Genomic DNA, 72,089 nt, shown 5'->3' on the forward strand with positions numbered 1-72,089 from the left:
CACAAATGGCTAAGAGAGACATGAAAAGGTGCTCAACATCACTAAACATCAGGGAAATGTAAATCAAAACCACAACGAGATATCACCTCACACCCATCAGAATGGCTTTTATCAGAAGGACAAAAAATAAGTGTTGGTAAGGATGTGGATAAAAAAACCCTGGTGCACTGTTGGTGGGAACGTACATTGGTACAGTCAATATGGAAAACACTATGGATGTTCCTCAAAAAGTTAAAAATAGAACTACCATATGATCCAGCAATCTCACTTCTGGATATATACCCAAGGAAAATATAATTGGGATCCCATGTTCACTGATGCATTATTCACAAAGCCGAGGTATGGAAATAATCTAAATATCCACTGATGTACAGATGAATAAAGAAAACGTAAAATTCAGTGGAATATTATTCAACCTTAAAAAAGAAGGAAATCCTTCCGTTTGCAACAAAATAGATGAAGCTGGAGGACATTATGCTAAGTGTAATAAGCCAGACACAGAAAGACAAATACTGCATGATTTCACTTCCATGTGGAATGTCAAATAGTCAAACTCGTAGAAGCAGAGAGGAGAGTGATGGTTGCCAGGGGCAGGTGGGGAGGAGGAAGGGAGGAGATGTTGGTCAAAGAGCACAAGGTTTCGGGCGCCTGGGTGGCTCAGTCGTTAAGCGTCTGCCTTCGGCTCAGGTCATGATCCCGGGGTCCTGGGATCGAGCCCCACATCGGGCTCCCTGCTCAGCGGGAAGCCTGCTTCTCCCTCTCCCACTCCCCCTGCTTATGTTCCCTCTCTCGCTGTGTCTCTCTCTGTCAAATAAATAAATAAAATCTTCAAAAAAAAAAAGAGTACAAGGTTTCAGTTATGCAGGATGAATGAGTTCTGATGACATAATAGCCATGTACAGCAGAGGGGGCCGATAGTTAACAATACTCTGTTGTACACTTGCAACTTGCTAAGGGGCTAGATCTCAGATTAAATCTTCACACACACACACACACACACATACACACACACACAATGGCAACATGTACAGGTGATGGGTAAGTGATTAAGCTTGATGGTGCTGATCTTTTCACATCATATACATATATCAAGTTGCACACCTGAAATATATACAATTTTTATATGTTGATATTTCCAGTTGTCTAAAAAAATAAAACTGATATGAACATAAAAATAAAAAGGATAGGGATATTGAAGACAGGCCAACCTGGGATTAAGTCCTGCCCTACCTGCGCCAGCAGTAAGTCCTGGAGGGATTGCTGCTTTTCTTTGGAGCCCCAGAGACCGATCTAATCCCTCTCTGCCAGACACAGTGCTCTTACCTCCCCGGAATCCTCCCTTTTCCAGGTTAAAAAAAGACCTGATTCTTTTCAATCATTTCTTTTTTTTTTTTTTAAGATTTTATTTATTTATTTGAGAGAGAGCACATGAGAGGGGTTAGGGTCAGAGGGAGAAGCAGACTCCCTGCCGAGCAGGGAGCCCGATGCGGGACTCGATCCAGGGACTCCAGGATCATGACCTGAGCCGAAGGCAGTCGCTTAACCGACTGAGCCACCCAGACGCCCTTCAATCATTTCTTAAGAACATGGTTTTCAAAGTCTTCCTCTGCTGGGTCATCTACTCTGGTTAGTCCACACATTTCAGTGTCCCCTTTTAAAAATCATGTCTGTGCTTGGAGCCCCTGGGTGGCTCAGTCGGTGAAGCGTCTGCCTTCAGCTCAGGTCATGATCTCGGGGTCCTGGGATCGAGCCCCGCGTCAGGCTCCCTGCTCAGTGGGGAGTCTCCCTCTCCCTCTGCCCCTCCCCCCACTCATGCTCGCTGTCTCCAATAAATCTTTAAAAAAACTAATGTCTGTGCAAAATTAATGTTTGCTAGGATATAGAGCAACTGGGACTCTTAGGCACAGCTAGTGGATGTACAAATGGTAAAACCACATTGGGAAAGTTGGGTAGTTTCTACTAAAAATAGACATGTGTGCATCTTGTGACTCCATTATTCTAGTGCTGGGGCATATGTGCACTAACTATTCAACCGTTTGCTTTGCATATCACCACAGCTTGGTTCCTAGGAGCCCCGGACTGGAAACTCCCCCAAAGCTCATCGATACTAGACTGGATAAATTGTGATACACCCACACAATAAAATACCATATAGCAAAGGGACTAAATGACCTACAACAATACCCGGCAACATGGATGATCCTTTAAACAAAATGTTGATTCGGGCGCCTGGGTGGCTCAGTGGTTAAGCGACTGCCTTCGGCTCAGGTCATGGTCCCGGAGTCCCGGGATCAAGTCCCACATCAGGCTCCCTTCTCGGCAGGGAGTCTGCTTTTCCCTCTGACCCTCCCCCCTCTCATGTACTCGCTCTCTCTCATTCTCTCTCTCTCAAATAAATAAATAAAATCTTTAAAAAAAAAAAAGATTTAAAAAAAAGACAAAATGTTGACTCAAAAGAATACCTCCTATACGACTGCATCCATATGAAGGCCCGAAAAGTGAGGTAAAACAAATCAATGCTATTAGAAGTTAGGACTGTCATCCTCCCAGGACGGGTCACGACTGGGAGCAGGAGGAGGGGTTTGGGGTGAATCAGTCAGGATCCAGTCGGGACCAAGCAAGCACTGGGTGTTGGTTACAAAACTGTATTTGGTTGCCAGCAATGTCTTAACCTGTATACTTAGGATATGTGCACTTTTCTGAAAGTATTATTACTATGCCTCAATAAAAGGTTTTTGTTGTTGTTATTAATATAATGATTAGTTAATATACTAGTGTGGATGGGACCCCAACCTGTGGCCTTCCATTAAAGCAACTTTTCTGGCAAACTCAGTAACTCAGTTTATTGTGTGTGGCATTCAAGGCCATTCACAGCCTGGCTGCTATTAGATAACTTCCTAAGGTCCCTTCCATTCCTATGGGTCTTATTGCTTGATAAATGTTGAGCATGATAAAGGCTGGCAATGCGAAATTGACTCCATCTTTCTGTGCCAAGCACACGATCCAGATTAAGTTCTAGCCAAACAGAACCACTAGCTATTCCTTCTACACATTTTCTGTTCCCACCTCTGAGACACCTAGCGTGCCCTGAGCAAAAAGGCATGGTGCCTTCTTCCGTCTGGATTCCCTAGTTTGCCTTCCATATGTTGCGACCTGTCCATGAAGGCCCTTCTCAGATCATGTCGTCTCCACCAGCACAAAGCTGGTCCTCTCCCACCACCCTCTGTGCTATCTTACATGCTGGTCACTTGCCACCTTGTTCCAAGTAGGGTACTTACACTCCCATGGTGCTTTGCCCATAAATAATGAGACTATATATATTGTTAGATGACAGAATGAGAAGCAATGATATCTTTATTTTGTTAAACATTAAGCTTCTGAGTATCAAAGGTCAACCTCTTATCCTTGCGCCTTTTCAGGAGGTTGTACGAAGTACTTCACTCTCACCTTCAGTCTGGGTCCAGTCAGGAGAGAGAAACAACACAGTGGGTTCAGCCAGAGTTTAATACAAAGAATTATTACCTATGATAAAAGAGTAATTATAAGAAGATTCTAGGTGGTACACTAGGGCTGAGGGAGAGTACCTGAGGAAGCACAAACCTGGAAGGGGTTCAGACCTTGCTGGGGAAGATGTGGTTCAGCCCACCGGGTAGCAGAGACGTTCACTGGTTTGGCCAGCCTGGAGCCGGTCCGGAGTCGCCGGGCAAACAGTAGATAGGCCACCCTCCGAAGTGCTGGCAGGGAAGCAGCCAGCCAGCAACCAGTGGTGTGGACGTGCAGTGGCTACGCTGCGTGTGACTCTCTGGACAAGTAACTGCGTGTAGCCATGCAGGGGCTTTAGTTTCCATGTCAAGAAGGCCACGGAAAGTTATCACCAAGTGCTACAAGGTTGCGGAGGGATGGCTGGGGCAGTCTCCACCGGACATCCTCCCAAGTCTGAAACTCAGCCCCTGCCCGAAACTTCCAGAAGCCTCTTCCTCCAGTAATGTGCCTCCATTGTCCTCTACTGAGGAAGCTTGACACCATGCTCATTCAAAAGGAGAAATGGTTAAAGGAATTCTCTTTTTTATCACAGAGCAGGTATTAAAGAATGCATTGGGATCTGAGAGGCAATAAATCAACAATCCACACATCTTCCACCTCAGAACTTCCTGAATGCGTTTGGTTCCAAGGCTGTACAGAACCAGGAGGGTGTGCGGATTAAATTCACCGTGTTTTAGGCACTATCAGGGGCAGCAGTGTCTGGAACTGCAAGGAAGAGGCTTATTAACGTGTGACCTCAGGTAAATCACTTTCCACCTGAAGGCCTTTTTCCTGATTTTCTTATGAGGGGTTGCACCGGGTGGGTGGTTTGCAACCAAGGCTACAGCGAGCTGAGAAAAACATAGGCAGTGTTTCAAAGAGCTACACTCATTCAGTTTAAAAGTTTGAACTTTTCAACCACTTTTTTTATTTTAGTGATAAAACATCTTGTCTTTTATGATATTATGCTGATAAGTGCTCATTCTTTTTGATCCCCACTTGGCAAATTAGAAGTCAATCAGCTCAGAATTCTGTTTTTGAAATTTTACTAGTCTGTGGAACCTGAAAATCTGGTCACTCTGGGACTGGATGTTCTGTCTTGGAGCACTTTTTCGTCTCTGGGATCTGTGCTTCTGAAAGGCCTACCAGTCTTTCCTGCTCATCACCTACGTCTCAAGCAGGCAGAAGAAACAGAAAAGGGGTTCCCTTCAGCAGCGGTAAATTTGGGTCCATCACAGAAGATTAGCACAGCCCCTGCACAATGAGGACTCACGAAAACACAAACCAATTCATATTTTAAAGATATTTTGTAAACCCTAAGGCAGCAACGAAAACATTTTAAAATGAGGCATAACTCAGAAGCCAATTGTAGTGATATAATTGCATCATATAAAATATTCAATTAATCCAAAGGGAGGCAGAACATCTAGGAAAGGATGGAAAGAAAAAAAAAGAGTTTACCTGTGTGTCTTGCTGAGCATCATGGCCTAGTCTTAGGGTCCGCAAACAGCCTGTTCTATCAAAACACAAATCATCTGCTTCGGGAGTATTTGAGCTATCTAGACTGCTTTGAAAGCACCACAGAACCTCAACAAGGGTGTCTTCTGGGAGCGTCTGGGTGGCCCAGGCGGTTAAGCATCTGCCTTCGGCTCAGGTCGTGATCCCAGGGTCCTGGGATCGAGCCCCGCGTCGGGCTCCCTGCTCGGCGGGAAGCCTGCTTCTCCCTCTGCCACTCTCCCCTGCTTGTGTTACTGCTCTCGCTGTCTCTGTCAAATGGATAAATAAAATCTTAAAAAAAATATATCTTTAAAAAAAAAGTCTTAAAAAATAATAAAATCCATCGGTGGCATTTGGGCTTGACAGCTTGGGCACACGAGAGATACCAGTAGCTGCTATGACGTCAGAACAGTTTGTGAGATTGGATCATCCAGTTTCTCAGGAGGCACCAGCAGCTTGAGCATGGGGAACATCATCCCACCACAGAGCCCGGCTTCCAGGCTTCTGCTTCAACCCTTTTTTGAAAGTTGGTGCCTTGTAGCTTAGAAGACACTGAACCTCATAAAAGTAAAGAAAGAAGGTAAGAAACATTTCAGGCAAGCACTCAAAGCCCCTTTTACCCATGTTTTGAATAAAGTATTCATTATTTAAATAAGTTTTTTTTTTTTTTTTTTGAGAGAGAGAGCACATGTGAGCGGGGAGGCACAGAGGGAGAGAGAGGCCCAGCACGGAGCCTGACATGGAGCTTGATTTCACGACCCTGAGATCATGATCTGAGCCAAAATCAAGAGTCAGGCACTTTCCCAGCTGAGCCATCCAGGAGCCCCTAAAATATTTCTATGGCAAAGTGAGTTCTGAATTCCAATCAGGATGCCAGAAACAGAGTCTTTCTGGCCTGCTTGTCTCAGCAGGGTCTCCCTCCAACCTTGTCCTAAATTCACACAATAACAATACACAAAATCCAACAGCACCCTCCATTGGCCCGGGCTCCTGGGGACCTGGTTTGTGGGGAGATGGGATCTAAGGGGGCTCTGGTGGAAGAACAGACACTGAGAGTGTTTTTCCCATGGGAAGGGCAGAAACAGCTCAAACCTGCAGCAAGGGCAGCCGGGGGGATGGACATTTCCGGGTGTCTCACCTAGTCAGAGTTTATAAAAAGAACCCAAGAAATGACAGGTAGTGTGTCAAGTTTAGCTGATATTTCCTGGGACCAGCAAAGTGGGAGGCTGCTGAAAATATACACAAACACACTACTTACTGCCCTTGGGCCTTTATTTATTAAAAACAAAGACTAGGGCACCTGGGTGGCTCAGATGGTTAAGCATCTGCCTTCGGCTCAGGTCATGATCCCAGCGTCCCCGGATCGAGTCCTGCATCGGGCTCCCTGCTCAGCGGGGAGCCTGCTTCTCCCTCTGCCCCTCTCTCTCTCTCTCTGTGACTCTCATGAATAAATAAATAAAACATTAAAACAAAAAAACAAAGACTATATGGTAAAATGGTGTGGAAAACCACTCGTGTATTTAATATATTCCCCAAGTTAATGCAACTAGCAGATGACTATCAGTAACTTACGTTTTTTATTTCAGTGGATCCTAAATGGACAATTGAACTTTTCTGCAATGTGTTAATGGTAGAGATTCCTTAATATCCTATCCCTTTTTTGGGGAGTGCAATTAGGAGGGCAGATAGTCTATCTGGCAAACAGCGTGGCCTTCGGGCAATCAAAAAGTAAAACAAGGCTGAAAATTCCTCAGAAATAGCATACTTCTTAAATGCATGTTTAAAAAAAAACCACCACCAAGAATCAAGTCTCTTACATACAATGTAAGAATTAACAGTGCATCTCTACAGAGGCAGGGACGTCAAGTCTGGTCACATTGTTCTCAATCATTAAAACCGCATTGGTCCTCGTCAGACACAGGCATCCTCTTTAAGCTTCTAGTCCTAATGAAGTGTGTCCTCATTCTATAGTCATTGATTGGAGCAGAGTTATTAAGAACAAAACAGACATGGATATAAGTTCAGCGGAATGGTCTTTCCAATCTCATGCCTGAGGGTCCACTGACCAGTTAAGAACTACAAGCCAAAATAAACAACAAAATAAATACCCACCCCAGCCAGTATCCCTTTCCCTCACTCACTCACTCTCTTCCCGCATACATTCCTTTCCTTGCAGACAAATCTGTAGGCTACCGGAAAGCAGACTATTGAGGACGTCACGTAAGCTTCCTCTATTCTTTTAATTCTACTCTTATTCCAAGGATCCTGATTTTAGGGGATTCTTTCCAATAGTGAAGTCATGAGGGTATGTGGCACAATTTAAGTGTACCAGAACTTGAGAGAAATGGAAAACAACACAGCGTGATGTGAAATACCTACCACACACGTTAACTTCATGAAATTAATGCCATTTCGATAGGTTTTTATTGAACTATATTAGATCCTTATTATTAAGGCTAGGTAATTTGGGCAAGTGAGTACATAGATTTGTGGAGAACATGAATATATATACTGGCTTATCAAGTTCAATGAGAAATTTTCACACAGGCATGTGAAAACAGGCATGTGAAAATCTGCCTTTTGTAAAAGGTCAAATTTTGTTACCAGTTAAAACACAAATTTGAAATAGAACCTGGCATTCAATTTAATCTGTTTACTATTGTTCAGTGACTTCTAATAATAATTGGTATAATAAAGATAACTGTGGAAAGCAAAAATTCCTAGTGTGATTTAAAAAAGAAAATTCGAGCAATCTGAAGCAGCCTTGCCAACAGTCTGGAGAATCAGTCTGTCTAGCAAGTCGTGTATGTAAATAAATAATCAGAGATGCTACTAAAATACAACTTAGTAAACAGGCATTACCTATTTAATAAGTACAATATATACATAGAATTCTCTTGAAAAGCTTCATTTTATACAGAAACATTTACAAAATGAACAGTGTAATCAAATTAAAGATTATCTGTACAATGCACACATATATATATGAACTTTTGGAAGATAAACAAGTTTCATCATTGTAGTCAAAATGGACAGCCATATGCATTTTAAAAAAGGGTTCCATCCCAGAAAATACATCTTTAATATACAATTATATTTTTCATTTATCTTCCTGAAAATTCTTCATGTTTGGATACTTTTCCAATTATTTTCTCTTGTTCAGAGCCTTGAAAAATTTCAGGTTTCTAGTGCCACCAACTGGTGTTAAAAATTAACAATCTTAGTGTCAAAAAAAATTGTTTTGTTTTAAAAAAGGATATTGAAAAACAGGCTACTAGAGTCAACATTCATAAGGCAAACTAACCATACTGAGTAGCAACATGATTGATAAAAATATTTTCACCACAGTAGCATTTACAATATTAATGGTTTTTAATGTTTTGGTTTCTTTCTAGCAGTAAATCTTGGTTTAAATTTATATGCAAAAAATCTTTAGAAAATAATATGCTGGTAAAACAAAGTTTAGGAATACACATGAAAACATGATTAGAATTATCTTTGTGAGCGTCAAGTAGGCATTAACAATTTACTAAAAGGGCAAAAATCAAATATCTCTTTACGGTCTTTGGATTTTTTTTTTTCTTCTTAAAGAATAATTAAACATCAAACTGTGACAGGGAACGTGTAGACCATTGTGAGACCACCTGCTCTCGGCATAACCCAGAGCAAGGATTCATTTCCCAAAGCTTCATACCACCGTGAGATTTCTGGGGCCACTACTTGCACAGGTGGATTAACCTTCTTCCTTCTGCGGCAGGGCCTCCAAGAGTGGCTCCTCCCGTCTCCCGCCACTGTCACTAGACCACAGCACCATGAGGACAACAAGTGCCCCGTCTGATTTGTTCACCAATAAAACCATAATACCCCGGATGCTGCCTGGCAATAGCAGGTCTTCAACACATGTTTTTTAAGTGAATACATAACATGCTGGTAGCCTGATAAAATTTAATTCAAGATAAATCACTTTAAATGGTGATGAAGAAAGAAAGTTAAAAAAAAACCAACACACAACACCAAAGTTCAAACCCATTTCTTCACTCAAACCCACTATTTTCAATCCTTAACACTGAGCAGGCTAAAGTTTGAAGTGGTATGGGGAAAAAAGGGGGTCACAGTAAGAATTCACTTCAAAATTAAAACCTAGAAAAGCATATGCAGATGTACACACACACAAAAAATTACCTGCTCAAAGAAATCAAAACAGTGCTAACTAGCCAAAACAGCCTTTGATGTGTATAACTAATAATGAACGTATAAATCTTGCCTCAGATCTCAGGTTTATCCAGACTATTTTCCTTTTCCAGACACCCATTCTTCTCTCCATATAGTCAATATATTAAGAGTAGAAGACCCTCTCAATCCTTACATTAGCAGCTTTTTGTGATTGGTATAAAGATCTGACATATCCACCTCTTTGTATATTACTTGGCTCAGTTCTAATCCATACACAAAAAGATACAATAGAAACTGAAGAACCAAAGGACAATAAAAGCATTTTCTTCAAAAATTTTCCATAGCTTGAAGAATAAAAGTCAGAATATTGTTTATAATAAATAGCTTTCCTCTAAAGTAGTGTCACCATTTGAGTTCTCCAAATGAATGGTGGTGGCACACATGTTAATATTGGAATGTTTCACTTTTGTATGTAATAAAATGTATATATTTTTAAAAAGTGTATAGACATAGGACACTCTAGATCTGATCACTGCTTGGTCTCCATTCACACATTTTGTGTCTTGGAGGAAAAAAACAAATATTGTAGTCTATGAAGCTCCATTACAGAAGAAGTCATGAAATTTAGTTATGTTGGCTACTCTAAGTAGTCTTTAGGAATATCAATAGTATGTCTAGAAAAATGGGAAAATAATTCAGATTTGTTTGCACTTACCCCCTCTTACTTTATTTTGATAAATTATTATTGGTAAAAAGAACAAGACACATTATGGTAAGAGTAATACTTGTTATAGCTATTTTAAGAAGGTGTTTTGGACTTATATTTCCAGTTTGAAAAGATTTTGTTTTTGGATGGCAAGACATAACTTGACATACAGAAAAAATAAGATGCTGCATTGAATCCTTCGTAAAAATTTAGTAAATGATCTTTTTAAACAATGTTGATTAAAAAAGTGTTAAAACACATTAAAGGGATATTGCCACCATGAGCCCAACTGTTAGAGTCATACAATTCCTTAAAGGTTAATTCATCATCCCAAAGCTTACTTCTCTTAAGGAGAGAAAAAAAGGATGCAAAAATCTAAAACAAAAGGGACACTTGTGGCAACATCTGCGTATTAGCCAAGGTATCCTATTACGGAAATGATCTGAATATAAGGAAATGTGAAAAGCCACGCTCAGAAATGATAATAAGTTACAACTTACAAGAAGAAGGAACAAAATTCAATGATGTAGAAATGCTGATACTATGACTGGCAACATTTAAGTGCACATCTTAAATATTGTAAAAATCCATCAGGATACACAAATCTGGCTCTAACATTCCTTTGGTTACAGAGATGTAATTATTTTGTATTTTAAATAAATATACTGAAACACATCACATTGGGGACTGTAAGATCACGCCACTGGAATATATAATTATATAATGGTAAAGAATGGTATTCAAATGAAATGGTTAACAGAGCCATATGCTGGATTCTCTTGGGAACTGGTTCTTCATAAATATCTTAAACATTTATCTTTACATTTGATGTTAGCAAAACTAAAGTATTCCAGTTTCAAAGAATTCATCATTCATCTCTCTGCTCTAACGACTAATCTAATTCACATTTTAAAATACAACTGAAGTCCACAAATCTAAGTGAGCATGTTATTTAAAATCCTATTTTGTGTAACTGAAAAATAAAAAAACCTCAACATTAACTCAAACAATTTGAATCTGAAAAAAACGTACCTAGCACAGATAAGGAAACCAGACAGAGACATGCAATGTCTGATAACTGCTAGCTACCAGGAGCTGGCTTTCCTATTAGCTTCCATTAAAATTAAGATTTAAGGACTCACTGGCATCCCTAAAATAAAACCAAATGTTATACTGGAATGTCAAACAAAACTTGAATCACTTTAGTTTTCTTCATGTTGGAGAAATAGCGTATTACTGAATGATTAACACGTGTCCTTTCATGCATAATTTTAAAAAGCTGAATCATTTCTGACGTTATATATTTTCAAAGGAAGAAATACGGAGAAGGGATTTTCGAAAGCCCTTGCAATAATGTTCAGCACTTCGTAGGACTGTTAGCAATTTCAGTTGTTCTGATTCAGTGACAGGCTGTCAGTATACAAACACAAATTTCATCAAAGCTCATTCTCTTACAGTACACACAGCAATGCATTCGTATTGTAAAAGGATGCTTTTTTATACAGATGAAGCAAAACAATTTTTTACTGGCTGACACACAAAGCAGGGAAACTTTTTCCAACACTGGGCAGAGTGGCACCTGCTCCTTATGTGGCTTTTGTGTTTAGTGACCAAGAGCTGTGTGTTAGGTTTTCTTCGTCCTCTGTTCTAGTTCATGCTGGTGTTTAATAAGACGTTCTATTTCTGTTCCAAGTGTTTGTAGATTTTCCTTTACCAATAAGAAAAAGGGGGAAAGAAAACAGAACCATTAAGTATCATAAGTATACAGATCCAGTTTGAACTGTTTTTGCTTGAATTTTGACACTGAAAGGGTGAGGATTAGTCTTCAGTGCTCTGCAGCATAAACCAGGTGCACAGCAGTTTTCAGTCAGTCAGTCCTGTACATTTCAGAATCTTTACTGAAGCTGCAGCAAATTTTAGTGCATAGATTTATTACTACATTTACAACTTTATTTACTATCAAGGCCCAAACATAGCACAAATAGAACAGTTGGGTCGGGTAAAAGCCGCAAAAGTAAAGCTGGAAAATACATTAGAAAATGCATGCCTTAATCTTAAAATAGAGTCTCAGCGATTGATTATAACTAATTATACAGGTCAAAGGCCACCCACTGCAAAATAAACAACTGTCTGTACAATAGCGAAGCTGATTTTCTGCTCTTTCTTCCTTTCCTTGCTAGCTTAAAAAATTGTATTTTTCAAGAAAAACACAAAAATTTTATCTCCAGGTAAAATGGCTACCTTGCATTATAGAACTAGTCCATTTACGGGCTAGCTCACACTATGAAAGAGGCACCATTATGCCATGCTTACTTACTGGCTGGTAAGTAAATGAGAAATACAGATACCTTCAAAGTAATATTTTTTAGTAATGTATCCTCCAAAACAGCCTGTAATTTTCTGTTGATCTCCAAAGAGAGGTCCAATGTTAATCCACTATCAGCTGGATGGGATGTATATAAAGATGCCATAATGCCACCCCGTCTACTTAAATGGACTTTGTTAAAATCAGATGCCTCTGAAGAAAGTGTGCCTGATTCTTCCCGTAAAATGTAACTCTGAATTATTCTGCAAAATAAAATGACACGGTCAGTTATATACTTGCAGAATTAAAAACATTAAAATTTACAAGAATCAACTAATCATAAGCATGAAGATGATTAGCGTAAAACAAGTACCTATTAGGTTAATAACAGTAATATGTTAGAAAATAAATTTTCTTATTCACTTGGTATCTTTTTTTTTTTTTTTAAAGATTTTATTTGAGAGAGCACATGCACCCACAAGCAGGGGGGAGGGGCAGAGGGAGAGGAAGAAGCGCAGACTCCCCAGTGTGCAGGGAGCCAGACTTGGGGCTCGATCCCAGAACTCTGGGATCATGACCTGAGCTGAAGGCAGATGCTTAACTGACTGAGCCACCTAGGTGCCCCCAGATGATGTCTTAATCCCATTTTTATTCAAATGGTATTTACATTAAAGATATATAAACATTGTTTTTCTATTTCTTTCCTTATTACTTTAATCAAAATATTTTAAATTTTTTAAAAGATTTTATTTATTTATTTGACAGAGAGCACAAGCAGAGGGAGCTGCAGGCAGAGCGAGAGGGAGAAGCAGGCTCCCTGCTGAGCAGAAAGCCCGATGTGGGGCTCGATCTCAGAACCCCAGGAACACGACCCGACCTGAAGGCAGACACCCAACCTACTGAGCCACTCAGGTGCCCCTAATCAAAATACTTTTGAGCAATTTCTTTATTACTCCATTTCAGTTAATATTTTCTATTTTCTTGTTATTAAACTTAGAACTTTATTCATTTTTTAAAAAGATTTATTTATTTAGGGGCACCTGGGTGCCTCGGTCATTAAGTGTCTGCCTTTGGCTGGGGTCATGATCCCAGAGTTCTGGGATGAGGCCCCGCATCGGGCTCCCTGCTCTGTGGGAAGCCTGCTTCTCTCTCTCCCACTCCCCCTGCTTGTGTTCCCTCTCTCGCTATGTGTCTCTGTCAAATAAATAAATAAAATCTTTAAAAAAAAAAAAAAAGATTTTAGACAGAAAGAGCATGCACGCGAATGTATGCGCAAGCAGGAGACCAGGGGTGGGGGGAAGTGGCGGCACAGGGCTCAATCTCGCGACACTGAGATTACGACCTGAGCTGAAATCAAGAGTCAGACACTTAACCAACTGAGCCACCCAGGCACCCCTTCTTTTTCTTTTAAAAGTCATGGGCCAGCTTTTCGCTAAGTCTAAAATTATTTCAAAATAAAAATTAAAAAGTCATGGGTAAAAAGTTGCAATATATAAAAAATATCTTAAAAGAATATGGTATTTTTAAGAGGAATTTTGCACAGCAAATTTTTTTTTCCTTTTTACCAGGTGAGGAAGGAAGGCCCAAGCCCCAGAGAGCCCAGCTCCTGGGAGGGGAGAACAAGCCACTGGAGGGATGAAGAGGAAAGATCACAGGCCACAGGGTCAGGATGGAGAACCCGCAGGTGAGATGAACCAAAAAAACCATGCCAGAGGCCAGTTAGCAGGGGGACGAAATAGCAAACAAAAGTGCATGAAAATCTGTCTCATAAAAGTGACTGAGAAAAAGTAAGGTTTCATGCATGGTACCAAAGCAAAGAACATTAGTGCAAATTAAACGTGTATGGAACGCATTGCACAGCAGATTCCAGGCTGTGCTGACCAGGCATCCCGCCCACCTCACAGAAAGCCCTGCTCAGGGGCCAGGACGCCCTGAGGCCCCCAAGGTCACCATTCAAAAGGCCGGTTCTTAGCTCAAGGCCCCTGGTGCCCAGCTACTGGGAGCTTGAGAAGCCAGTTTTTGACTTTAGGTCACACTGACCTAGTCCCAGCTGGGCCCAGATCCCCAGTTCTTGGTCTGTCACTTACTGGATTAGTGGTGACTCTGGAACATTTAGTGATTTGACCTGAACACCACCAGTTAATTTATTTATCCCTGAGTTTTAAGAAATCAATGAAAGTTTAAGTCATAGGCACAGAATCTTGTACTTGGCAGATGCCCAATAAATTACCCACTTGTCCTACCCAACAGGAAAGATAATCCACAACCCCGTATCTCATGAAAATCAAAAGCTAACAGAGTGCTTTTATTAAATCCAACATTATCTTAGTAACCTAAAAAAATTAAGATCTGTTGAACTCTAGATCACCTTAAAGACCTGTTCATCTCTGTATTCCCAAAACCTAGAACATAGTAAATGATCAATAAAAGACTGGGAACTGAATGACTAAAATTAAGAATTATTTTTTGATCTAAAACTAATGATGTAATGTATGGTGATTAACATAACAATAAAAAATTATTTTAAAAAATTATTTTTTGAGGGGCGCCTGGGTGGCTCAGTCGCTAAGCGTCTGCCTTCGGCTCAGGTCATGATCCCAGGGTCCTGGAATTGAGCCCTGAGGCCTGCAGGGCTCGCTGTCAAATAAATAAAATCTTTAAAAAACAAGAATTATTTTTTGAAAGATTGGCTCTTGATATGATTAATTTTGAAAACAGTAACTTTACCATATAAGTAATGGTATTTCAAACACAGATCGTGTTATATAATACATACTTTGTTTTTTTTCTAATTTCTTCCACCAACTGTTTGATATGATCTTCCATAAATTCTATCTTTTCATTTTTCCGGGCATGTGCTTTTTGCAGCCTTACGATCCTCTCAATCAACATGGCCTTGTCCACTTCTGGAAAGTTATCCACAGCTACTGACGACCCGGTATTTTCTGGAGATCGATCTTCTGCACTGCTTCGAGCATTGAGGGACCCTGAAGACCAAAAAAAAAAAAAAAAAAAATCACTTAGGGTATTGTACTCAGTCTAGAGTCATCTGCTAATGTCACGTATTATTTCTTCTAGTATAAACTGCAAATATTCGATCTAACAGAGTCGGGCACAGAATACAAGTCATACCTGGCCTGAGTTCTTATTTCTGAATACATGAATGACAGAAGTACCAAAAGGGCCTATTATGTCTCTCAGGAACCGGATGAGGAAGCAGCAATAGAGAAACAAGAAACTCAAGAAAAAGTCAGAATAACAAGTCTGAAGTGAAACTGAGAGCCAAAGACAGAGACAGAGAAGACAGAACACAGAGTGGGTTAAGCTCTGAAGCCAGTCTCCCAAGGCTCAAATCCTACTCCTCGACTTTCTAGCTGCGTGATGTTGGACAAGTTATTTAATTCTCTGTGCCTTGGTCACCTCATCTTAAAATGGGAATAATATTATTATTTACCTCATAGAATTGTTATCCTCATTTAGAGTTAATATATGTGAAGTGCTTGGAACAGTGCATATAAGTAAGCACTCAGTAAATGTTAGCTATTACTTTTATCAACATCAGTTGAGAAAAATTTCTGATCCTCTCTGTCCTACAAACATAAGTCTTTTTTCAACTCCATTTTGTAGATTTAAGACAGTAATATATCCTATTCAAGGTCACGCACTAATAAATGACAGACCTGGCTTCTAAATACCTATGTGTAGGGGAACCTGGGTGGCTCAGTCGTTAAGCGTCTGCCTTCGGCTCAGGTCGTGATACCAGGGTCTTGGGATCGAGCCCCGCATCGGGCTCCTTGCTCAGGGGGAAGCATGCTTCTCCCTCTCCCACCCACCCTGCTTGTGTTCCCTCTCTCACTGTGTCTGTCAGATACATAAAATCTTTTTAAAAAATAAATAAATACCTATGTGTAGTTTCAACCCATGTTCTTTCTACTGTGTGATCTTCCCACTACTGTAATAGTCGATGTGCAACTCCTGGGAGGGAGTGCAGTGTCATGGCATGCACTCATTCTAGAGTCTGAGAGTTCTGTCACTGTGGATTTGGGGCAAGTCATGGAACCATTCTGAACCTTCGCTTCCTCAGCACTAAAATGCGAATTGTAACACCTCACACAACTATTCTGCAGAGTAAATAATATGCTTAAAGTGCTTGGCGTGATTCCTGGCACTCTAAAATGACAAATACATGATATTTTGCTAATTACCATTTCCACAATGATATCAATCATAATTTTATGGACTCTCTTCATTTTCACTTCAGACCACAGGCATATTTACCATGGGAAAGCTAAAAGATTTAAACATATGTATATATAAAAAAAAAATCTTAAAATGTATTGATGATCATTTCATTAGTTTTCAGGGGTTAAAAGTAACATAAAAGTAAAAAAAAAAAGAGAGACCCTATTATAACAAGTCTTCTATATGGATGAATAGAAATCTAAATTTAAAAATGGAAGAGGAAATCGTCACAAAGAAAAAAGAAGATGCAGGTAAGATAATAGGAGGTAGAGAGACAGATCATCTAGAACCCCATGACAAACATGAAACCCTGGGAAATGATGAGAACTTATTTAAATGGAAATAATACCACTTTTTATAACTCAAAATGGGAAAAAAAAAATCAACACTTTTTAACACAAAAAAATGCTAGTTCTTTTTACAATCAATCACTAGATAACAACTGAAACCAGAAATTTTTTTACCTGATGAACTAGAACGACTCCCCATACTGCTGACTTCTTTATCATAGCTTCCATTCTCCACCTGATCTAATTTTCTTCGTGCTACAGGAAAAATAAATTACTTGTGACAATTATCATGACCATTTGCCCCACTATTTCTGATTTTAATTGCTAAAATCGCTCAGGCAAAAATGGCTTAAACACAAGAGAAATTTGTGGAATACATACTTTAGACAGGAGGGCTATAGTTGTCATTCATATAAAATGATATCTAGAAATGTACGGGTCAAATACAAAATACATAGAAACAACACTATGATGACATCACTTAGGCATAGTGACCTAACATTCAGAGTCCTGATGGATTTAGATGACCTCTACAATACCAGAAATTTCCCTTCAATTATAGCTTTAAAAACAAACAATTCTTATGGCAAATATCTGAATATATTCATATTAAGTAAATGCTAAATCTCTTTTATCTTAATACTGTCACCCAATAATAACACAAAGTAGTGAGAACAGAAGAGATTAGGAAGTCAGAACACATATCTTACTCATCTTTGTATCCAAGCACATAGCACAGTTTAAATTGTTTAAATTTTTAAATGAAAGAAATCTGGGTTCCAGTCCCAGCTGTTAATCATTTGTTCAGGTCATTCATAACCTGTCTGGGTCTCAGTTTCTTCTAAGACGAAGGGTTAGGGCTCAATGATCTCTAAGGTAGAGGTCTACAAGGTGGGCTGCAGGTACCCTAGATGCTGCACAAAACAACTCATAGCATGTGTAGGGAGAAAATATTAGAATTTCCATTTATACTTACATTTCATCTGATCTTTGAAAAGATTTTTTAATTTTAATTTTTATTATGTTTTAATCAGATTCTATTTTTCATGTTTTTTAATGTAGAGTGACACATGTTTTAAATTTATAAATAAATACATATAAATCTGAGAACAAATGCTTAAATACTTTTTACTGATTGGAGTATGTGATCAAAAAAGTTTAGACACTACTGCCCTCAAGTATATTCCCAACGCTCACATTTTGGGGTTCTGTGCATAAACATCCTTTAGCATAGAAGATGTTATAGACTATTCATGGAACTCCAAGAGGTTTAGTGATTTGGTTTATAAACATTAATACATTAAAAAGAACATATGGCATTAATCAGTGTGGTAGAACCTGATGTAAAATATATTTTTTCTATAAATCCTTAATGACTAAAAGATGCAACACTAAGGTCTAAGTGTGCGAGGATTTTATACCTTGCTGGAGTTGTTTGGTAAGATCTTTGACACTGGAGGCATGTTTACGTCTTTGGGTTACTAATTCATCTTTTAGTTCTTCGACCTGGGTACTCAATGCTTTAACTTCTGTTTGTCTACAGGTGAGTTCCGCTTGCAGAGTCTGGACCTCCTCTTTTCGCAGTTCTTCCTCTTTTGACAATCTACTTTCCTAAATATTAAATGAGATCAAATAAAAAACACCAATTTTAACACCTGTTTGTTTCCATTACTGCTCATAGTTTAAAACCTGAAAATACAAGGTCCTTGATGGTAGATTCTTCCAGAATTGTTCCTTACCAGGTTTTGTTTCCCGCACTCCTCAAATTCCTTGTGTGGGAATGCAGGGGGCATATTAATGCATTTGCCATTTTATACATGCAAAACAGTCTATGTCAGAGGTCTTTGGTTATTTTGGACTAACATCTCAAATTATTTTTATGAGTAACTTGAAGACACTCTGATCACTTAGAAATATTAAACCATTTTTAAACTATAAAAATCTAGAGTATTTGGAATACTCTAAAAAATATATAGTAATTCCAGGGGTGCCTAGGTGGCTCAGTCAGCTGAATGTCCAACTCTTGATTTCGGCTCAGGTCACGATCTCGGGGTCACGAGATTGAGCCCCGTGTCAGGCTCCGTACTCAGCAGGAAGTCTGCTTGAGATTCTCCCTCTCCATCTGCCCCTCCCCCCCAAATAAATCTTAAATATATATATATATATACACACACACGTGGTAATTCCAGTTACTAATGACAAAAACCATGGTTTTCTTATTTTCAAAAGTGAAATACTTTCTCATAAACACTTTAGGAAGGTATTTTATTATAAATTATATATAGGAAGGAAAAAGGACACTTTAAACAAGTTAGAAGGAAAAACTGACACTTCTTACAGCATTTGAAATTACCAGAAAATCAGGCCAATAAAAAAAAGAGCTCAACTTAACTACCAGTAGGTTTATGCTAACAGGAAAATTTAATTTGTGCCTCTTGTATGTCACTTTAAAAGTTAAATGTAAATGTGTACTTACCAAATTAGTATTTGTCTGTTTCATTTGTTCACATTGGCTTTGTAACCGACTTTCACTACAGGAAAGCTTATCAAATTGTGACTGCAAAGAATTGGATTCAGATTGGAGTTGCGCATTCTTACTAGTGAGCTTTTCTGTAAATAGTAGTAACTCAGATTCTCTTTTCCTACTGCCTTCGATGTCTTTTTGTAGGTCATTAATCAAAGAATTAAGACTTTCCACTTCTTCCTTCAAATTTTCAATTTCTTGTTTACCTCTAAAAAACAAAGTTTATACTTAAGAAAAAAAAAACTACTAAAAGACATTATATTAATGATTTGGGATTTTCATCAAATAAAATACTTTATAAATGCACTTTTATTCATTCAGCCAAATTATTTATTTGGATTTGCAGGACTACCTAATATATGCTAGGAACTAAGAGCTGTGAGTATAAGTAAGACTGACATGGGCCCTGCTTTCAAAGATTTCCATTAAGGAAATTACATGTGTGATAAAATATTTTTGACGATGCAAGCACAGGGTGGGTTGCCTAACCTAGTGTAAGTGGTGTTTAAACTAACACAGTAGGGGCTAGCAAACTTCTCCTGTGAAAGGCCCAAACTTAAACAATTTAAGTTTCTACGGCATATGGTCTTTGCGGCAAGTGTTCAACCCTGCTGCTGCAGTGTGAAAGCAGCCACAGATAATCCATGAAGGAATGAGAGTAGCTGTGTTCCAAGAAAAAATTATTTACAAAAAAAGGCAGTAGGCTGGACTTGGCTCGTGGACCACAGTTTGCTACTTCCTGATCAGAAGAAAAAGTAGGAGTGAGTGGGACAACAAAATATGTTCCAGGTATAAGAAACAGGATGTGCTAGATCTGGGAAGGGAACGAGAATGACTTTCTTGTTGGTACTAACAAACACATGTTCAACACTGATGAGGATAAGGACAGCACTATATGCCCAGCACTTAATATAGCGCATGCACATAGGAGACAATCAATCCACATTTGTAAACAACTATTGCTGAAACCCAAGAGTGCGAAAAGAGAAAGCACAGAGAGAGAAGCAAGGTCACTAATGATCTTCCAAGCCATGCTGTGGCATCTGAACTTACTGGACAGTCCTTGAGGCAATGGGAAATCACTGAAAGGTTTTGAGATTTCCTTTTTAAAAAGACTATGCTAACTACGGTGTAGGAAATGGACTGCAAGGGAAGACAAAAAAAAAAAAAAAAAAAACACAAAAAAAAAAAAAAAAAAAACCCATTTAGAAGCTATGGCAGCTTTCCAGATAAAAGAACAATGGCAGCAGTAGTAGGGGTGTGAAAAATAAATGAACTTGAAAGATACTGAAGCATTAGGGCGCCTGGGTGGCTCAGTCGGTTAAGCAACTGCCTTCGGCTCAGGTCATGATCCCAGGGTCCTGGGATCGAGCCCCGCATAGGGCTCTCTGCTCTGCGGGGAGCCTGCTTCTCCTCTCCCACTCCCCTTGCTTGTGTTCCCTCTCTCGCTGTCTCTCTCTCTGTCAAATAAATAAATAAAATCTTAAAAAAAAAAAAAAAAGAAAGATAGATACTGAAGCCTTAGCATCAATAATACTCTGTGACTGGTTAGATGTATGAGGGGAAGGAAAGGAAACCAAGAAGGACGCCCAGTTCCTGGGCTGGAAAATCATGTGGATGCTCCACTCATCGCTCATCTCAGGAACATCAGAGGAGCATATTTATGGGTGGGATGGATGAATCAGTTTGGGACATTCTAAAAGTCTGAGGTGCCTTTGATACCTGTATGTCTGGGCCTGAGCCTTTAAAAGGGCTGAAGACAATGACTTGAAGGTCCTACAGCATACTACAGCAATAGCTGGGCCATTCAGGGTATGATAAAACAGTAACAAAAGAGTTTTATGACAAGGAGAAGGCTGCCAAGGAGACTAAGAAAAGGAGTGGCCAGAAAGTGGGGAGGAACACCAAGGAAAGCATGATATGAAGCCAAAGGAACAGAGCATGTCAAGATAATGGGCTTGGGGCACCTGGGTGGCTCAGTTGGTTAAGCAGCTGCCTTCAGCTCTGGTCATGATCCCAGGGTCCTGGTGTCGAGCCCCGCATCGGGCTCCCTGCTTGGCGGGAAGCCTGCTTCTCCCTCTCCCACTCCCCCTGCTTGTGTTCTTTCTCTAGCTGTCTCTCTCTGTCAGTTAAATAAATAAATAAAATCTTTAAAAAAAAAGGAAGGATAATGGGCTTAATGGTTTTAATACTGAAAATTCAAGCAAGGCTTACTCTGCGAAGTGTCTGCTAGATTTAAGGAGGCATTAGCAGTTTTTAATGGGATGTTGGGGTAGAAGCTAGACTGAAGTGGAGAGGAAAAGGAGGACAAAGGAAGTGATGGCATGGAGAAAGAGTACAGATGATTCTACAAAGATGTTTGGTTGTGAAGGACATGAGACAGGTGGGGGGACATCACATTAGTTTTGACGTTTTTAATATTGAAATGTAGAAAAACAAAAAGTAGAGAGAGGTAAGAGATAAAGGATAAAGAAGAAATAGTCCAGAAAGATCCTGAGAAGGCAGAAGAGCATGGGATCCACAGAAGTAGAGAGAACAATTCAGTTCAGAGGGGAACAGGAACATGTCTTCTGTAATAACAGAAGGAAGAGAAAGAAGAATAGCTGCAGATGAAGGCAAGTTCACAGAAGAGACAGAAAGAGGTTGCGAGAACAGTTACCTGCAGCTCCCACTTCTCTTGTGAAGTAAATAAGAGGTAATCACCTGCCAAGAGTAAATAGCGAGGAGAGGGAGACCGGAAGTGGGAACAAAGAAGGAACGTCTGGAATAGATGCTTTGAGGTGGGGGAGAGGCTGTAACCAAGGACATATGGCAGGATTAGAGGTCACTAACATTTCCAGTTGAGGTCGCAGCACCAACCTGGATGATGGTGAGGATTTTTGGCAATACTGAGCAGCAGCCGCTGGGACAGTATCAAAAAGAAGGTATTTGGATTAAGGATGAATTTAGGCTCTGCCAGATGACGTCATGAGTAGAGTTTAGCTAAATGGTTTTACAAGGAGCCAAGGAATGTCAGCTCCTGACCTTGCACCACAATACAAAGGTACAGATGTATATATATATCTACCTTTTAAAGGCACTAGTAATAGTAGCATAATTTGAACATTAAAGAATAAGAAACTAAAATCCATTCTGTTTTATAAATTGCCACTTCCAATATTTAGGGAATATAAACTTTGATTTTTAGAAGCCATAATAGGAACTTCAAAGATAATCCAAAAAAGTTCAAATGAAAACAGGAATTTTAAATTTTTTAGCTAGTAAAATTATAATATTCTTATTTAATGTAATAATTACATTTAATAACAGAATCTTGAGATAGAATTAAAAAACCTATTGATTAACATAAACAGAAGTTGCTTGGTTTATACCTTTGATGCTGCTCCTGTATCTGATCCACAATTTTCACTCTGTCCAATAAATTCTGAATTTCAGCTTTTTGGCGATTAATAATTTCTTTATATTTGGATAACTCATCTTCTGTTCTTAATCGTTCATCTTCTAGACATTTCACCTATCAAAATTCATAACCAAGTTAGACTATAAACAGTATTTTCTTATTCCTTAATTACTTCATACAGTGATTATATATTAATAATCCAAGCTAGGGGCTCCTGGGTGTCTCAGTTGGTTAAGCGTCAAGACTCTTGATTTTGGCTCTGGTCATGATGTCAGGGTTGTGAGATCGAGCCCCACATCGGGCTCCGCACTGTGCGTGGAGCCTGCTTAAGATTCTCTTTCCCTTCCCCTGCCCCTCCCCCACCATTCACACGTTTGCACACTCGTTCTCTCTCTTGCTCAAAAAAAAAAAAAAATCTAAGCTAAGTTATAAGGATTAATGTGAAGAAAATATAATGGGACATTAACAGTCTTGGGGTTCAGTCTCAGATTTCTCGTGATTTAGTCACAGGAGTTTTAGCATGTCACATTATTTTTGCTGAATCTCCATTTCCTCACCTGAAAACAAGATATACCTTCCCCACCTACCTCAAAGAACTGGCACAGAGAACAAATGGAAAGGCACATGAAGGACACTTTAGAAATTATTAAATGATGGCAAATTCAAGGTGGTTACTTAAAAGCCTATTTCTAAAGAAATGAATTGATATACAATGATATTTCACATTCATATTAAAAGGGATACTATTTTTACAATGAAGACTATACTAGATTGTTAGAAATTAAAACTGTACAAGACTACCCAGGAGAAATATAAAGTCTATTATTTTCTGTCACTTACAGTTCTAAAGTCCAACTATCTTTCCAATTAATTTGCTGATAAGACTGCCTTACGTTAGGGGCCCAAGGATAAGTGACAGAAACAGGAAATGTGCTGTAAAATAGGAATGTCTGGAAAATACTTCAAAGGGACCAAAGTGGAAGACATTATCATTTCAACAAAAGAGTCCCTTGTATTGCTAGGAAATCAATATTCTACTCCTCTGAGTTCTTTCATTTTGGAATGAAAGTGTTTCCCTAACACTTAAAAAAATTAGAAGGAGTCCAAAATTAAAGATATTTAGCCTTCCTCTGAAATCATGACTAGAGATTTCCTTACCTTTGTTCTGAGTGTTCGTAGTTCATCCATACCCTCCTTAAACGTCCTCTTCAGATCTTCCAGTTCTTTTATTTTGGCATGATGCATCTTTTGTAAAGTTTAAAAGAAACCACAAGTCATTATGTATTAAACAAGACCTTAAATTTATTGCCTATTCCTTCGAAAAGGCCTTCAAAGTGGGTGACAGTACTCATTCTTTCTCTCGCTCTGTATGTATTGCCCAATCCAGGGCATGAAAAGAGCAAAGCCACTCACCTCTAGCTGGTCAGATTTTTCTTGCATTTGTTTTTCAAGTTCTCCTTTTGTGACTCTAAGCTTGGCATCAAGCTCATTGGATTTAATTTCTTCGGACTCCTAATGGGAAGGAAATGAAAAAAGTATGACTGAATTTTTAAAGTTTTATACTTTGGAAAGTGAAGGCTTTGGCAGTTAAGTTTACAAATTGTGAAATGCATACCTTGGGTATCTAAAAATGACTGTACTGAAAGATTTTAAATATGTCAATCTGTACGAACAAGAATAGCCCTTAAGATATGTAACATAATACACAGTGGGTTTTAAGTTATAAATTTCCTTGTACTCTTCATTCTTCTGATATTTTTTAGTGTTTTTATTTGGTTAAAAACATCTCTAATAAGATCTCTAGTTAAGCTACAAGTACTTTAACACAGGAAATAACCTGTCATTTATTTAACTGTCCTACCAAATCCATTCCACACTTCAAATATTACAGATACAAAACATTAATGAAGCAAGAGTACTGATATTTGGTGCAATTTTATTACTAATCTATTTGAAAAGTTAAGCATACCTGATATGTTTTTATCATATCCTGACAATTTTTCCGTATCTGATCAGCTTCTTCCTTTGCTTGAGTTAACTTTGTTGTTGTTTCTTTGAGTTTATCTTTGGTTTCCTGCATTGACAAAAAGATAGTGTGAGATAAGAAAAGATATATATTGGTCTCTGCCCCAGTCCCGGACACAAAGCTCCTAAAACCCTTGTAATTTCCTAAGTCATAAGAACACTAGGAGCATCTCTTGCTACAGTACTGATTTTGACCTCTGTTCCTGACACAGAGTTCTTGAAACCCTTGTAATTTCCTGGGTGACAGGAGTGTCTTTTGTTCTAATGAGGCACCTCTGGGTGGGCTCCTGGATGTGAGCTGGTCACCAGAAAGACCAAGTCATGATTAGCAGTCTGGAATCCAGCCCCCAAAGAAGGCCTGAAGATGGAGCTGATGATGGATCATTCCTTCATAATGAACCCTCCATAAAGTCCCACAATATGGGGTTTGGAGAGCTTCTAGACTGTCAAATACAACCACACCAAGAGGTTCCCCAACTCCATGGGGACAGAAGCGCCTATGTTTGGGACCCTCCCAGACCTTGCCCTATATAGCTCTTCATTTGGCTGTTCATCTGTATCCTTTATCATACCCTTTAATAACATGATAAACCTAAGTCCTTCCCTGAGTTCTTTAAGCAAATCTTCAAACCCAAGGAGGGGGTCGCTGGAATTTCTGATCTATAGCTGGCTGGTCACAAGGGCACCTGGCCTTGTGGCTGGCATCTGAAGTATGTGCATGGTGGGGGGCTGGGGGGCCTTCTTGTATGACTGAGCCCTTAACCTGTGGGATCCAATGCTATCTCCAGGTGGATGTGTCAGAGTCAAGTGAAACTGTAGCGACACCTAGTTGTAACGCAGAGAATTACTTGTAGTGGGGGAAAACCTCCACACAACTGGTGACCAAAGTGTCAGAGGTGAAGTGTTCAGTGTAAAAGTAAACGAGACTCAGAGGGAAGAAACACACAGTAGGGAGAAATGGGTTCTTCCCTACACTGGAGAAGGAAAACAGTTTGTCCTTCACAGACAGTGACAAGGTTGGGCCCAGTATTGTGATAAATGGTAAGGACAATGACCAGAGTAGTCCTGGCACTGCCATTGAGGGGTTAGATACTATTCTAGAAATAACACTTTATGCTTCTGACAAAAAACCAAAGTGGACTGTGCAGTTAACTGATAGCCATTAAATAAGGTTAAATTTGATAGTTTTTAGTAAATCACTAAAAGTAATTATTAACCTGGTAAGACAAGAGGAACAAAGTGTTAAACAGCTCTCTGCACACACATAAAAGACCATTCTTTGCTTTACGGCCATGGTATCTATTCAAAACTGTCTTATAGGTCCATGCTACAGTTTGGTTTCTGTTCCTAACCACTCTCCTAAAAGAGCAATTCTGAAGGTTTGTAGGGACTACTCTCTCATCAAATTCAATTACTTTCTCTCATTTTCTATTCTTAACTTACCTGCTCCAGTTCTGACCACTCCTGATTCTCTGGATATCCTTCCTGTTTCTATTACAAGACAACATACTACTGTTTTTCCCTTTCCATTGTTGTCTTTTCTGTCTCAACTAGCTTTCTGCTTCCTGTGGCAATTTTCCAGATAAAGCCCTGCTCTGTAGCTCTTTTTCCACAGTTCTTCAGATCACCCATCCAGTCCCATGGCCTGAGCTATTGTGGATTTGAAATCAGGGTTTAGGTATCACCTCCTAGTAGCTGCCCTTCAGAAAAGGGTAGAAGCTGTTATCTGCCTTCCCAAAGACAGAGTCCAGGGCACTCCTGGATTAGAACAACTGATACCCTGTTCTGTAGATTACATGTTTCCTCCACTGAGGACACCACTTCTGGACAACACCTTGCCACATAGTAATTGTTCATGTAATATTTGCTGAATCTATGAAGGAATCACTAATATAAGCCTTTGCTCTAGGGAGGCTGGTCTTCCCAAACATCAAATACTCATCTCCCGTTTTTCCTTTTCTCTTGCTCTTCCTCCACTTGAAATGTTTCTCTTCATCTTTTGAACCATCTAAATTGCATCTATTTTCACACACTACTTCTTTTATGTCATTTTTGGATACATCTATCATACAACTAAGTACTTAGCTATATACTTCCAGTTGCTGGTCTTTTAATAAGAACTTGATTTGTTTTTTGGGTTTTTTTAAAGATTTATTTGAGGGCGCCTGGGTGGCTCAGTCGTTAAGAGTCTGCCTTCGGCTCGGGTCATGATCCCCAGGTCCTGGGATCCAGCCCCACATCGGGCTCCCTGCTCTGCGGGAAGCCTGCTTCTCCCTCTCCCACTCCCTCTGCTTGTGTTCCCTCTCTCGCTGTCTCTGTCAAAATAAATAAATCAGATCTTTAAAAAAAAAAAAAAGATTTGATTTATTTGAGAGAGCAAGCGAGCGCAAACGAGCAGGGGGAGGAGAAGAGGGAAAAGGAGCAGACCCCTGCCGAGCAGGGAGCCTGATGTGGGACTCAAACCCAGGACCCTGAGATCATGACCTGAGCTGAAGGCAGCTGCTTAACTGACTGAGCCACCTAGGCGCCCCAAACCCTATATGGTTTTTTTTCCCACGTCTGTATCATCAATAACTGAAAAACCTTGGCACACAGTAGGTACTCACTTCACTCAAAAAATAACAACTGAGAGATTCCTATAATTCTAAGTAATTATTAAATAAATAACCAAATAAAAGAAAAATTTTGATTAAGGGACTACATTTCATTTATTTAGTGAGCACCCGCCATATAAGGCATTCTTCTAAGCTTCGAGGAAATATTACTGTTAAGAAGACTGATAAAAATCTCTACTCTCATAAAGCTGGTATTCTAGTGATCACAGGTAATACATAAAATACGTAAGTAAAAATATGTTATATTAGATAATGACAAGTGCTAAGAAGTAAATATAAAGTAAGGGCACAAGGGGGTTTGAGGGGAGAGGTATGCAAATTTAGAGAGCTAGGTAAAGTGTCACTGAGAGGTGACAGATGGGTAAAGACCTGAAAGAAGTGAGCAAGAATATTTGCTAAGGGACTGGATATGGTGACTGAGAACTCAAGGATAAAGATGAATTGCCATTTCTTGAGATGGGGGAGCAATGGAGGGCAATTTCAGACATGCTCAGTTGAAGATGCCTGTGAGTCACCCAAGACATCAGATGTCAAGTAGCCACCTAAATATAAGAATTCTGTATAGAAGTTATAAATCTAGGAATCACTAGTATAGTTTTCTATGCTATGTTTCCATATATGTTTTTGAAGTTTCATGTTTTTCAAGTTCACTAATCTTATCTTCTGTAGCATCTAATCTTCTGTTAATTCTATCCACTGTATTTTTCATCTCAGACATTGTATCAATTCAGCCTTTTTTACAATCTTTTATGTTTTTCCTTAATGTATTCACACTCTTAATCTATCTTCTTGAATATATGGAATATATTTTACAATAACTGTTTTAACATCCTTACCTACTTCTTTCATCTATGTCATTTCTGCCTTTGTTTCTATCAATTGATTTTTCTTTTCTTCTCATTATAGGCTATATTTTCCTGCTTCTTTGCATGTCTGATAATTTTTTATTGGATACCAGACACTGTGTTATGTTCTTAGGTCCTGGACATTTTTTAACTCACTTGAATATTTTGGGCTTTCTTCTGGGACATCATTATTTGATACAATTTGATCTGAGGCTTTCTTTCAAAGCTTTCTAAGATGGGTCCATAACAGGCTGTAGTCTCAGGCTAATTAGTCCTCACTGCTGAAGCAACACACTTCTGAAGGCCACCAGCTGCCCTATTATGTTAAGAGGGCTTTCTCTTGGCTGGCGGAAACATGAACAGTTCCTACTAGCCCTCTGTGAGCCCTAGGAACTGTCGTCCCTACTCCTTTCTGATAGTTCTTTCTCCACCTCTAACTTTCTCATACACATATACTGATCAGTAAGTAGTGAGCTAAATGAAGAACTGAAGGGAACACACTGCAGATCTCCAAATCTTTCTCTTCTGTGGTACTCCGCCCTCCTTCTTTCAGGTCTTTAACCATCTGTCATCTCTCAGTGACACTTTCCCTGGCTCTCTAAATTTGCGTACTACCCCTCTTTCCCCCAAATTTCTGACAACGTGTAATATATAGATACCAAGAAATGCTTGAAGTACAAAGTCAATTTTGGAGCTGTAAACAATGAACGATATTTTTTTACAATTTATAAAATTTAACATTCTAATTTATTATGTAAATCACACAAGGAAATATCTTTTCACAATCACCAAATATTCAGGCTCAACCTATCCCACAGAAGTCACTGAATTAAGCTTTATGCCTCATTAACTTTACTGCATTTGTTTTTTTTTTTTAAGATTTATTTTAGAGACAGCGTGAGTGCGCACACACATGCACACATGCAAGGGGATGGGGCAGAGGGAGAGGGAGAGAGAGTCCCAAGCAGACTTCGTGCTAAGCAAAGAGCCCGACGACGGGCCCTACCTCATGACCCTGAGGATCACGACCTGAACTGAAACCAAGAGTCAATCACTTAACTGACTGAGCCACCCAAGTGCCCCTGCATTTGCTCTTAAAACTGATTCTAATAATTTTTCCACTGCATTACAGTACTTACCTTGTGTGAATCCATTTCTGCTTTTAATTTGTTTTGTGCCCATTTTACTTTAATGACATGAGAGTTGATATCTTCCTTTAATTTGTCAATTTCTCTGGTGAGTCTAGTAGTTTCACTTTCCTAAAACAGTATCACTAGGTCATATTTTTTCATTTAAACAATCAACCAATTATTTGTGTATCTTTTATACCTCCTCAAAATAATCAATTTAATAACACTATATTTCAGAGGTTAGCATATTATGACCTACATAAACCTAATTCAAAGTTCAAATGGTAAGAGAGTAGCAAAATCCTAAATTCAATCAATAGACATAAGATGATTAACATATTTCAAACAACTGGATATGTTGCAAGTACAAGTACATCTCTATGATTCTTCTCAACTGGCTGGCATTAAGGTGAAATACAAATTAATTTTTTCCAGAATTCCTGAGAACAATGACAACATTCCTGAACTAAAAGTTAATTAAAAAAAATAACATTCATTATCAAGAAATGATGACTGACTAGAAATAAGACCATGCCAAGAGGCTGCTAGTTAACAGCAAGGACTCTGAATAGCTCAGTAATTAAATTTCTTTGAGCAGCATCTAAAAAGAACATGTTTTTCTACAAGAAAAATATAAATTCTATTCCATGATAAATAAGTGTTACATAAGATTCCAGTCAAATTACATAGTTCTTGCTGAGAAACTATTCACATCTTGATCCTACTATGTATGTATTTTACCAAAATAAAACGTTCTTTTGGAGCAGGAACTCATTTCTTCAACATATAGATATTAAAAGAAGGTTTTAAAAAAATCTATCAAGAAAAAGTTATTTAATAAACATGTGTCAATATCTCATTTTTTTCCCAGCAAAAACTTTTTGCCAACAGGTAGTGAGATACTAAAGTTACTAAAGCATTCACGTTCTTAGAAGGTAAACTAATAAAAACAACTTTATGTTAAATAGTGACTTTAACCACATTAAGTTATCAGTATTTGATAAGGAAAAGCAAAAAGAATAAATTTCAACTAAAGTACGTCACCACAAGTTATACCTTTGTCTCATACAGCTGGTGCAACCGTCCTTTCTCCTGAGAAAGCTGCTTAATTTTGTTAGTGTTTTTCTCAGATTCTTTATTCGCATCTCTGAGTTTTCTTTCAAGTATCTCTTTTTCCTTTCGAAGATCTAAAGATTCCTTCTCACCTCTTACATACTTCATTACCATTGCTTCTTTTTCCTGGCGTGCCTCTTCACATTTTTTGTTGGCCTTTGGAAAAATATCCAGCATTAATAAAAATTTTTTTTCAAATCAAAATCAAAATAAATCTAAATAAATAATAATTTTCCATAATATTACCAATGTATTTTTTGGTTTTTGTACATTCCCAGGACCTGTGTCATGAAATTTTTTAATGAAAGGAAAAATTCAAAATTAGAGAAAAATGATAAACAAAATTAATATCACTAATACTTGTGTTTACCCCCTTTTTTTTTTTAACTTCGGCTGACATAGCTGCCGCTTTCTGTTTACTCCTCCAGATCCACTTTCCACTCTTTCCTATCCCACCCTGTGCTTTGGGAAGATGACTATCATGGACCATATCAACAAGTTTCCTTGTGCTCCGAACTTCCAGTCAGCCAAAAGGCGGCACTAGGCAGATCAGAAGTATAGGCCACGAGTGAGATCTGGCTCCTCCAGAATCACAACAGGCTGGCTGAAGGCCAATGCTCAAGTCAGGCGCCCTCACTATACGATTAGCCCCTCCCAGTAGCACTACCTGTTCCCTCTCCTTATTCCTTTAGCTCAAGCACCCCAGGACCCTGCATTTTCCCTTTGGGCCCCCTAAATGTTGTCTATACCTTTTGTAAAGAGTCCTTTTATTAAATTTTCAAATCAGCAGTTTCTGTTTTCTGCCAGGACCCTGACTGTATGGCTGACAATTCCTAAAATCTAAAAATCTTAGCTCCCTTGCAAAAAGTAAGTAACCATATGCTAATTAATCATTTGATTTCCTGTATATGAAAAGCTTTCTAAAGTATTTCATTTAATGGGGTGCCTGGGTGGCTCAGTCAGTTAAGGGTCGGGTCATGATCTCAGGGTCCGGGGACTGAGCCTGTAGGCAAGGCTCCCTGCTCATCAGGGGATCTGCTTTTCCCTCTCCCTCTGCCCCTCCCCCCCGCTCGTTGCTCGCTCTCAAATAAATAAAATCTTTAAAAAAGAAAAAATAAAGTATTTCACTTAATAAAAAATACCTTATTGGACTAAGTGTAACATCTATACACTCTTAAAATTATTAATATAAGCTGGTACTCCATATTCTGAAGTTTTATGCAATGAAACTTTTACAGATAACCCTTCATTTAAGTACATTTAAATTCACAATTTGCAAATATGATGGAGCACATACTTATGTTATAAAAGATGGAACCTTAAACTTTAGGGATTTTCAACGGTATCTAGTGGTAAATGCCAACTAATACTATAACTGAATTGAAGACGGTATAATGTTGTGGGTTTTTTTGTTTTTGTTTTTTTTAAAAATTTTATTTATTTGACAAAGAGATAGCCAGAGCAGGAACACAAGCAGGGGGAGCGGGAGAGGGAGTAGCAGGCTTCCCGCAGAGCAGAGAGCCCGATGCGGGGCTCGATCCCAGGACCCTGGGATCATGACCTGAGCCGAAGGCAGGTGCTTAACGACTGAGCCATCCAGGCACCCCGAAGACGGTATAATGTCAAGATAATGTAGGAAAAGCTCCCAACTCTGATGAAAAGTTACTGACAAAGAATGTTTCATGAAGTTCTGGTACAGGTGATAAGCACATCTAGTTGACACTCAGAATACTATACATACAAATATTTTTAAAAATTGTCCAATTGAGATTTTTTTTCCTCACTGAAATAGCCTGCTAATTTTCAAGAGAAATTAAGGGAAACATTGGAATAGGAAGGTCAGAGATCCTTGAGGATTTCACAATGTAATTGTGGACAAGGACTGAGAAAATTGTACTGAACTGGTTAAAAGAATTAGCTATATTTTTTAGAGAGTTGAATAACTGTCCTTAAAAAAGGTAATTAATGGTAATGTCAACTTAAAAAGAAGTCAGGTTTCATAAGCTCATGCTTAGACAACATACTGGCTTTTAGAAACACGAAGAATAAGTTGTGGCTTCTGTCCCAGAAGAGCTCACTACCTAGTATGATCAACATACAAACAAAACATTTATACAACATCACATTAACAACATATATACATATAATATATAAAGAAATGTGCAAATGCCTAAAGATATAAAATAGCATGATTTTTTTGGAGGACACCAAGACATTTTGTAGGATTTATATTTGGTGTGTTGGTTGGACTGGTGAGTAAGTAGTTAAGAAGTAGACTGGTAGAGATCAAATCTTCAAACAAAGAAAGGCTTCTCTTATCATGCTAATGAGTTGAGATTTTATCCTATAGGCAATGGGAACCCAAAAGATTTATAAATTGGAACTTTTATTAAATGTCTGTTTTAGTAAGATAACTGGTGGCAGGATGGAAGCTTCACTGAAATTGAGAGATGAGAAGCAGAAAAACCAGAAGAGAGACAATTAAAATAGATAAACTATTACAAGGTTCTTGACTATAGCAGGGATGTCCTGTTACCCAGTCATCCATGAATCAGCTGCAATGGCATAACCTAGGGTGCTAAAAGTTCACTTTTCTAGGTCTCAACCCAGACCACGGCAGCACCTGCTTCCCAGAACTCCTGGGAGTATTAAACAAGATGATAAAGTAACTACTACTTAAGCTTCCATAAAAAGTCCATCTACTGTACAGATAAAGGAAGAAGAGCCGGTAAGTCTTCGGATTTGACCAGTTTAAGATGTTTATCGTTGACTTGGATGAACATAAAGCAAGCATGAATAAGATAATCAGTAAGATTCAACAGCCAGTTAAAATTAAGATAAAATGTAAGAAGTTCTGCTTCTTGAAATATGGCAGATAAACTATCCCCATTCAAAACACCAAAAGTTTTAGATGAGATACAACAAACACCCTTTTATTTTTTAAAGATTTATTTATGAGAGAGAGAGAGAGAGAGAGTGCGCGCACGCCTGCACACACATGCACGTGCGGGGGAGGAGGGGCAGATGGACAGGGAGAGAAGCAGACTCCCCACTGAGCCTGAAGCCCACTCAGGGCTCCATCCCACAATCCCATGTCCCTGAGACCACAACCTGAGCTGAAACCAACAGTCGGACACTCAACCAACTGAGCCACCCAGACACCCCACAAATATCCTTTTAATAAACAGTTGAGCTCACAAGAAAGTATGAGAAACTCCCCAGGGCCAAAGAAGCTAAGAGGAAGCAGGAATCCAGAATGGTATGCTAAGCCTGAACTCTTCATTGCCCTGTAGACATTTCCCAATACCAGGTCATGTGGGGGATAAAGGGAACATGCTGTAAAGACTCTGAGAATTTATAAGTCTACCACCCTCTTGTAAGCTTGAGGTTCAAATTCATTCCACCTATCTAGTCCAAGAAATGGAAAAATCTCAAGCTATAAAATTAAACTGGGGAATGTACTGTGTGTGCACGTGTATGTGTGCAAGTGCACACTCATGTTGGGAATCTATTCCTAAGTAAAATTTACCAGGTTTGGTGACTCTACGTGAAGGATAAACTAGTGTTCATTTTACTATTCTTTCACCTTTTTACAGGCTTGAAAACTCTCAAAAAATTGAGAGGAAAAGGTAGGGGTAAAAAGGAATGAAGCAGGTGTAGAAATATTTAAATGAAATAATCTCCAAAATCTACATAATAATACCCACCTCTTAGCATCATTGTGAAGACTAAATAAATTGTAAAGTGTTTTTTAAACATGGCCTGGCACATAGGTAAATCTCAATATATTAGCTATTATTAACAACTTCACCTAGATTCTTCATCTATATAAAGGGAACAGTAACATAATAGTGAATGCAACATGTTGCCATTTATTAAAAAGGAGTGGAATGGGAGGACGAAGTCCCAGGAGTACATACATGCTTGTCTGTGCAACAAACATTTTGGGAAGAATACACAAGAAACTTGCATCAATGGTTACTTCTGGGAAAGGGAAAAATGGAAGAAAAGGTTTTGAAGAAGACTCATTTTTTACTCTGTGAGTTGTTATTGTTTATATCCAACTACTATTTTGTGTTTATTCTAAAATATAATAAACTCCAAAAAATATATTGTTTAAAAAGCTTACCAGATGGTTCTAATCATCAGCTATTTTTGAGTCTACTAAAACTGACATCTTAAGGTCTCATCTCTTTCTCTTCAATTAGTACAAAAAGTTTGGGAACTAATAGCATAGGTTTTAAATGATCATGTTGAAAAGAATCAAAGAAGTAAAGGTCTCATGAGGATCATCTGTTTCCTAAAGTTCTTCCAGAAAGCTACCTATGATAGTAGCTTCAAGGTAGAAAGGACAGGATCCATCTCACTAACAGTGTTAGCAGTCAGTTAATACTTCCTGATTCAACTCACCATAAGGGCCAACAGTCAGGCATGGTGCTAGGAAATGAAGATGACTAAGATTCCATACTTAAGGAGCTCAGGGGAGCTTGGGTGGCTCAGTTGGTTGAGCATCTGCCTTTGGCTCAGGTCATGATCTCGGTCCTGCGATTGGGCCAACAGCCTCGGGCTCCCTGCTCAGCTGGGAGTCTGCTTCTCCCCTCTGTGCTACACACGCCCCCCACCCCCAGCTAGTGCGCCCACATGCAGCTCTGTCCCAATTGAAAAAAAAAAAAAAAAAGTCCGGTAATAATAATACAATGCTTAAAATGATCTCTTCTGAACTCCATATATACCAACTCAAAAAGATGATCAAGGTGTATTAAGTAGGAAAAAAAACCTAAAAAGATGCACAGTAAGATTTCAATCAAGTAGGAGAAATAAGTATATAAATACATACACATAAGCCTGTGTGATTTATACGTGTATATGTGGTAAAATACATAACCAAAATTATCAATAATTAGCCTTGGAACAAAAAATGGAATACCAGGGATTTGGGAGCAGGAAGAGAGAAGTACAAATGAAGGAGGATTTTCACTTTTTGTTCTATATACTTCCTTTATTTATTTTTATTTTTATTTTTTAAAGATTTTGTGTATTTATTTTGACAGAGAAAGAGAAAGCGCGCGCACACACAACCAGGGGGAGCAGCAGAGGGAGAGGCAGAAGCAGGCTCTCCGCTGAGCAGGGAGCCCGATGTGGGGCTCAATCCCAGGACCCTGGGATCATGACCTGAGCTGAAGGCAGACGCTTAACCCACTGAGCCACCCAGATGCCCCTGTATACTTCCTTAATTTACTAAAAATGTTTTTGTAGTTAGCATGTATTTATGTATTGCTTTAGCACTTTTAAAAAAGATAATTACCTATTCTTAAGATACCACTGACATGCAAAACAGTCTAACAGATTAGTTTATATTAAACAAGAAAGTCACCAGAATATAAAGTTAGTAATGATAATGATTTGAAAAATACCTGTTCCATTCGATGGGCCATCTCTTTATGCAACTGCTGAACTGCATTTTTAGCTGCAATGTCTTGAGCTACTAGTTTATCTTTGGAAGTTTTAACTTCTTTACTGAGTTCTTCTATTCTTGATTCTAACTGTAAAGAAAATTATTTCCAGATTATTTTTATAGCTATACCAAACAGACCACCAACACTTCAAATAAATATAAACAATGAAAGGGAACATAGAGAATGTAATGAATATACTTCAAAGAGAAATCAAAAGTAAATGTTAACAATGTTTCTAAATCTCATTAGAATTAAGGTAGTATAAAGCTGATACAGATTCTGATAAGATGTATATGGTAAGCTCTAGAACAATCACTAAGGAAATAACTCAAAAAAATATAGTGAAAATATGAAAGAAATTTAAATACTATTTACTTAATGCAAAAGAAAGCAGTGAGGGAGGGATAGAGGAACAAAACAAACATGAGACATAGAAAAGAATGGCAGACATAAATCTACTGTCAATAACATTAAATGAGATTGTATTAAATAATCATATCAAAAGCAGAGATCGTCAGACTGGAGTAAAAACACAAGATCCAACAATATAGACTGTAAGAAAAAGGATGGAAAAAGACACTGCAAGCAAATAACAACCATAAGAAAACAGGAGTGGCTATACTAATATACAAAATAAACTACAAAATAATGTTACCAGAGAGGAATATTTCATAATAATTAAATGGTCAATCTATAATAATTCTAAATATATATGCACCTAATAACATAGCACTAAAATACATGAACCAAAAACTGACAGAAATGAAGGAGGCAATTCATAGTTGGGAGACTTCAAAAGCTTTCAATAATGGACAGAATTAGATAGAAGATTAACAAGGAAATAGGAGACATGAGCAAAACTATAAAACAACTGGATCTAACACATCTATACAGCATTCCACCCAACAACTGGAGAATACACATGCTCATCAAGTGCACATGGAATGTTCTCTAGGACTGAATATATGCTAGGTCATAAAATAAACCTCAATAAACTTAAAAGATTGAAATCTTATAAAGTATGTTCTTCAACCATAAGGAAATGAAACTAGAATCAGTAGCAGCAAGAAATATCAGAAATTCACAAATATGTAAACATTAAACAACAAATTCAATAACCAATGGGAGAAATCACAAGGAAAGTTAGAAAATATGAAGAAATTAGAAATATAAAGATACAACATACCAAAACTTAGGGGATATATCTAAAGCAGTGCTTAGAAGGAAATTTATAGCTATAAACACCTATATTAAAAAAGAAGAAAGCTCTCAAATCAATAACCCAAACTTTCATTTTAAGGCACTGTAAAAAGAAAAAGCAAACTAAACCTAAAGCTGGCAAGAAGAAGGAAATAATAAGTATTAGAATGAAAATTAAATAGAAAATAGAAAAAACAGAGAATTCAACAAAATGGTTCTCTGAAAAGATTAACAAAATTGACAAACCTTTAGGTAAAAAAGAGGGTGGGGGGAGACTCAAATTACTAGAATGGAAATAAAAGAGGGACATACTGACCTTACAGAAATAAAAAAATTGGTCATTTTAACATGGATGAAATAAAAGGACAATTCCTAGAAAGACACAAACTACCCAAACTAGCTCAAGAAGAGAGAGAAAATCTGAGTAGACCTATAAGTAAAGAGATTTAATTAGTAAAAAAAAATAAACAAAAACCTACCAAGAAATATTCAAGCCCAGGAGACTACACAGATAAATTCTATCACGCATTTAAAGAATACCAATTCTTTTTTTTTTTTTTTTTAAGATTTTATTTATTTATTTGACAGAGACACACAGCGAGAGAGGGAACACAAGCAGGGGGAGTGGGAGAGGGGGAAGCAGGCTTCCCGCTGAGCAGGGAGCCCAATGTGGGGCTCGATCCCAGGACCCCGGGATCATGACCCGAGCCGAAGGCAGACTCTTAACAACTGAGCCACCCAGGCGCCCCTCAATTCTTTTTTTAAGACATTATTTTTAAGAAATCTCTATACCCAACATGGGGCTCAAACTCATGACCCCAAGATCAAGAGTCACATGCTACTGAGGCAGCCAGGTGCCTTGAATTAATACCAAATCAATTTTTCACAAACTCTTCCCCAAAAAAGAAGAAACACTTCCCAACTCATTCTATGGGGTATTACCCTGACACCAAAACCAAGAAATCACAAGAAAAAGAGCTGTAAGACCATATCTCTCATGAATATAGACAAAGTCTTGATCAATGGAAATTATAGTACTAGCAAAACAATCCCGCAATATATAAAAAGAATTATACACCATGACCCAAAGCTATTTATCCTAGCAATGCAAGGCCAGCGTAACATCCAGAAATCATTTAATGTAATGCACCATATCAACAGAACAAAAACACACAATCACTTTGATAAATGCAGAAAAAGCATTTCAACTCTTTCATGATAAAAACACAAAGTAGGAATAAAAAGGTACTTCTTCAACCTGACAAAGAGCATCTGTGAAAAACCCACAGGTAGCATTATAACTTAATGGTGATAGGCTGAATGCCTTTTCCCTAAGATCACGAACAAGAGAAGGATATCCATTCTTGCCACTTTTATTCAACACCATATTGGAGGGTCCAGACCAGGCAATTAGATAAGAAATGAAATAAAATGCACTTGGATTGGAAAGGAATAAGTAAAACTCTCTATTTGCAGATGACATGATCTTGTATACATAAAATCCTAAGGACTGACTACTAATGGATATGGGGTTTCACTGCGGGGGTGCGGGGTGGTGATAAAGTATTCTAAGACTGTGGTAAAGGTTGTACAACTAAAAACCATTAAACAGTACACTTTGAAATGGGTGAATTGCATGGTATTTAAACTATCTCAATAAAGCTGTTGAAAAAAACCCTAAATGTTAGCTTATAGAATATGCGTATTTTCCTTATAACAAAATTACCTAGAGTGACACAGTCCAATAGAATACAAGCCATATGTGTAATTTTAAGAAGCAAAATGTGAAATGAATATTAAACTTAATATATCCAAAATATTATCACTTTGATAATCAACTTGAAAAACTGACAGATTTTACTTTAGACCAAGTCTTCAAAATTAAGTACTTCATACCTACAGCGTTTCTTAATTTGGACTAGCCACCTTTCAAGTGCTCAAAGGCTTTATGTGGCTAGTGGCTGCCATATTGAAAGGTGGAGATCTAGAGATAAAACTAAGAAAAAAAAATCCTGCTATACTGGCTAGCAAAAGAAAGAAGAATCCAATTTTCTCTTTAATAAAGGCACAACCACTAACAAGCTTATGAAAAGAACAGCCGTGGTTCTCTCCCATATATTCAGTCTGAAGTTTCTGGTCACCAGCAATAACCTGCCTACCCAAATGTGTCTTCCATCCATTATTAAGCTTCCCTCGCATTTTAAAATTCTAAGTTTGGTTTACTGTGGTATAGCTCTAAAGCACGTAAAAATCAGGATTACGTAAAATTTACAAATACAATCACCCTCCAACCATGTCATGGTGCATTAAGTATACCAACACATAAGCAAGTGAAACTTGGTTTAATTTTTTATTATCAATTATTTATTGTGTTGTTTTTTTTCATTATATAGTTTTTGGTGAAGGATGAGACAAAAGGAAGGACTTTTAAGGCTAAAATGCTTCTAATCCTATCCACAGAAGAAAAAAAGCAGCTCAGAAAGATAAAGAGCAGCTCAGCTTTGCCACTAGTCTGAATATTCACTTTGTTGATCCATATATCAGAGTTCATGTTTAAAAAATTTTAAAAGGAAAGAAAATGAGGAAAGACAAACTGGGGAAGCCAGCTAGCCAGATAAAATCTGAAGCAGGAGAGCCAGTTTTCCAGTGTAGTACACCATAAGACTGAGAATGGAATCACCTTAAACGATAAGCTTAGAAATATTCTAATGCTAGATATAAACTTTAAGGTATATGTTGCTTCTTCTTTTAAGTGGTAGAAAGTCTGACTGCCAAATCAAATCTTTTTTCCTCAGATTTCTATTATATATAGAATATACTCACACATATCCTAGAAAAATACAAATTTACATAAGAGAAAAAAATCAGGCTATGATTCCCATTTCATAGAAAAGAATGCTTTACATACCAAGCAATCCTCTGCAATTAAAATACAATTTAGCTTACAGAACTTCAATTTATACACAAATTTTCAGGAATGTGTTTATTTTACAAATTGAAGTATAGTGTTTAAAGATTTTTGTCTTTTTACCTGTTTAATTGTACTCATATGCTGCTTCTCTGTTTCTGTTCTTTTTTTTTAGTTCTTCTCTTAAATTGTCTTTTTCTGAACAAATGTCTAAGATGAGCTCCTGATGCTTCTTATTTTCTTTAATTAACCTAAATATAAGAAGAGCAGTATAAGTAAAACATAATTAAAAACGGAGATGTGAAATAGGATGCTTGCAGATTATAGATACTTATGATCAATATATCAACATTCCTAAGTAGTCCTTTTGTAATGATATATTATGATTTATAAAACATTCTCTGGCAGTCAGGCTATTAACTTCTTCCTAGGAATCTGTATATTTAAAATCAACTGAAATATAATCAGATAAAGAAAATCACACTCTTTTTTAAGTTTACCACTTTGGGTATCTCAGCTATGCATGTCATCCCTTCAGTATTTGAACTCCTCCAGGCCAGTGTTTTCTCAATCTGAGGCAAAGCCCTTCCAGGCATTTGCCTGGAGACATTTTTGGTTGCCACAACAGGGGTGGGGCTTGCTACTGGATTCTTTTGGGTGGAGGTCAGGGATGTTGCTAAACATTTTACAATGCACAGTACAGTCCCACCACCACCAAAGAATGATATACCCCCAAATGTCAACAATGCTGAGGGTGAAAAATCTTGCTTTAGATTTTAAGAATATTTCAATGATATTCTAATAATAGTTACAGAAGAAATTTAAAAAATATATAAAACAAAATATAAAAGTTCAAGCAGAAATTTCATTTTGAGTCCCCTAGAAAAATACAAATAAAGCCTTAAAAATTACCTGTGAAGTCTTCAGAACTATAAAATATGACACCTAACAAGGTTAACAGCTAATATTTTGGGATTACTAATAGCAATAGCTATTAACACTTACTTCACAATATTTACTAAGTTTAAGTGCATTATTTAATATTCAGGTTTATGAAATTAGTAAGTCTATGAAATTATCTGTTTTATGAATTAAAAAAAAAAAAAAAAAAACTTGAAGCCCAGCACTTGTTCCAGGTCACACAGCTAGTAAGTGGTTGAACTGAGACTTAGACCTAGGTCTAGCTCCATAGCCTAGGCCTTTCTCCTACTTTGAAGATCATAGACAAATGCTTACTGGGTACCTACTATGTACCTATACTCTTCTGTGTGTTGAAGTATGTCAGCAAACCATCCCTGCCCTCATGGTGTTTACATTCAAAGGGAAAAAATGAAAATAAACATAATAAAGTATCAGGCAGTAATCATGTCCTATTAAGAAAACTAAAGGACGGCAAGAAGACAGAGAGTGACTTGAGCAGTGATTTTATTTTTTTAGAAGATTTATTTATTTATTTGAGAGAGAGAGAGCACGTGCGAGCATGGTCGGGGCGGGGCGCACGCAGAGGGAGAGAATCTCCAGCTGACACCCCATTGAGCACAGAGCCCGACAATAGGCTAGACCTTACCACCCTGAGATCACCAGAAGCCAAAGTCAGGTGCTCAAGCGACTGAGCCACCCAGGTGCCCCTTGAGCAGTGCATTTAGATAAGGTAGTCAGGGTGGGCCTCTCTGAGGAACACAGGACCACAGCGAGGAAGCAAATCATGCAAATGTTTGGGAAGGAGAAAAATGCAGCATGCAAGTTTATTCTTTTTGGCACAGTGGTTTAACTTAGATTATTTGATTCCGTGTACACTCAAGTTGTTGCAGAAAACTACCTGCAGCATAAGAATCCTAGCTGTAGAGTTCACAAGTAAGCAATTTAGAGAGGCAGCAAACCCTCAAATTGTCACATCCAATGCACAACTAACGGTTCTTAATTAAGAATTCCGGTTGGGACCTTGGACAACTCACTGTTAGAAAATAGAGCAATGGATGTATATACAAAGACAACTGGAAATAGATGCATTCATGAAAATTTAAGCCAAAGGAACTGAAAGGCAGTTTTCTTTATAGAATATTAAACGAAGGCAAAAGAAAAAAAATATTAGTGTTCTAGAGCTAACCTGAGTCACAATTATGCTATTATGTGTATAACAAAAGATTAACTTATTTAAAATAGTATCTAATATTTTTATAACGCCTTAATGTCTATAAAACAATTCCGTCAGGTATCGTCCCCTTCACAGAGATGACAAATTTTGATTTAGAGAGGTTGATATGAACAAATCAGAATTTGCAAGTGCAAGTGGGAATCTTCCAACTGCAGGCTTCTGACCAGTCCAGTCTACCATGCTGCCACAGTTCTGACAGGATGGGGTAAAAAAGAATTTTCTATTGTATTCCTAATATCTTTAGATAATGTTAACAACTTCTAACTAGTTCATTTCAGATAACCACATTGAAAAACCTTCTGAAGCCAGACTAACTAGGCTCAGATTTTAACTGAGGCATTTACTAGCATGTGACCTTGAGCAAGTTCCTTAATCTCTCTGTGCTTTAGGTACCTCATCTGTAAAATGGGAGTAATAGTTCATACCATAGAGGACTGTTCTGATACCATGAATATATATAAAGTGCCTGGCACATAATTAACAGCATATAAGTATTTGCTATTATTTAATGTATAACATCTTAGAATTTACAAGAGAGGCATTAAAGTGATGAGTCCAGATCTAAGGTAAGTGGGAAGAGGCATCAAGGACAATCTCAAAAAAAAAAAAAAAAAAGTTCTGAAAGAACAGGTACAGATAGGAAAATGAGGAAGTTACCCTCAAAAACCAAAGTGGTAAAAGCACTAATGGTCTAAGTTCAAAATCACATAGTTCATTCATAATAGCAGCATTCCAGCAAGGATATGAATAAAAGTAGCAGCCATTAATTTTGGAGTAGTATTAAGGGCTTTGAGTCTCAAGAGATATTTGTACACTCATGTTCACAGTATTATTAATAGTCAAAATGTGGAAGCAACCCAAACGTCCATTGACAGATGAATGGAAAAGCAAAATATGGTATATACATACAATAAAATGTTATTCACCCTTAAAAAGGCATTTCTGATAGATGCTACAACATGGATAACCCTTGAGGACATCTGCTAAGTGAAATAAACCAGTTGCAAAAAGACAAATACTATGATTGCACTTTATATAAAGTAACAAGAGGAAACTCTAGAAAAAGAAAGTAAAACAGTGGTTGTCAGGGGCTGATGGCAGGGGAATAGGTAGTTGTTTAATGGGTAGGGAGTTTCAGATTTGCAAGATGAAAAAGCTATGCAGATTGGTTGCACAACAATGTGAATAAACCTAACACTACTGAACTGTACACTTAAAAACAGTTAAGATGGTAAATTTTATGTGTATTTTGTCACAATCTAAAATAAAAACAAAAAATAGAAAAAAGGAAGAGTTCTGGATGCTTAAGAGATTAAAGTTCACTGGATAAACCAATGAAGGGTAAGCTGGTTTGGGGAAGACTGATTCACTGAGTAAGAAAATCTAGAAGAGTAAACAGTAGAAGCAAGGAGATCATTAAAAGCCAGTTACAGGGGCGCCTAGGTGGCTCAGTTGGTTAAGCAACTATCTTTGGCTCACGTCATGATCCCAGGGTCCTGCGATGGGGTCCCGCATCGGGCTCCCTGCTCAACGACGAGCCTGCTTCTCCCTCTCCCTCTGCCTGCCTCTCCCCCTGCTTGTGCTCTCTATCTCTCTCTGTCTCAAATAAATCTTAAAAAAAAAAAAAAGCCAGTTACATATCTAGCAATAGTTGGATTATGGTATATTTTCTTCTGTCACCCTCCTCTAGTATAGAGACTTCCTCCTCCGCTTTCTCTACATACATACCTCCCATTCCAAATTTTTTTTTAAGTATCATTTAAAAAAAAGAGAATCAATCTGTATTTTAGTGAAGGCTAGCATGTTTTATTTTCCTTTCTTAAACGTTATAAAAAACTACCCAGGGGCACCTGGGTGGCTCAGTTAAATGTCTGCCTTTGGCTCAGGTCATGATCCTGGGGTCGTAGGATCTGCTCCCTGCTCAGCGGGGAGCCTGTTTCTCCCTCTCCTCCCTGCTCAAGCTCTAATAATAAATAAAATCTTAAAAGAAAAAAAAGACTACCTAAACATTTGCAACACTTAGATATAAAAATCTAGAATAAAAATACAGGATGATATAACACCATTAGAAAAGGATAAAATAAAACTATCATTAATATAGAAATTAACTTCAAAAATCCAAGGGAAGTCTAAAAATGTGTTAATTACTGATAACCAACTCTTCTCTAAATTTTAATTTTTAAAACCAATGAATTTACAATGGAAATTTTAAGAAAATCTTTTTGAATTTTAAGACTTCTCATTTTCTTTTGAATTTCTTATAGTTTTGACAATATTATGCTCTACATTCTTTCAAAACTGAAAAACTTGAGTTGTCTTTATAAATATTTCTAGATCTTTAATGAACTCACATTAGTATTTATTCTTTTAGGCATATATTAAATAACTAGACAAACTTGACATTTGCTCAATTATTCAGTAAATACATTATTTGTTGATCAACTACAACAGGCATGTCTATTGTGGAATTAAGAATGGACAAGATGAGGGGCGCCTGGGTGGCTGTTGGTTAAGCGACTGCCTTCGGCTCAGGTCATGATCCTGGAGTCCCAGGATCAAGTCCCGCATCGGGCTCCCTGCTCGGCAGGGAGTCTGCTTCTCCCTCTGACCCTCCCCCCTCTCATGCTCTCTCTCAAAAAAAAAAAAAAAAAAAAAAAAAAGAATGGACAAGATGATACCTTTCTTTTAAGAATTCAATCTTTAATCCCGGCAGGGGGAGAAAACCCCAAAAAATTAAAAACTTACTTCTTTATGGTGTGCTCTTGCTGTAAATACTTCTCTTGTACACACTTTTCAAACATAACTAATGCATGTTCTCCCTTATTCATTCCATTTGGTACTCGGTGTTCTTCCACAAACTCCGTAGATAAGAGCTCAGATTCGATTTCTTCCAACAAATCCTCTGACGCTGAAACGTTCTTTATTTTTGAAATAAGTTTTTTGGTGCAGTCTGTATCGTAGGGACTTTCTGAATAAGTCTTTTGATTCGCTGCTTCTGTAAATGTAGATGACCTTAATTCCGCCAATATTTGTGTTACTGTCTGTTCCGTTTCATTTGTTTTTGAAATTTGCTTTGTCAAATCTCCACCAGGAAAATTACCTACTTGTTCAGAATTTTCTGGGCATATGTCTGCTTTAGCACAAGAATCCTCACCTCCACCATGATCCTGAATACAATTTTCCTGTGCTTCAATTTGATTATGTTCATTAGGCTGACATGACGTTTTATCAAAGTTTAATGACGACAGTTTAGACTCATTTTCTAAGCTGCTGCTTTCATCAACAGAAAACGAGTTGCAGAAGTCTTCCTTTAATTCAAATATTTTCCCAATATTTTTATCAGAGGAAATGGAAGCTATATTCTCTGTCTCTGACATGCTGATTGACACCACTTCACTCTGCATTTCTTCAAATCTGTTCCTGATCTTCGTTTTACATCTAAAAAAGTCAAAACATCAAAATTTAAAAAAATAAAGTTTTTTAAACCAAGACCTCATATGTATTTGCACAAACTCCATGATGTGGAATAACTGAGGCCACAAATTTTACCACTAGTAACTCTTTTAAAAGACTTTCTTTGGCGGGGGGTGGGGGAGAACAAAAACCAAATAGGACAGACAATCCAAGTGTGCTGCTATCAGTAGGGTCCTACAAAGTCCTACTCTTTCCTCCTTTAATTCATTCACACAACTTCACTTCAGCTGCAGTTTGGCATTCCTTAGTCACCCCCATAAGATGTTGGGTATGAAATATCTACAGTTTAAGTTGTTAGAATTCAACTGTTTAGAATTCTTCAGTCCATGAGGGGGAAAAGACCATTTCAAGAATCTATAAGAAAATATTGGGGAAATAAGATAGCAGTGGAAACACTAGAAGAGAAAGATTATAAAACACATTAATGATGATAAAAATTTACTAAGAAGGAAAACTAAATAAAAAAACACAACTATCTATAGCCCAGGCACCTAAAGCTGAGCTAAAATAAGTCTGGGTGTTAAAGATCCCTGACACGAATTTGTTTTCCATCCAGGCAAAAATCCAAGAAGTACCATGGTATCTCCAAACATTCTCATCAAGAATAAACAATGTTCAGTGCAACTCAAATGGAGCCCATATGCACTGCCCAGCTCATAAAGGAAACACTGATTAATTCAACAACTAGAATACATTTTTATGCTGTTTATTATGATGGTTGCTATTTTAGCTATTTTCTGAAAATTAGTCAACTTCAAAAATTATCCTAAGACAGATAAATATAAAATATTCCAGCAATCTTGATGAAAAAGACTTGTCATCTTCATCACACATCAACAAAGCACCTATAGGGTTGATGAGTTATCAGTGTCATATAAGGTTGGATAAAAAAGGGGGCAAATCAGAGCTTTGACAAACTAGAAAAGAAATAATTTCAGATGGAAGGTGTACTTATGGAAAATAAAACAAATATAAAATTTTTGAATAGAAAGATAGATGTTTTTATTGGTCTGTGATAAAAGTCCTGGCTGGGGGGGGGGGTGAAAAAGGGTAAGAGAAGACTGTCAGAATCCTCAGAATGATATGCAGAAGTGAATTTTATGACAATAAATCATGATAGACTTGTATACTTTATTATACTATAGTTTCTAGCACACAGTAGATTCTCGGGTATTGAATTAAAGTACAGAAGTGGTAGGATAAAACTAGTATTTGAGGAACATTATTCTAGGAATGCAGAAAATGGGGAAGAATAATTCTAAGAAAGGAAGTATATAGACTTCCTCCTCTGCTTTCTCTCCCTTTGGGCCATCAACTAGTATAGACATTGACCTTAACACTACAAATTACTATCTATATAACATATTTCCAAACAACCAAATAGAAATTATCATTATCAGGGCGCCTGGGTAGCTCAGTTGCTTAAGCGACTGCCTTCAGCTCAGGTCATGATCCTGGAGTCCCAGGATTGAGCCCCGCATCGGGCTCCCTGCTCAGCGGGGAACCTGCTTCTCCCTCTGACCCTCCCCCATCTCGTGTTCTCTCTCTCATTCTCTCTCTCAAATAAATAAAATCTTTAAAAAAAAAAAAAGGAAATTATCATTATCTTGCTGCATATGTTATGTTATATACAAGACAAAGCCCCTACTAGTATTAAAGGCTTGGTTTAGACAATACAAATTAATGAAGTTAATAAAAGGCCTCATAAGCACACTGTATCCCAAAATCAAGGACAAAGTAAAGTAATTCTCAGATAGGGGTATTAGATTATATAGTTCTCCCTAAAGTAAGTCACTTTAAGATACAACTTGTGAATGTGTTGAATTTGAAATCTTAATTTAGAAATCTAAAAATGGTTTTAAACATCATAACCAATGTTAATAGCAACAGACCAAAATAGATAATCTATTTAAATGAGAATATATAAAGGGATTATGACTCTCCAGCATAAAGCAAGTAAGAAGAAACTATCATTAGAGAATGTGTGCCATGCTTTGTCAAGAGAAAAGCATCAATTGTAAAGAATTATCTTTTTATCCAGCTTTCATATTCTCCACAATTCACTCTTCAACTTTATTTTCCCTCCTAGAATTCAACCACTTTGATAATTTGAACCAACAACTCCTGATATCCACATTAGTTACTTTCAGTCTTGTGTTCTTGAGTTACAGATAACAAATTACCTGCTTGCCTTCACTCTATGTCCATATGAAAATCTTCACCTGAATACAGACATTTTGAATGGATGTTCCACGATAACCTCAAACTCAAAATGGCATAAATCCCAAAGCAAATCATAGCTCCTATAATTGAGCACTCCCAGTGAATCCTTTCTATTTCTGTCAATGGTATCATTTTTTTTTTTTTAAGATTTTATTTATTTACTTGACAGAGAGAGCACAAGTGGGGCAGAGTGGTAGACAGAGGGAAAGGGAGAAGCAGGCTCCCCACTGAGCAAAAGAGCCCGACGTGGGGTTGATCCCAGGACCCTGGGATCATGACCTGAGCCGAAGGCAGATGCTTAACCGACTGAGCCACCCAGGCGCTCCAATGGTATTATTTTTCTTAGTCATGACTCCTTCCTTCCTTTGCCCTCATATTCTTTTACCAATTTCATGTCTCCAATTATACCCTCCTTTCTACTGCCACTGTCCCCTACCTGTAACCCAATCCAGGTGTAATCACTTCATACCTGTAACACTTAAAATGTTGGTTTCTCAATCTTACTCCATGATATGAGCAAGTGACTTGAGACAGCACCAGGTCAAGTGTCACCCAATTCAGAGAAGGGGTTGAAGTGTGTACTACTATGGCTCTGCCAAGAGGGAACAGGAGATGCCCTATGAAGTGGGCTGGTCCTCGATAGCACAGGGGACCAGGGAGCTACAACACTGCCCCTAAAAAATCCACACACTACCTCCACAGAGACCTCCACCAAATGCAACCACACGAATCAGACTGAGGCCAGGGCTATCTCTTCCCTCTTTAGAGGTTCCTGTAATAAGAATTCTGCTTCCACTGGCTGGTCTTCTTCCCCCAACTCCAAAAGGGCTAGCTAGAGAAAAAAAGAAAGGACATATTTTAGAGCCAAATTACCTCTTCTTTAATCCAAGCAGCTGGGAATTAACACTTTCAACCTTTCTTCAGGTAGAACAAGGAGTTTGTGATTAATGTTTTTTGTTGCTTGTTTTTTTTTTAAATGATTGAAACCTGTCTTAATTTCTGGAATAAGTTTTCTCTAGTAATCAAAAGTGGCAGAAAGATATGACATCTAATTAGTACATTATTAGGGGACTATATTTCAGAGGGAAGTGGAAAGGATGGGGGCGTTTTACACAGTACGATGGGAGACCCAATAAGGAAAAACTAAAACCATTTTATGTTTACACTTCAGAGTTGCAATTCCTCAGTAAACCAATCATACTACTTTCCCAGTCTTCTCTCTCAACACATTCCTAAAATCCTAGGACTTTGCTATAATCTGCCAGTCCCTGACCAGTCTACTCAAGATTCCTCCAATCTGCACATTAACATTTCCATGGCTTTGCTCCCATCTAGAATGTCCTTCTCTTCAGTCTATCCAAAGCCTAATTATACTTAAAGGTCCAATTTTAACACCTCATCTTCCTCCAAATTTTCTCATTGTAAGTACAAAAATACTCTCATGTAAATGAAAACATACTGCATTTACACTCATTAAGCACACAGTCACAGCCTTCCCTGTGACACTTCTGAACAGTCTTTTAAATGACCTCTGTACTGGCAAGGGGGAACATCACTCTGAACTGAATCAAACCTCTTAAATCTCCAGCAATAATGATAATAAATCAACAAATATATTCTCTACTACATTTGCATTCATTCTTGCAAATATTAAATGCTTTTCAGTTCTCAATGAGGGTGGGGTCCACTGGGTTTACAATGATCTGAGACTTGTAATGTGCAGAACAATAAAAGCTTGTCTCATTCTGAATATTCGTCTAGGTTAAAAAAAAAAAAAAAAACAATAAGCCCGTGTTTATGATTACCTCAGCTTAGACTGTTTTATATATTATCCTTTTGTAAATTAAAGAAAACTAAGTTTAACTTCAAAAGACAAGTACTTTCTATACTGTTGATCAGTAATATGCCCCTGACCTTTGAAAAAGTCTTCACATAAATTGACATCTGGTAACCACTTAGCTTGCAAACTGAGTTTTCTGATGCTCAAATGAATACTAGTTGGACACAAAAGGAAAAGGAGATGGGTTAAGGAAAATCTATGTGTATATATGCAACAAAGTCATCATCAAAGATTAAGTAACTGCAAAAGACTGGGGGGGGGGGGGCGGAGAGGCACCACAATGAGTTTGATTATATCCATAATTAACCAGGTAAAAAGAGGGGGAAAAAAAACAGTGAGCTGAGTCCTCTTGTGGGCCTCCAGCTGGCCATACAGATGTGGGCCAGTCTGGTTGTGTCCAAGTTTTTTCTCTGGGGGACAGGAGTTGTCATCAAAATTACTGAGGATCCAATAGCCTAAGAGTAGTTTAAAGGGACAGGATATAAAACTAGACATTTGTTTACAAGATTGTTTTAAAAAGAAGCTTATACAAATCAAATCCATACTCACATATAAAGATACAGATTACATCAATTCCTTTTTTGAGGTTAAAAAAAATACAGGTTATTTGACTTTTTAGCAACTCTTACTCATTAGAGGAAAATACTATATTTAAAACTTAACAGTCACAAAATTCCTCTCAGTTTAAGCACTTTTTTTCAGAGTTGTTTCTGACACAGTACTACAGGACCAATTCACACTTCAGTATCAGAGAAGTGAGAACTGGTTTCGCTCTTACTGGAGCTCATCAGCTGTAGGCAACTGGTCAAGAAACATTTTTTATTTGCCTTAAAGCCAATCATTATCCTCCTCTGTTTTATTTCTTAATGCAAGAACTCATATTTCTACCAAATTATTTCCATATTAAGAGCCTTACAAATAAAAACACTGTCTTTAACAGCTTTTAGTACAATTACCTTTTTTCTTAGTAATTAGCAGTATAAACAATAAAAAAAAACAGGCTTACTCAATAAACTGCAAATACAAATGAATCCAATCCACAGATATTTGGCAACAGGTTATCAAACAAACAAGCCTCATAGAAAAGTACCAAGTTACAAATACATTTCTGAACTATTAATTAATACACCAAACATGTACTGCTCATATTATGTGCAGGCACTGTTCTATGCGTTGGGAACACAACAGTAGAGAAAACACGCATCCGTTAGGGAGTTTACGTTCGGGTATAGTGGACCAATATATATAAAAGCTCTATGTTAAAAAAAAAAAAAAAAAAGCTCCATCTTAAATCTTTTACTCTTTGTGTTTACAGCATTTTAATATGAACATCTGTCTGTGTTCCCCCTGAAGCTATGTAAGATACACATAAATGTTTTAAATCCAACAGAAAAATCTGGCTCAGTTCAGCATAAATATTATTTACAACAAACAACAAATTTTTAAGTTACAAACTATACCATATGAATCTCAAACACCACCTGTATATTTCTTAAAATCATGTCCACTAAGACAAGCAAGTTGAGTCTGTGAGAGCACTCCTGTTCTTCACTATAATGGTTAACTGTCCTTTGTAGGCCAAGCACATTAAAAAGGTTTTTCACATATTCCCCAAATAAACTTTAAAAGCAGCATGAACAAAAGAATAATTTATCTGACCAGTTCTAACAAGGTTCTGATATGGCAATTAAAATCAGAAGCAATAAATTACATCAAAAATGCATCCATAGTCCAACATAATCTGATCACAATCCCAAGTAAGTGATTTTTGATGGAGGTTAGCTTTAAAATACAAACACATTCCTGGATAAAGTTTTTAAACATAGTTTTAAACTAATAGAAAGGAACCTGTGTAAGAAACATGAAAACTGGGACGCCTGGTTGGCTCAGTCGTTAAGCATTTGCCTTTGGCTCAGGTCATGATCCCAGGGTCCTGGGATCGAGCCCCGCATTGGGATCCCTGCTCCACAGGAGGCCTGCTTCTCCCTCTCCCACTCCCCCTGCTTGTGTTCCCTCTCTCTCGCTGTGTCTCTCTGTCAAATAAAATCTTAAAAAAAAAAAAACATGAAAACTTTGTTTCACATGATGAAAATACCAGACACTGAAGTTAACAGGTGAATTTATGCAAATCAGATTAAAAACTAAAAAAAAGACTAAGCTAGCAATTTCAAAGAACTCTAAATTCTATCAAAAGGGAGAAATATTTTGTATGGTACTCACATTCTAATTAAGTTTGTAGGTAAAATTTAACCTTAATGAGTTTCCTTTTTGTGAAACATACCACTAGATTTTAAAAGTTGCCTTTATCCTACCAGTTAAAAGAGTATGAAGCCAAGGTCAATTACCCCTGTGGGGGTTTGTTTAGCTTTGCACCTAAGACTCAGGGCAGAGTAATTTTTACAGTTATGTGCATTACATTACAAAAAGAGATGTCAGAAAGACAGACTCAAGGGGTGCCTGGGTGGTGCCGTTGGTTGAGTGGCTCTTGGTTTCAGCTCAGGTTGTAATCTCAGAGTCCTGAGATCAAGCCCTGCATGGGGCTCCACACTCAGTGCTGGAATCGGCTTGAGATTCTCTCCCCCACTCCCTTTGCCCCTCACATTCCTGTGCTTGCTTGCTTGCTCCCTCGTGCTCTCTCTCCTAATAATCAATTAACCAATCAATCGTAAAAAAAAAAAAAAAACCTCAGGGCAACAGATGCAGCAGGAGTCCCTCCCCAAATAGTACCAAATCCTGTGACAGGATAACAAGAGAAAGAGAAATTATGGCCCATCAGGATTCCAGGAAAAAGAGGTAAGTGGCCATACCATCTATCACATTATCAAGTTATCTGTCATATTATCAGTTTACTCTTAGACAATGCAATTTTATAACTCTATTAAGTTTTAAAGCAAAAAGTTATTAATACAAAAATCTTATTTTGAAGCTATCTGTAGAGCACTCACTATATAAACTTTAATGAGTCTCAGGAAATACAAAAAGTATTTTTGTCTAATATTTTCCCAAATCTGAAAATTAAAAGAAAAAAAAAAGATTGACCTATAGTTTCCTTTTCAAAAAGGAAGACTAATAAAAAAATTAAAGGTAAGTTGTAAGTCTGCCTTCTATTAAGGGGTTCTGGTTAATGTTTAAATTTTGAAACCTTACCTTTGGCCTGCGTTCAGTTAATATGGTATGATACAGTTTACCAAAAACATTATTCATTAGTACTTACTACATAATCATCCCTACAGCAGACTATCAGTTCATGTCTAATGACAAATATACTCACAATCCAATCAATACTTTCTTTGGTGGGTTTAATTTTGACTTTGTGTCTATTGTCCCTTCATGTCAATATTTTTCCTTTTGTTTACTTAGTCCAAATAGATTTTTTAAATATCAGTAGCTAAAAAAGTTCAAGAAGTCTGAAAAAATATAAGATTAGAGGGTTATTTGTAAATTTAAATGATCTATCCTCCTACTGTTGCCCTGAAACACTAAATATAACATTTACAATACCCTAAGCCTAGTGAATGTTTGAGAAATTCAAGAATCAGCTTTATTTTTTTAAAGATTTTATTTATTTGAGAGAGCATGAGCACAAGCTGGGGGAGGGGCAGATGGAGAGGAAGAGGGAGAAGCAGAGTCCTGCCTGAGTAGTGACCTCCAGGCTGCCTTAATCTCAGGACCCTGAGATCATGTCCTAGCATAAATCAGACACTTAGCTGACTTAGCCACCCAGGTGCCCCTTGGCTTTATTATTTAAAGCCAGAAATAAGGGATAAAAGAAAAACCTAAATTTTATTGAAAGAAAAAAAGCAGAACTTGAGGTCAAGGATTCTTTCACATGAAATTGTTAGATGAATTTGGAAAACTAATACAGATTACTAGTCATTCTTCAAAGGGAAAGATGATTTTTCTAATTTCTAAAAGAGGCTGCTTTGACCTATTAATCTCTTCATTAAGAGTATTCTGTACTGTTTTACCCCACTTGCTGATGTCAGCATATAGATGTAAATAGACGTTTTTAAACTGAATATACTAAGAAATTGCCATCAGCTATGCTATCATTGAATAGTACTAAAGGACAACTCTTGCATTTACGGGTGAAGGAACTAAAAGATCACAGAGTAGTTACTGTGCTATACCACTCCTTTCAGGTTAGCAGTAAGACTCTGAAATACCAATGACATCCTCTGGAACCTTCACTGTTTAAAGAAATCTCTAGGTTTATATGCTGGTATTCTGAATTTGACAAGGTTTCAAAAATAATAACATCAACATAAAAACAATCCATGCATTTCCAGGGAAAAACACAGACATAAACACAAGCCAGGCATTTCCAGGTATTCTTGAGTATATGTTTGCCTACTACAATGCAAAAAGGAGTTTTAATTCTTTGTAAGATTTGTGAACTACTCAATACCTTTACTGATTTTAAATAAAATTAAGAGGCCAATCATCACTTTTCTATTTTTGCAATGATGAATAAAATTTGAAAACTAGCTGTACAGAGAAGAGACTTTATTCACAAGGAGATAGTTCAGTTTCACCGTGAATGTCTCTTGAACTTTAATCTTTCCCACAAGATGAACTCCGCAAATATGAAGGTGTAGTTTGTAGTTAGGAAGGCTACACCCACAATTTGCATACCTACACACTAAATCTTTTTTTTTTAATGACTACCAGCACACCTTTTGAAATACTGTTCCACTGACTTACTGCACACTTTTCTTACAAAAACTTCCAGCCTATCATTTAGGAAGAAGTAAAAACGCTAGGCGTCAAGGAACAACACAAACACACACACGAAGAAAACTGCCAAATGCCTGGCACTATATACACCATTATTTTTACTATACTAATCCTCACAGGTAACAAAACTATCAAGTGAAAGAGGCAGATTCTAATCCAGATGCTCCGACTCTAAATTCAGGCCTTTTTAAACAAAACGAAGATGTGAATATTAGCTACAGTTGTTAAATTGCTAACAGCTAAGCATTAATTACACCTGCGCTATCCCCAGTCTTGCTGCTGGGGGAAACGTAAAAGAGGCTTTCCCATGTTACAAGTTTGATTGACACAAATTTGAAATATCCTTACCAGCCAAGGTTTATCAAATGCCTGACGCCCTTGGAAAAAAGGCAACATAAAAACCAATAATAGTATCTCTCAAAACCAAAATCCCAAAGAACCATCTTTAAGTTACTTAAAATCACAGTAACGGAAGAGTTGGTAAGACGGCAAAAAGTCGCCACAACAGTAAACATAAAACAGTCAACTTGAAAACGGAAAGAGAAATAGGCAACTGAGTGAAAAATAGCCGAGCAAGTGGGACTTAGCTGCAGTTCGCGCTGGGAGATCAGGCAATCGGCCCAAATTAAGCTGCTCTCCAAGCACCGCTCCGGAGGCGCGGCCCCCGATCCCCGCAGATCCCTCGGCCGCCTCCTCTCCAGTCGGCCCGGGACCCAGGGAACAAGGCAGGGAGAGGGAGGGATTCCTAACTCCGTCCCCCAGCGCTCGCCGGCCTCCACTGCCCGCGAGAGAGGCCAGGCGGAGAGCCGACCCAGGACCTGCAGAACCGCGGGGGAGGTGGGCAGTCCCTCCGCGCCGCCACCGCGACTGCGGTCGGCTCCGGGCGCCCGTCAAGCACTCACCCCACTTCTCCGAGCTTCAGGCCGCACCCCTAACGAGGCCGCTGAAGCTACGGCTCAGGGCCTAATTTCTCCATAGCGGGGTCCAGCAGACCAGGAGGTGGGGGGGGGAACAGCGACCAGGGACAAGCCCGACACCACGCTCCCTCCGCCACGGCTTCCCCAAACCCCCGCGGAGCTGACACATCAACAAAGATGGCGGCGACGCTGAATCCGGCCCCACTACAGCTGAGGGGGTGGGGCTCCCTGGAGGAGCCAATCAGCGAGGCGCGGGCGGTGTGACGCGACGCACCTTGGAGCCAGTGTAACCTGTCTGCGGTGGGCGGGGCCGGGGCCGCACCGCCTCCTGCCCCCGTAGGGCCCAGCCGGGCGCTCACATTCGCTGGGCACCTACGCCTCGACTGAGTCGGCTAGCCAGCAATCCTGCTAGTCCCGTCCTGTCTCTCACGCCACTCCCACCCTAAGCCTGTTCTTTCTGTAGGACGTTCTCATTGGGTATAAACCCACCTCACTCTTTGACTCTTCTCATATTAGTCAGGGGTATAAAGCAATAAAAGAATTCGAAATTGTGACTTCCCAGCTCTGATGCGCAAACCTTGCACCTGACGTAGGCGGAATTAGCAGTAGGAGCCTACCTGTCCCTCTGACAATTCAACCCTGGGAGAGATTCTGGGGGTTTCCATAACACCGCGTTCGTATCTTCAACCTGGCACACACTGCCATTGTTTAATAATAAACTGTTCGTGCGTTCGTCCCTGGCACCAGGCTGTGAGCGCCTTGAGCGCGGGAAGTGTCCTCTCCCGGCTGGGTGTCCCGGTTCGCATTGTGGGGATTGACATGCAGGAGCTACTCAATAATTAGCAACAAAAAGTGTATTGGAGGAAAAAGTGTGTTGAATACAGTTGCCTAATCGGGTCCAGATAAGGGGAAGTTTCAATCTGCGAATTGAAATCTACGCTGTCCAGTGATGTTCTTTGGTTTAGGACTTCCTACTCATCCAACTCATGAGTGAAAGTAGTCAATTCTGTCAAGTTGTCAACGTGAGAGTTTGTAAAGCAAAGCTTGTTCCTGTTCTGTTAAGCTTCTTTGACGCTAACTGCTAGGGGGGGAAATCACTTAAAATAATCAACGTTATGTCACTTTATTCCTCTTTCCTTTTCAACAGGATACGGCACCTCCCTCAAATGAAAATACTGCAGTGAGACATACTTTGCAGTTAAAGTGTTTTTGACAGTGAAGTAATAAATTGACTTTAAAACAGTCAATCGACCAAACTTTCCTAGTGAGATATATTTTTCCAAGGGGGAAAAAATGTAAGCCTTTTTCACAGCTCATATTGTTAGTAATAACCTTCACAGTGTTATTTCTGAAATATATATATTAGTTTAAAGCATTTAATAATTGTTTCTGGATACCACGATTTTCATTGTTAGAGAAAGGAAATACAAATACAAAATCAAAGAAATTAAGTAAAAATTCTGCAATTCTAAATTTGAATTTAGAAATATCAGTATGAACTCATGGTATTTTTTTTTTCATTAAAAGTGTCCACTAAAAAGGCCTGGAATAACAATCAGCACAATACACACCCCTATCCCCCATCATTTCTAAATATAATTTCCCACAAAAAGTCACTTGGACTCTCCTTGGAAATCAGGGACTGATTCTAAGTCTGGAGCAGGAAAGGTGCAAGAAAGTCTAAGATATATGTATCAGAAAGCAAAGAAGAAAAATAATAGGAGTTGTGTCAAAGACTCAGGAGACAATTCAAAAGTGTGCCCACTGGTCAAAGGACAATTTAACATTAAAAATAATAACAGCATTTGAGACTCTTCTATGTCAAAAATTAATGTGTGTTGATTTTTTTAAAACATCACTGGTCACCTTTGGAAGATGCCAAAGAATCATCACAGTCTGAAAACTGATAAAAGAATCAAGCATCCTAACTTTCCTGTTACAAACTGAAGCTCAATCAAATAGTCAATGTGGGAAAGTTCTTTATAGAATTCCAGATAATAAATGCAGAAAACAGACTATCAGCAGTTTGCAAACCCTAATGAAATAATGGATTTAGGTAACAATCATCAGTGAGTCTAGAATCATTAGACAAAAAGCCCGCGGAAAACTTTATAATGGGTAGATGGGACTGACATCACTTGAACCTGCTAGATCAATTTTAGTATCCTCCAAAAAGAAACAACTAGATATTAAGTGTCTTCTGATGTGATGCTACAGAGGAACACAATACCACCTGTGAAGTATACTTGCCAGAGGGGATATGCTCACAGTTGAACTTAAGAAAAACTGCCATTACTTCAATTTATAAATTACAAGAAAAGGATTAAAAGGAAATATCTTTTTGGGCGCCTGGGTGGCTCAGTTGGTTAAGCGACTGCCTTTGGCTCAGGTCATGGTCCCGGAGTCCTGGGATCGAGTCCCACATCGGGCTCCCGGCTCAGCAGGGAGCCTGCTTCTCCCTCTGACCCTCTCCCCTCTTGTGCTGTTTCTCTCTCTCTCAAATAAATAAATAAATAAAATCTTTAAAAAAAAAAAGAAATATCTTTTTAAAATACATCACTGAAAACAAATATAGGATCTTGTTTGGAGCCTGATTTGAACATACCAATTATTAAAAATCATTTGAGACTCCAGATATTTTAAACACTAATTTCATGATATTCAGAAGTTAAGAAAATGTTAAATTGTTAATTGTTAAGTTTTGGTGCTGCTTTTAAAAGTTATTATCTTTTAAAGATACATAAATATGTATAGATAACAAGATATAATATCCCCAAAAGTAAAAGTGATAAAAAAATCCCCCAAATAAAAATAAAAACAACCCCACATTGATGGAAATATGTCAAAGGATAACAAGAGCCAACTCAAAGAGCTCCCAATGACCAAAATTGGAAAAATTTGAGCAAGGAAATGAGGTAGTGTTGGATTATAACCTAAAGTATAAAATAAACATGAGTTCATAATAATACATATACAGTATATATGATCAAATATATTAATAAATGGAGAAGAGACAAATCTATGTAAACAAATTTGAAATAATTTCGGTATCTGGCCCTTAAGGAGGGGGAGCATAACTTCTCTTTCTTAGGTGTAGACTGTGTGTAATAACTTTCTTCCAAAGTGTATAATATGCAAAGGGAGGGAAAACAAGAGTAACTTTAGAAACCTGAAGAACACTAGTCAGGTGGTGGTGTCTCGAGTATGTTATAAAGGTGTGTACAAGAGTTGTGTCTTTCTGCAAGGTCAGCTTTATTCATTCATAAAGTAAGGTTAATACAATTGAAAGCAGGTTCAGGATTCTAAACTCAAAGACATTTCACTGTGCATTTAATTTGGCTTCATACACATCACACAAAGTACAATACAAAGTTATGCAACAAACAAGATACAATAAGGGTAAGAACTTAATGAATCAGGGGCACCTGGGTGGCTCAGTCATTAAGTGTCTGCCTTTGGCTCAGGTCATGATCCCAGGGTCCTGGGATCAAGCCCCACATCTGGCTCCCTGCTCAGCGGGAAGCCTGCTTCTCCCTCTCCCACTTCCCCTGCTTGTGTTCCCTCTCTCGCTGTGTGTCTGTCAAATAAATAAATAAAATTTAAAAAAAAAAGAACTTAATGAATCAAACCAAGTCAGTCTGTGAGCACAGTTACGATGAGGACTTGGTCAGGTCTAGGCCAGCTCTAGGCACTTACTGCTTAATATGTTTAAAAGTGGAGGATCTCGGGCGCCTGGGTGGCTCAGATGGTTAAGCGTCTGCCTTCGGCTCAGGTCATGATCTCAGGGTCCTGGGATCGAGTCCCGCATCGGGCTCCCTGCTCCTTGGGAGCCTGCTTCTCCCTCTGCCTTTCTCTCTCACTCTGTCTCTCATGAATTAAAAAAAAAAAAAAATCTTTAAAAGTGGAGGATCTCTATTATGTTCAGAGATCAATCAGGCACAGTCCACAGCAGTTGCCTTTTAATGTGGTCAGATGAGGAAGGGTCAGTGTCTAGAGAGTCTGGCAGTTTGCTGTAGAAATCCTCTTTTTACAAGAGTTTAATCAGTCTTGTGCCTTTGCAGGCCTCTTTTGTCTCTAGTGATTATCAGCTCCTAGTTCTTCTAGGCCTTACAGGTTATAGTCCTTGGTACTCCCAGTCTATACTGGTTTTGGTGATATTTGGTCTTAGCTGCAATATCCTTGGCTTCTTTTCTGATTATATCACTACTTGACACGAGTGACACCATCCTGCTCCCTACAGGTGGAAAATGTCAACTGTCATGAATCATTTTCACAGGATGTACACTTGATACGGTGCTGTATAAATGGCACTTTACCTCTATAGCCTTCCTTCCCAAAACCCTTAACTCGTCTTATCATTAGAAAAACATCAAACTCCAACAGCGGGGCATCTTACAAAATGCCTGACCAGTACTCCTGGAATCTATCAAGATCACCAAAACAGGGAAAGTCTGAAAAACTGCCACAGCCAAGAAAAGCCTAAGAAGACATGACAACTAAATGTAATAATGTGGTATCCTGAATGGAATTCTGGCTCAGAGAAAGGACAATAGGTAAAAACTGCGGAAATCTAGATAAACTCTGGACTTCGGTAATAATGTATCGATATTGGTTCCTTAATTGTAGTTAATGTACCCTACTAATGTAATAGGGATAATAGGGAAACTGGGTATGGTTAATCTGGGAAACTCTGTACTATCTTCTCAATTCTCAATTATCTAAAACTGTTCTTAAAAAAAAACTATTACAAAGAAAAAAAGATTCAAGTCAGAATTTGCTTCCAAACAATGGGAGAAGTGTGTGGGGGGTACGGATGCAGACAAGACTGACCGTGAGTTGACAACGTTGAAACTAGTTGATAAATACATGGGGGTACCATTTTTCTCCCGAATTTGTTTGAAAGGTCCCTAGTCCCCTCCAAAAAAAGGTTTAGAAATATTTGAGCGGCCCCAACATATAACCAGGTGTGCTTAGTCAGGGAAAAAGTGATCACCTGTATTTACTTTTCAGGCAGAGTTAGCGGATTAATTTGAAAAACCCTGTAAGACTTTAAGTGGTTAATGCGACCGAAGTGACCATTACCGAGACACCGTCTGCATCTTTGAGCTTGAACTCCATCCGAGGTCGCAGGGCTACATTGCTAGAAGCAGCTGGAATAACTATATAGTCTCGGCGGAGAAACTTTGCGAGCACGGAACCCTGGAGCACAGCGACGCCCCCCGCCCCCGGGGCACAGCGCGGCTTAGGCAGCGCGCGGAGGATGTGCGTGGGCGTCGCAGGGTGCACGTGGGAGCGGACTGCGCAGGCGCCGCGCTGGCGCAGAGCTAGCCATTGGAGGTGAGGTGAACGCGGAGAGCGCGTCTGGGCGGCGAGGCTGCCGGGCACCAGTGGACGCCACCACGGCCAGCCTTCAGAGACGGGTCGGGGTCAGCGGCCCTTTTGCCTCTTACCAGGTCAGGGTTCCCAAGGCGCGTGGCAGGGAGCGAAAGGGACTGCGTGAGGGCTGCGGGGCTTCGGTCGTTGGCGACCGGACGTTGGGCGCTGGACGTTGAGGTCGGGCGTTGAGCGGGCACCGGGGGCCTGGAAGTGGAGAGAGGATGGAAGGGTGGAGGAGCCCTTGGAGCCTTGGCTGGGGAAGGGCAGGTCTAGGGTTGAAGGTTGTGGTGGGGGAGGGGCAAGAGAAGTGAGAATTGAGCCCCTGGGTAAAGGGGGGCCCTGTAGTAGGTTTGGAAAATAGTACTTCCAGGCACGACTCTCCGAAATGTGAACGTCCGCTGGCATCCCGATAGAGGAGCTCTTTGCTCTTGTCTCTGAAAGAATCTAGTTTGTGGATTCAGTCAGTGCTTTTGTTTAACTCAAAGCTGCAGTGCAAACAACACTAACACTTCCTACCTTCTGTAGGAAAGGTGGATGCACCATGGCTTTGGCTAGGTACGGGTAAAGCGGCTCTGGTTCACGTTGCATGTTTGTAGCGTGTCTGCTCTGTGCCAATCGCATTTCTTGGCACTTGGGTCCCTGATATAAATACGTTGGCCCTGTTGGCCTCTAGAGTAGGAGAAGCTGCTTCTAGTTCCCTTGTTGAGCCCTCAGGGTATTGAATGGGAAGTGGCATGGCCTAGGAATCGGACCTGGATGTTCAGCTCAGCTGTGTAAGGGCCCTTGCGCTGAGGGGGTTGGCAAGTTACTTCATCTGCTCCGGTCTCCCTTACTTACCTGGAGGAATAAAGGAAGAAAGAATGCTTTAATCCTCAGATTATTTCAGTGTGCAAAGTAGTTACACATGAAAGGAAGAAATTCTTTGTGGTTTAAAAGTAAAGTTTAATAGCTGCCTCCGAAGAACTTAGTAAGCACCGGTCACTGCGCTAAGTAGTTTACATACATTCTTGAATTTAATCATCACAGTTCAGAGTTATGAGGAAGTTACTAAGATTGGCAACATTTTACAGAAACTGAATCCAAGAAAGATGAAGTGATTTTGCCTGAGATAGCATAGCTAAATGAGGAAGATGAGACTCTGCTCAGATTTGGGTCTGACCCACTTTAAAGCTCATGTTCTGCTGAACCATTGAGTTCCATGGCTTTAAAACTGAATGTTTCCTTGGGTGTTGAGTTTGATAAGTTCTTTATAGATTTTTGGATTCTAGCCCTTTAGCTGATAAAGCATTTGCAAATATCTTCTCCCATTCTGTCAGCTGTCTTTTGGTTTTGTCAACTGTTTCCTTTGCTGTGCAAAAGATTTTTATCTTGAAGTCCCAAAGTTGATTTTTGCTTTTGTTTCTCTTGCCTTTGGAGACATGTCTCCTAAGAAGTTGCTGCTGTCAAGGTCAAAGAGGTTGCTGCCTGTGTTCTCCTCTAGGATTTTGATAGATTCCTGTCTCACATTTAGGTCTTTCATCCATTTTGAGTTTATTTTTGTGTGTGGTATAAGAAAATGGTCCAGTTGCATTCTACGTGTGGCTGTCCAATTTTCCCAACACCATTTGAAGAGACTGTCTTTTCTCCATCGGATATTCTTTCCTCTGTTAAAGATTAGTTGACCATATAGCTGAGGTCCATTTCTGGGTTTTCCGTTCTGTTCCATTGATCGATGTGTCTGTTTTTGTGCCAGTACCATACTGTTTTGATGATTAAAGCTTTTTAATAGAGCTTGAAGTCTGGGATTGTGATGCCTCCAGCTTCGGTTTTCTTTTTCAACATTCCTTTGGTTCTTTGGGGTCTTTTCTGGTTCCATACAAATTTTAGGATTATTTGTTCCAGTTCTGTGAAAAATGTTGATGGTATTTTGATAGGGATTGCAATGAATGTATAGATTGCTCTGGGTAGCATAGACATTTTAACAATATTTGTTTTTCCAGTCCATGAGCATGGAACGTTTTCCCATTTCTTTGTGTCTCCCTCAGTTTCTTTCATGAATATTCTATAGTTTCCAGAGTACAGATCCTTTATCTCTTTGGTTTGCAGCAATGTCCACAATAGCCAAACTATGGAAAGAGTCCGGATGTCCATCGACAGATGAATGGATAAAGAAAATGTATATGTATGCAATGGACTATTACTCAGCCATCAAAAAAATCTTGCCATTTGCAATGATGTGGATGGAACTAGAGGGTATTACGCTCAGTGAAATAAGTCAAGCAGAGAAAGACAATTATGATTTCCCTCATGTGGAATTTAAGAAACAAAACAGGAGCATGGGAGAAGGGAGGGAAAAATAATACAAAATCAGAGAGGGAGACAAACCATAAGAGACTCTTAACCATAGGAAACAAACTGAGGGTTCCGGGAGGGGAGGAGGTTGGAGGGATAGGGTAACTGGGTGATGGGCATTAAGGAGGGCACGTGATATAATGAGCACTGGGTGTTATATACAACTGATGAATCACTAAGCTCTATCTCTGAAACTAATAATACACTATATGTTAATTAATTGAATTTAAATAAATTTAAAAAAAAAAACCCCAAAAAACTGAATGTTTCCTTTGAGTAGCCATTCTTTCTGAATGTGTGTGGTTACCAGGAAAACAAAAGCAAACATTAGAGAAGAAAAAGAAAATTATAGCTATGTATCTGCTGCAAGTACTTTTGGTATTAAAGGAATTAATTCACTGTGCTAAGAATTAATTTTACTCTAGCTTCTATTCTTCTGAGAAGGAAGGAGAGGGCTTACAGTCACTGGTTGCAGGTGTATTGTGGGATGCTCTTGGCCAGATGGTGGAGGGGCAACAGGATTCCAAGAGAGTGCAAGAAAGGGTTTGCCCCTTCGGGAGCTTCACATTTTATTGGTGTCAGATCATGAAGCACAGAACAAAAGGACAATACAAAGCCAAGGCCTTCTGTTTGCCTGTAGAACTATAGCAGTTACTTCCATTCCACTGGTCTTTTATTACATCAGTGATCCCTTTAACATGAAGGAATTTGGGGACCCTCCTAATTAAACTCTTGTGTTAAGGAAATATATAACTAATTTGGATTTGGGGATGATTATAAATACATTTTTTTTTTTAAAGATTTTATTTGACAGAGAGACACAGCAAGAGAAGGAACACAAACGGGGAGTGGGAGAGGGAGAAGCAGGCTCCCCACCGAGCAGGGAGCCCGATGCGGGGCTTGCTCTCAGAACCCTGGGATCATGACCCGAGCCAAAGGCAGACGACCAATGACTGAGCCACCCAGGCGCCCCTATAAATACATTTTAATTCGTCACCAGTAGCATGTAAAAAAACAGTAGATTGTATATAGGGGAAACTGCTTGTTTTAAAACTGGGTAAGATTAGCTAGCCCATGAGGTATCATGACCCTTGCAGCGATGTCTGTAACACACCTGTACCTGAATACCAGAAGTCAGCAGCCCAAGGTTGGGAAGCACAGCATTATGGAATAGTGTCTGTCCACTCAAGATTCAGATACACCCAGTGGTTGACACAGGATGAAGCCAAGTAGGGATAATTGCAGTTTTCTTATGGCTGTTTTTTAACGTTGAAATACATGGGTTAGAATTCATAGGACTGTAAATCAAAAGAAAAAAGGCAATCTTTATATGATAAACACATTTTTAAAAATTAAATTCCAAAAGATGTTAGGTAACTGCAAGTTTTATGTGTACTCACAGTAGTCCTGGTTGCTACTCCAAAAGCTAGTGCATAATTTTAAGTAGGTAGTTTTCAAAGTAAGGGGTAGTATGATGATTCTGCTGACTGGCTGTTGGCTCTCATCTTTAGTCCTGTGCTCAGTTAGGAGAAGGATGTCTATGTGAGGGTTTCTGATGAACTAGAGAAAGTCCAGACTTGTGAGGACCCTGGAAGGTGTTACATCAACTGGTGAAGGACCTGGAGGAAAGTGGATATGGTAGACATCTCAGGTATTTGAAAAGTTATGGAAACAGCAACAGGAGTCCGCCAGTTGGGAAGTGAACCATTTCATAAAGAAGAGTGCAGTACAGTTGGCTGTCCAAAATTAAAGAAGTTAGAAGCTTCTAGTTATAGAACAGGCCTACACATCTATTTGCCCTGGGCATTGTAATGAAAATTCCTGAATAGGGTGAGGCAAGTGAGGTGTCTTTCTAACCTACATATTCCACTCTAGGTGGAGCTCTTTTTAAGCTTAAATCCTTTTTAATTGCTGCTTAAACTTCTAAGACTTGTTTTTTCTGAAGTCAAATTTATTTACTAATTTTTGGACTTTGGAAGAGTGGATATAAGACTTGAAGTTTTGCTATTAAATTTCAGAAACCCTCATAACGTGATGTAATTCTCCATTTAAGACTGCCACATGTAATTTCAGACAGTGAATTTCATTTTCACTGTCCAGATTGTCATGAAAACAGTGCAATAGTACATTTTAATTATTTTGTCATACAATTATCTTTTGAATGCCTCATTGTACAAAACATGGTAGGTGCCATGAGAAATCAGGGTATTTTTTTTGTTAATGTTTCTAATAAAACCTGGTTTCTGCACTCAAGGTGCTTAAAATAATCCAGAACACAGACATAACTGTCTATAGCTAACTGTGCTACAGGATAGAAAAGGAGCTGATTGTGGATTGACTGTCAGCCCTACCAAATAAGGACAGAGGAAAGGCTATTTCAGGAGTTACCTGTTGTGTATTGAGGGTCCCACTGGTGTCTTGAGAAAAGGACTATATCCTAGTTTTGTGGTTTAAATATTGATCCTTTACTTGATTTAGAATTAGCCACATGAGGAAAAATAGGCCTAATTTAAATGCAATATTAATATTTTAATCTTTAAAATGCTTTTTTCTATTAAAGTAATTCATTTTTAAGCATAATTTGAGGGGTACCTGGGTTGGTTAAGCGTCTGCCTTCTGCTCAGGTCATGATCTCAGGGTCCTGGGATCGAGCCCCGCATCTGCTCCCTGCTCAGTGGGGAGCCTGCTTCTCCCTCTCCCTCACCCTCTCCCCCTGCTTGTGTTTGCACACTCGTGCGTGTGCTCTCTGTCAAATCTTAAAAAAAAAACATAATTTGAAATGAAAAAGACTAAAAATTGCTTTTGTCAACCTACTTCCCCATAACACTCTTTTAAAATTTAATTTTTTTTATTTATTTTTCTTTATTTGGGGTTTTTTTTTTTTTTTTTTTTGCAGTTATTATACAGTGTTTCTGATTTTCATTTGCTATTCTTACAATGTTTTACGATGTTTTTGAAAACTAGGATTCTAAATGGTAGTGTTAATATTCTGTCTAGTAGAGGTATCACAGTTAACTTTTTTCTCTAATTTTTTTCCACTATTTTAAATAGGCTTTTTTGATGTTCAGGATTATTATTATTATTTGAGAGGGGAGAGAAGGAGTGGGGGCAGGGGCAGAGGGACAGAGGGACAGGGAGAGAATCTTAAGCAGGCTTCATGCCCAGCATGGAGCTGACACATGGCTTGATCTCACAACACTGAGATCATGACCTGAGCCGAAATCAAGAGTTGGACGCTTAACTGACTGAGCCACTTAGGCACCCCAATGCTTAGGATTATTTTAATGGGATGATTTCTAGGTATAGAGTTACTGGCTGAATGGCTAGAACACTTTTAAGAATATATGTATACCTGGAGTGCCTGGGTGGCACAGTTGGTTAAGTGTCCAGCTCTTGGTTGCAGCTCAGGTCATGAGATCAAGCCCCTTGTCAAACTCCCTGCTCAGCATGGAGTCTACTTGAGTGTCTCTCTCTCTCTCTAAAATAAATATATATTGAAGGAAAAGAAAAAATACATATATACCTTAATATATATTTATAGGGGCGCTTGTGTGGCTCAGTCATTAAGTGTCTGCCTTCACCTCAGGTCATGATCCCCGGGTCCTGGGATCGAGCCCTGCATTGGGCTCCCTGTTCAGCAGGAAGCCTGCTTCTCCCTCTCTCACTGTCTCTCTGTTGAAAAATAAATAAAATCTTTAAAAAATACATATTTATAGACATATATACATGCAGGTGTGTATATGTATGTATATCCAAATTGTCTCCCCATAAGAACATACTAATTTATATTCAATGCAATGAGTCTCCATTTTATTTTCCAAAGATTTTATCTTTATTTTTAAGATTTTGAGAGAGAGAGGGAGAGAGAGGGAGCATGAGCAGGGGGGAGGGACAGAGGGAGAGGGAGAAGCAGGTTCCCTGCTCAGCAGGGAGCCAGACCTGGGGGCTGGATCTCAGGACCCTGGGATCATGACCTGAGCTGAAGGTAGACGTTTAACCAGCTGAGCCACCCAGGTGCCCCTTATCTATTTATATGAGAGAGAAAGAGAGAGAGCGAGCCTTCGAGCAAGCACCTCTTCCTGTGAGTAGGTGGAGGGAAGGGGAGAGAGAGAGAATCTCAAGCACTCTGCACTGAGCACAGAGCCCAATGCAGGGCTCAATCTCACAAACTTGAGATCATGACCTGAGCTGAAATCAAGAGTTTGTCGCTTAACCGACTTTGCCACCCAGAGGCCCAATAGTGAGTGTCCTTTTTAATCACACCCACACTGGGCAGAATATAATACATAATTATTTAATTTGATTTTTCTATTACAAATGAGGTTGAAGGTTTTCCCCCTTATGTTTATCAACTAATCTTCATCTTCTATGCATTCTATTCATGCCTTTTGCTCACATTTTATTGGTATCTGTATCAGTTGGGCTGCAAATAACAGAAAACCCCTGGGTTAATTTGATGCCACAGTGAATCTAAGCATAGGAAGATCAGGGCTGGTGTTCCTACTCAAGGATACCGCCAGAGACATCAGATGCTTTCGCTTTTCCGCTCTACCATCCTTAGGGTGTGCTCTCTTCCTTTTTGCTTATTGCTTCCTGATTACGTTACAGGAAGAAAGGGGTGAAGGATCCTGCAGCCAAGTCTGTTCCTGTTCATCAGGAAAGGACAGAGCTTTCTGAGAAATTCTGCTCAGAAGAATGATTATGGCCAGTATTGTCTCTAACTCAAGCTGGCAAATCAGAGGTAGAAGATGGCCTTTGGGTCGGTTACATTGTCTGCTACAGTATCTGAATGTTTTTACTGTTTATCCCACATTTTTAAAATTTTGATATTGAATTTTCCATCTTTGTGTTAATCTTTATTTTCTGGCTTCTTTGCTATTTTTTGTAATCTTTTGTTTCATATAGTCATGTTTGCTAGTTCCTTTGTGATATTTTACCACTTTTAAGAGCAAAAATAAAACCCTTCACCTGGTCATGTGGTTGTTGTAGGCTGATTCTCTAGGAAGCAAAACTTGAGATGGAGATTTGTATACTGTGGTGAACGTGTTTTTGCATGGCTTTAGTGTTTTTGGAGTTAGTTGAGATGGCTTTTCTAGTCCAATATGCCCAGTGTTGGAAAAATGAATGCTCTTGATTGTATTGGTCCTTACTAGATCAAGTTTATCATGGTACTAAAATATCACTTGTTTTCTCTCTGTTGACAAGTGTGTAAGGCAGGTGTGTCCTTATTGTGGCCTCAATTTCTCCTCCTTTAATCAGTGTTTGTTTTATAGATCTAGGGACATTGTGATTCACTGATTCTTGGCTGATCGCTCTCTTCCAGTGTTTCTTTCATCCACATAAAAAATTGAGTTCTCTTTTATCGGCTATTAATATTTGTATTCCATTTTTTTTTTTTGGTTATTTGCATAGCACATGTTTTAGTTCTATTATTTCCAGACTTGCCATATAATTTTGTTTTATGTGTGCCTCTTGTGCATAACACCTAGCTGGATGTTTTTCTCCCTCTTTTTCTCTTTTAATTGAGACTAAATCATTGATAATTGGATTACTTGGGTTTCGTTCTGTCATCTTATTTGATGTTTTCCATTGACCATGCTCAATCATTTTTTTTTCCTGTTAGACAGATTTTTTCTTCTGTAATTTTAAAATTATGCATTGTTTTTGTTCTTCTGATAGTTACCCTAATATTTTAATGTGCATTCTTTATATTTCTTATACATTGGAGTTACTCAGTATTCCTAACCCCACCCAGTTTCCCCTGGAAGTTATTTTCCATTTGTAACTTCATAGTATTTGTCTCTTACTGCACCCAACATTCTCCTTCTCACTGGATCTGATCCTTGTGTGTGTGGGGGGGGGTGTGCTTACTGCCATGTGTGTGCTTTCCCTGGCAGCTGCAGGATCTCCCATTGTAACTGCCCATCTGCAGCCTTCAGTTAGGGATCTTCCCAGGATCTGGCCTATAGAGTTTCCCTCTTCGAGTGTGCCTGTGTATTTCTTTCTTTCTTTCTTTTTTTAATTTCGTTATCTTTTCTGTATTGTCATGGATTAGGCAAATGATATGGAACTTTTAGGACACCAGGAGGGAGGATGTTTCTGCTATTTCTTTATCTTCCCTTTAAAACAATGTTAAACAATATTTAGATACTACTCATACCAGTTTAGCTTTCTGTGGCTTTTTTTTTTTTTCCCCTGAGCAGTTTTGGGACAATAGGCAGTTTTACCTGTGGTTAGCAGACAAAGCTGTAGGTCACAACCTCAGGAAGAAAAGTTGTCCACTTTTATTACTTCCCTTGGGCAGGACACTTAGTATTCTTTAAGAGTAATAGGAAAACAACAAGCTAGGATAAAGTCTGGATAGAGGTTTCTCAGAGGCACTTTGTAATAATACATGTACCTTATTTTCACAGAAAAGTGCATGCAGTTAAGTCCTTAAAAACAGTAGATACAAGGTACAATTTATAGAAGCTCAGCTGGAGATTATCAAAGCAGAGGACTTGGGAAAAACAGAGCAAACAGAGGTCAGCTGAGGCAAACCGTGAAGGATGACTGGGAGGGAAGGACTTTGCCAGGCCAGTGAGGAAGAGAGAGGGCATTGCGAGCTGGGTTTAGCATATTCAGGAGCCTAGTGTCTAAAGTAGGAGCGGGTAGAGGGATTCTGAGGGGCTAGAAAGGTAAGTGATGACCTGATTAAGACAATACCCTCTATTGTATTTCACCATTAAGTTGCATGCTCTGGGTTGGAAATATTTCTTTTTAAAACATGAAAGTCCTTTTTTATTCTGTTGTTTCAAAAGCTTTGTAAAGTAAAAAATGGTGTTGCATTCTGAGATTACTCTTTTGATGTCTCTTGAGTTAGTCTTTTGTCTGTGGTTGAATTGTGTGAAACTTGGGAGCTTGTACTTACAGATAGAGAATCTTTCTGTTTCTTGTGCCTTTAGGCCAGGCTGTGATATCATGGTTAACTCTGCTTTGGAATTATTCATGAGCATTACTTGTTACATAAAAAGAAATCACCTGGGCCTGCAATACTTCTATTTTTGTAATTAAAAATTGCCTTCTAAATACACTTCTTTCCATAGACTTCTTTGAATGTTAAATTGCCACATAATATGATGTCAAGAAATAATTTGGAGGCATCTACTTGTAAAATGACAGAGCCATTTAATTTTGAAAAAAATGAAAACAAGCTTCCACCATGTGATTCTTTAAGAAGTCCTGGAGCACATGCTAACCACCCTAATTTCCGGTTGAAAAGCCCAGAGAATGGAAATAAAAAGAACAATATTTTGCTGTGTGAGCAAACCAAACAGTATTTGGCTAGTCAGGAAGACAATTCAGTATCTTCAAACCCTAACAGCATCAATGGAGAGGTGGTTGGATCCAAAGGAGACAGGAGGATGTTGTCAACAGGTGAGTGAAAACTACAGGCTTACTACTTCTTGATTCTGGTGGTTTCTTTGGCTTATCACAGGTATGTAATCACACATTCATGTGCTATTAACAGAACAACTAAATAGCTACCATATAGTATTTGCATTTAAAGATTTAGAAGCAAAAGCCAGGTGCCAAATAGCTTCATCACAAAAGAGATTCTGGAGGAGAGAAGGTCTACAAATGAGCTTTCCCCCCCCCACAATGGGAGAACTGTACTAGGAATGTAGAAAGGACATACTCTGCCTTTTTAAAGATTGGCATATTAAAAAATACTATGCAAATCGTATGCTCACAAAGATACAGTAAGATATTAAATTGTTTTATTAGATTTTTAAAAAATTGTTGCTTTAGTCCTAATTCCAAAACCCTGGTTTTGAATGGGGAGGGGAGGCCTGGTGAGTGTATATCGGATGTGATCTTTTACTGTTATGGTGATGTAGTTCTGGTGTGTGGCCTTTGGGCCTCTGGGGTTTCCCAAGAGGTCAAAACTATTTTCCCGATAATACTAAAGTATCATTTGCCTTTTTTGTTGTGCTGACTTTACACCGATGGTGCAAAAGCAAAGGTGGGTAAACCAATAATATGCCTCGTTAGCTCCTCCCTGCCTGGGCCAGTGGTCATTGGGTTTTTTCATTGCTGTGAACTTGTGGTTAAGACAAAGCCAGAACCTTACTGAGGGCTGTCCTTGACAAAGCACTAAGAATTACTACTAAATCTTGACACTTGTGTACAGATATTTTTAGTATTTTGTGTAAGAAAATAGGAATTACCCCTAACTTCTGCTTCATAGGGAAGTAGGAAAAGTGTGTGTGTGATTGAGTTGTAAGCTGTATGTACGGAAATTTTTTCTTGGAACATCATTTTTACTTGAAAAGAACGACAAATGCTAGTTACTCAGGTATCTAGCCTTCATTTTCTCAAAAATGAACAAAGTGAGCCTGTCACTTCAAGGAAAACACCTGACAGTATTTTGTTGCTAATGATAAAATTCAAGCTTTTGAGCAAAAATGAGAATTTCAGGAAACCCATATCTGCCACTCTGTGTGACAGCTTCTCAATACCTAGACTTTTCCAGTGAGATGCGTGGTGATATTAACTAACACACATGATTTTTAAAATATCGTGTAATGAAATCTGTCCACATTTGGAAGATCTGCATAACTCAGAGTTTCTCAGTCTTACCCAAATGACCAATGCATGATGTTGCCCAGTTATGCATGGGTAAAAATCTACTTAAAGTGCAAGATAAATCAGTGGATTCCAATGTCACATTATGAAAAAGTTTTAGATTCCACATTGCAACTACCCCTCAAGCTATGACTTGAGTTTTGGCATGATGTTAAAGGAAAATACCCATAATTATCTGAGAAGGCTGTTATTAAATACTACTTTTTGCAACCACATATCTGTGAGAGGCCAGATTTTCTTCATAGACTTCAACCAAAGCAACACAGGGGATTGACTGCAAAAGCAGGTATGTGAATCCAACTACCATGAGTTAAATCAAACATTACAAAAATGTAAAACAGTGCTACTCTTCTCACAATTTTTTTTTGCTTTGGAAAATGAAGTTGCTTTAAAAACAAAAATCATGTCAACGTAGTGCATTTATTTTTAAATAAATGTTTTTAATTTTTAGAAGTTT

At 38.5% G+C, this 72,089-nt stretch overlaps 2 protein-coding genes and 1 non-coding gene across 3 annotated transcripts in view; 2 read left to right on the forward strand and 1 right to left on the reverse strand.

Annotated features, from left to right (window-relative positions):
• The first annotated feature begins 4,713 nt into the window (after positions 1 to 4,713).
• On the forward strand, positions 4,714 to 4,821 carry LOC123325202. Its single transcript, XR_006540302.1, has one exon. It is a non-coding gene; the product is annotated as a U6 spliceosomal RNA (small nuclear RNA).
• Positions 4,822 to 11,513: 6,692 nt separating this feature from the next.
• On the reverse strand, positions 11,514 to 55,471 carry CCDC186 (coiled-coil domain containing 186). The gene is given in 17 exon segments (XM_021699879.1): positions 11,514 to 11,606; positions 12,247 to 12,466; positions 14,980 to 15,190; positions 16,910 to 16,990; positions 18,157 to 18,346; positions 19,212 to 19,467; positions 22,631 to 22,773; positions 23,818 to 23,904; positions 24,073 to 24,171; positions 24,629 to 24,733; positions 29,284 to 29,403; positions 30,331 to 30,543; positions 35,802 to 35,930; positions 40,075 to 40,122; positions 40,124 to 40,202; positions 44,852 to 45,544; positions 55,283 to 55,471. Coding segments are annotated over 16 exon segments (2,724 nt in total). The 5' UTR covers positions 45,511 to 45,544; positions 55,283 to 55,471; the 3' UTR covers positions 11,514 to 11,522.
• Positions 55,472 to 64,103: 8,632 nt separating this feature from the next.
• Positions 64,104 to 72,089, forward strand: part of TDRD1 (tudor domain containing 1) — a 39,887-nt gene continuing 31,901 nt past the window's right edge. Inside the window, exons 1-2 of the mRNA XM_044916225.1 lie at positions 64,104 to 64,151; positions 70,090 to 70,420. Of these exons, the coding sequence (XP_044772160.1) occupies positions 64,104 to 64,151; positions 70,090 to 70,420 (379 nt within the window). The remainder of the gene's footprint in view (positions 64,152 to 70,089; positions 70,421 to 72,089) is intronic.

This window comes from Neomonachus schauinslandi, chromosome 6, assembly GCF_002201575.2.
Source record: "Neomonachus schauinslandi chromosome 6, ASM220157v2, whole genome shotgun sequence".
NCBI lineage: Eukaryota > Metazoa > Chordata > Mammalia > Carnivora > Phocidae > Neomonachus > Neomonachus schauinslandi.